Below are 60,948 nucleotides of genomic sequence, written 5' to 3'. Positions count from 1 at the left end.
GTCAGACAAGAGAAATAAATAAAGGATATCCAACTGGGAAAGGAAGAAGTCAAATTATCCTTATTTGCAGATGACATGATCTTATACTTGAAAAAAATCTAAAGATTATGCAAAAAAAACTATTAAAACTCTAAACAAATTTAGTAAAGTTGCAGAATACAAAATCAACATACAAAAATCAGTAGTAACATTACTATATCAACGGTAAATACTCTGAAAAAGAAATTAAATTAACCCATTTATTATAGCTGCAAATGAAATTAAATACATTGATAAAAACTTAACCAAAGAAGTGGAAGATCTCTACAATGAAAGCTATTAAACATTGCTGCATGAAACATGAAAAAGAGAACATGAAAAATAAAATAAATTCATGTTCATGAATTGAAAGAATTAATATGTTTAAAATGTTCATATTACCCAAAATAATCTACAGGTTCAATGTAATCTATAACAAAATCAAAATCAAAATCAAATTCTTTACAGAAATTTTTCTAAAAATCTTAAAATGTATATGGAACCACAAAAGACCAAGAATAGCCCAAACTATCCTGAGCAAAACAAAACAAAAAAAACTTATAGGAATCACATTACCTGACTTCAAATCATACCACAGAGCTATAGTAACCAAAACAGCATAGTTCTGGCATAAAAATAAACACACAGATCAATGGAACATAATAAAGAACCCAGAAACAAGTTTATACATCTACAGTGAACTCATTTTTGACAAAGGTGGCAAGAATATATATTGGGGATAGGACAGTTCCTTCAATAAATGGTGCTAAGAAAACTGGAAATTCATATGCAGAAGCATGAAACTAGACCCCTATCTCTCCCTATATATGAGAATTAAATAAAAATAGATTAAACGCTTAAATCTAAGACAGCAAGCTGTGAAACATTGGAGAAAATCTTCAGGACATTGGTCTGATCAAAGATTTCTTGAGTACTGTTCCACAGCCCTGGCAACTAAAGCAAAAATAGACAAATGGGATCGCATCAAGTTAAAAATCTTCTACACAGCAGATTATAATCAACAAAGTGAAGAGACAATCCGCAGAATGGGAGAAAACATTTGCAAACTATCTATCTGATAAGAGATAAATAACCAGAATACATAAGGAGCTCAAACAATCCAATAGGAAAAGGAAATCTAATAATCCACTTGACTTACAAGATGGGCAAAAGATCTGAATAGACATTTGTCAAAAGACATACAAATGGTAAACAGGCATATGAAAAGACATTCAGCATCACTGATTGTCAGAAAAATGCAAATCAAAGCTACAATGAGATATCTTCTTACCTCAGATCAAATGGCTTTTATTCAAAAAACAGACAATAACAAATTCTGGCAAGGATGAGGAGAAAAGGGAACCCTCATACACTGTTGGTGGAAATGTAAATCAGTACAGCCACTATGGAGAGCAGTTTGGAGGTTCCTCAAAAAAGTAAAAATAGAGCTACTATGTGATCCAGCAATCCCACTGTTGGGTATATACCCCAAAGAAAGGAAATCAGCACATTGAAGAAATATCTGCACTACCATGTTTATTGAAGCACTTTTCACAATAGCCAGGATTTGGAAACAAGGTATCCATCAACAGAGAAATAGATAAAGAAGATATAGTACATATAGACAATGGAGTACAATTCAGCCATAAAAGGAATGAGATTCTTTTATTTGCAACAACATAGATGGAACTGGAGGTCAGTCTGTTAAGTGAAATAAGCCAGGCACAAAAGATAAACGTCGTATGTTCTCACATATTTGTGAGATTCAAAAATTTAAAAAATTCAAACTCGTGGACACAGAGAGTAGAAGGATTGCTACAAGAGGCTGGGATGAGTAGTGGGATGGGGAAGGATGTGGAGATGGTAAATATGTACAAAAATATAGCTAGGTAGAAAAGAAAGAGCTAGTATTTGATACCCCAACAGATGACTACTTTAACAATAATTTATTGTACATTTAAAAATAACTAAAAGAGTATATTGCATTGTTTGTAACACAAAGGATAAATGTTTGAGATGATGGATACTCCACTTACCATAATGTAATATTGGATGCCTGTATCAAAATATCTCACAAACCTTATAAACATATACACCTCCTATGTATCCAGAAAAATTACAAATAAAAATATACAAGTGGGAAAATCTAAATCATTTAGGAAAATGTCTATAGTTTACATTTATATATTACATCATTTTTTAATGCTCACATATAATTTTTCACAGCTCCTGCATGAATTAGGCAAGTGAGTGCATTAGCTTTTTCATTTATCAGATGAGAGTGACTAAGGCAAACACCAATTAATTACTTTGCCCATGTGCTCAGCGAAGCAAGTGGTTGCTGGAGCTAGTAGTCTCCCAGGGGAGGAACTAGGTATTAGTGACAACAGTTTGGGTGCAGGATTCTGGATGAGAGATGTATGGTAAAATGTGGAGTTTGTGACATATCTCTTAATCACATGCTTTGTGATACAGATCTTTTCTGTAAACTGGATGCTATTCATACTTTCCAATTGGGAATTACAAAAGATCTGATAATATAAAGCTTTATAATTCACCGAACACAAGAGTTTGGCCATTTCTGCTCAGCAGATGCTCAGAAAAGCTTATCTCTTGCACTACTAACTTAGGTGCTTATGACCACACAGGGAAATCAACTGGTCTACTTCTACCTAGTCACAAGAAATTGTCAAGAAAAATTTGTGGAGAGTATATAGAGTGGGTACACATATTCAGTATTGACTGAGGAACCACACTTTCAACTGTTTGTACGATTGATTGTGAGCATAGATCTGATTTTTCTGATGCTTATAGCTGAAGGTCAGGTAGTGCAGGCTTGAATGCTTAAGGTTAAACTTACTAACATCATTTCATTCTAATGAATAAAATTTGGGTAATTTATCAGAACCATATAATAATTAAAAAAAAAAACACACACACCGAACTTGCTAGGCTAGTTTTTGGAATAATTGGGATGAGTAATCAGCAACAACCTAGAACTTTCTAACTTCAAGAATTTTGAACCCAGTGTATTTTTCTTCCATAATGGTTCCATCTAATATAGTGCACTCCTTTTTTTCATGTGTATGTCCATTATTCCACACAAATTTATAGCAGTTTTATGAATCTTTTGTTGTTGTTACACATGGAGAACATTTTTTGGCAGTAGTTATACAATTTGCATTTTTAAAGAATAAATTGCAATCAAGAAAAAAATTATCATACAAATTGCTGTATGTGTTATATGGTATCTGCAGAATACGGCGTTTACTTCTCTGAAATGCACACTAGATCTATCTTAGAAAAACAGCTAGAGAAGGAGGAAAAAATAGTTTCCAAAGAGATTAAGAAGACATAGTTTCCCACTAAGGAAATTTATTTTTTTGTCTAAAATTTGAAGAGATTAAAGTATTTTTCTGTATTTTGATTGGGGAAAAATTCTATCTTGCCTTTAGCTTTACATAGACTGTTGCATCTTTTTTTCCCCCATTTTTCTATTTCTGTTTGAAAGTATTTGTTGGGTTCACTGTTTCTGAGTAATGTGACCCTCATATATTTAATCCTAGATATATTTAAATGACAATTGGAGAAAAAACATTTACAAAGTGATGTTACCTTTGGTACTACAATGTAGGTAATCAAAAAGGTTAATAGCCCCTACTGACAGAAAAATCAAAGCAGAATTACAAACAAAAGGAAAACAAAATAGTAATACCAAAACTCCAATAAAATAAGCATTAAGAACAACAAAGTCATTCTTGAGTAAGTATTCTCCCGTACTTGAGTAATATGATTTGGCTCTGTGTCCGCACCCAAATCTCATCTAGAATTGTAATCACCCTGTGTCAGGAGTGTGACCTAGTGGAACGTGATTAGATATGGGGGTGGTTTCCCCCATGCTGTTCTCATGATAGTGAGGGAGTTCTTAGGAGAGCGGATGGTTTTAGAAGTGTTTGGCAGTTCCCCTCTTTGTTCTCTCTCTCTTCTGCTGCCATGTAAGAAGTGCCCTGCTTCCCCTTAGCCTTCCACCATTATGGCAATTTTCCTGAGGCCTCCCCAACCATGCAGAATTGCGAGTCAATTAAACCTCTTTTGTTTATAAATTATCCGGTCTCAGGTAATATCTTTATATCAATGTGAGAATAGACTAATACATTGAGTGTATGTGCAGAATTCTGTATTTTCTTCATGGAAAAAATGTCGCATATTCTGCCTAGTCTGTGTAGAGAAAGGCTACAGGTGTCCATTTTGTTATTAAGTTTCTTAACCATCCAAATTACAATTTTTGCATAACCTACCAAATTAGCCAAGCAGTTGTTATTTGATCACTTAGAAGTGCCAAAGGCATTAGTGTGATTTTTTTGATCCAATATCTTTGTTTGAGGAAATCAAGTAATTTTGTATGTAAAATACATTTTTTTAGAATTATCACACTGAACTCTATAATCTTATACATAGTTTTAGAAAATCATTGTTTCTTTGAAGCCTAGAATTCATTATACAGTAAAACATGAGTATCATATTGTTAAGTCTGACTTTGAATTCCAAGTTGACTTTAAAAGTAACTCATTGCACGTGAAAAAAAAATCTCCAAATGATTATTTACCTTTCTAGAAATCAGTTTAACAGCACCATTTTATGAACAGGGCTTGCTATAGGCATGTAATGATATTATTTGTACTCTATGTTAGCAGATAAAGTGTTAAGTAAAGCTTTTAACTTTAAAATTTTGCTTATTAAAATGAACATTAAATATTGTTTCCTGACTTAGAAATAGAGGGATAAGTCTGTAAGGGTGTAAATTTGATAAACACAAAGTTGCATGAAGTCCGAATACTACATTTTCTTTATGTTTATGGTTGAGAATATGGTCAGAATTTTTCCTTTAGGTTCTTCGCAGTCTCCATTTTTCATTTTCACCAGGAGTTAAAAGTCAAAAGACATGAAAGAAAAGAAACACATATTGGAGAAGTTTCAAGTGAATTCTAATATGCAGCTTGATGAGTATTTAATTCTAGAAAAAAGAAACTGCCTGTAGAGTGTAAGTGGGAAATGCTTGCCTTTTCGTTGTGGCAGTGATTTTTTCATGCATGTATATGAGTTTCCCTGAATGGACTGGAATGTAATACCTACAAGGTTAATTAGATGTGCTGAAATGTAACGTTCAGCACTCTTCAAATGCATAGTTAATTCAGGTCTCACCCAGGCATCTATGCTATCTTTTTAACCACATTATTTTCCAAGGTGTGGAATTCATTTATAGGTAACATCCTCTGAACTTTCTCAGTAAAATAAGAGGGTATTTGAAATGCATGGTCAGTCAACATCTAACATAAAATCTTAAGCCTCAAGTTTTGAAAAGAACAACATGGATTAATGAGGGTTGTTTCTTATAGAGCTAATACAATTACTTGTCGAAAGACACAAAGAAGAGAATTACTGTTAGTATTCTGGTCAAAACTGTGTGATCCATCATGAAAATTGAAACTACTCTAGAGAATGGACGGATTTTAACTTATTTGTGATCTTAGTGAGGGGAACGAAGTCACGGAGAAGATGCATGGATCATAAAGCAAAATCAATGCACATACCCAGTTAAAGAAAAGCATTTTATATTTGTGTCGGTTGAAATGGAAAAGAAACTGTTCCTACAAAGAAAGACAAAATATTCTTACTTAAGAATTTTTAGTTTGTTTTTTACTCTACCAGCATGCCTTCTGCTGGTTCGTTTTGAGAATTATGGAATATTAGAAGACAAATATGTTTCCTTCAATTTTACTACTCAATCAATACTCAGCTGGGTACTCTTCTCTGGTCCTGGAGCTAAGTACAAAACCTACTCCAGAATTTGGAGGTAAAGATAGACTTTCTTCTGTTTCTTGTTTGTGCAGAAATAAATGGGAGATCAGTGAGAGCTTTTTGCATACAAGAATAATTAAAAAAAAAAGTTCCTAATAACCATTTAAAATTATCTGGGAAAATATCACAGTTGATTTATGAAATGACTCTTAAGTGATAATTTCCCCAAAACATTGGTTGCTGGGTCAATACCCCACCCCCCCACACACATGCACCACACATATATTCCTAAACAGGATTGTGTGAATTATTTTGTGCTACGAACAATCAAAGATTTTAGTGCTATTATTAAAAATGAAAATATACCAACATTTTTCCTTATGCTCAAATTGAAAACCTTTTCTGGTCATCCAATTCAGGAAAAAAAGGGGGGCATGAAAAAGTTACTCACAATTATATTTAATCATTGCTATTTCCGAAATCACAAATATGCTAATGTTTAAATATTAAGAACAGCTTTGGAGAACTTTCATGCAGTGAAGCATAAATTTATTTACAATGGTCAATTGCATTTTTTTTTCAGCATGTTTATAACTCCGTCAGTGTCACATAGTGGAAAAATTGATGCGTCTTCTAAACCACAAATTCTAGTGTAAGCTTCTTCATTTATGAGCTTTATGATTTGATCATAATCTCCTGGCCTTGTTCTATCATCTCTAGAACAAATACAGTCATATGCCAATGTGTCTATTTCTTAAAAGAATCATATCCTATCAGAACTTTATAAGCTATTAAAGCACATACAAGTGTAAGAACTGCTATTACTACATGTATGTGTGATCCATTAATTACTCCAATTGGTTAAAGCCTAATATTCTTGAAGCCAACAACTCAAGTTCATTTTCCTAGAGAAATCATTGGTTCCTGAAAATAAAAACAGTAAATTTCTCTTAATCTCTCCCCAACTTTTATTTTCATGCTGTTAGCCACAATGGAATCAGGTATGAAAATGTTGAGGACTCAGTACAAATGTTTTGACCCACCTGAAACAACTCAAGGAACATGATCTGATAATAGCTATTCAGATGACATCATAGTTTTCTATAAAACTCACCACCTTTTGAAATGTAGTGGAATGATAAACTCTTAGCATCATAAATAATCTAGATTCATTAGGTTACCTAGTTAAATGATTATGACTTTAGGATGAGTTTAAGTCAGACAGTCCCACCCCACCACCCACACACATAACTATGTGCAAAATATATGGATTATAGCTCTCGTTTTTAGAGCTACTCATAAGCACATCTTTAGAAATTATGACTTACCTCCTCAACTAACGAATGCTTTTAAAAATGTTCATTTGTTTTCAACCGAGATCTCAGCTTGTTACTGTTTATTTTAGGGCAGGATGATTCCAACCTTCATCTCAAGGATTCTGGACCTCTTATTGTTTCCACCTGTATGGGAAATATCCTACCGATGAGGGTGCAGTGTAAGTAGGAGACCTTCTGCATGCGCCCGGAGATTTTGGCAGGCCCAGGGGCACCGCAGGAGTCCCCACTGGCTTGTTTTTTGTAGTTGTCATAGCGAAGGACAAAACAGAACAGGAGACCAGTCATCACAATGTCTCCGATGCCCAACATGGAGAAGTGGCTGCCGGTGGAGCTTGGGAAGACCAGTTTTCCAGGCAGAGACAGGCGAGGAACATCATGCCCAACATTGGGCCCCAGGTAGAGCTTCCGGAATAGAACGTCAAGGGGATTGTCAGGCGGCTAAGTGGCCACCTTCACCATGACGTTCCTATTGAAGATGTAGGCTGAGAAAAACACCCAAAAGACGTCATAGATTAGAAGCCCTGAGAGAAGCAGGCAGGAGACCTTGAGGCTCGGCAGGCGGACAAGGGCGATCATGGCGACACAGAGACCCATGGCCAATGCATTATTGGTGCTGTTGCCACTGAAAGACCCCGAAGAACTATTACTGTCTTTCTCCTTATCTTGATTTTCAAAGTCCATATTAGGGGACCTGAAACTACCATAGACTATAAGAAGAATGGAAATCAGAAATATAGACACTTGACTGGAATCCACTAGGGAATAAATAGGCCCACGGGTAGGTCTGCTCCGGCATGGCGCTGCCTCTAGTGGGCTCGGCTGCAGGCTGTGGCCGGGCCCGGTGGCGGCGGGCTCGGTCTGGCCGGGAGCGGAAGGCGCGGCCGGGGTTCGGTGCTTGCTCGCTGGCTCGCTGGAGGCGCGGCGGGCAGGGAAGGCAGCTGGCGGGTAGAGGCCGGGCTCCGAGGCGGCCCCGCTCCCTAGGCCCCGGGGCGCGGCGGGCTCCGCTGAGGCTCCAAACCCAACATGGCGGCGGCGGCGGCGGCGGCGCTGGCGCTGAGAACAAGGGGGCCCCGGGACAGGCGAACGGCAAGACGGACCCGCGCTCACTGCGCTTTGTGCCGCGGGAGCGCCGCGCTCAGGCGGCGGCGGCGGTCGGGGGACATGGCCGGCAGGCGGAGGCTAAGAATTTTATTAACTCTTAGCACTGAACAAGATAGTTCCAGAACATTATAAGGTAAACCTTTGGTTACATCCGTGTTCCTTCCTGTGCCCAGTGTACAGCAACAATTCTATCTCACCTTGATGTTCAGAGTCAATAATGTCAGACAACATTGTTAAGCCACCCCCTTTTTTTTTGAGACAGAGTTTCGCTCTTGTTACCCAGGCTGGAGTGCAATGGCGCGATCTCGGCTCACCGCAACCTCCGCCTCCTGGGTTCAGGCAATTCTCCTGCCTCAGCCTCCTGAGTAGCTGGGATTACAGGCACGCGCCACCGTGCCCAGCTAATTTTTTGTATTTTTAGTAGAGACGGGGTTTCACCATGTTGACCAGGATGGTCTCGATATCTTGACCTCGTGATCCACCCGCCTCGGCCTCCCAAAGGGCTGGGATTACAGGCTTGAGCCACCATGCCCGGCCGTTAAGCCCTTTTTATTCTGTTCATCTGTTGGCATGAAGAGCACAAAATGACAAGTGGTAACTTACCTTCCAATTTAATCGAACTGAGTCCTGTTGTAGCCACTGAGGGACCTTTTTCTGTCTTAGGTAATAAAGCCTGTGAACTGTGAAAGTCCAGAGTCATTGAGAAGCAAAGCAAACATTTGTGCGTAGATCATTACGTATAATAAGAAGACGTGACACTCACACATCTATTCTTTAGTTGCTGTATCTATGAATACTGATTGTGGAGAAAACAGAAGCATAAATCAGTTGGGGTTCAAAGCCTATTACCTTCACCACGAGATGTTATCTAACAATCGTGCCATAACGAAGACTTTAAAAGCTCTTCTGTTTTTTCATATGGTCGGCTGCTTCTGAATCCTGGGTATATGAAAAGACCCACAAAACTGGTGTACAATAATATATTTCCCTTTATTTATATATCATTTTATTAGGTGTTTGTATGTTTCTTTGCTTATTGATATAGAGAGTCCCAAGGTCAACAACAATGTTGTATAGGATGCTATTATTTTTAAAAGATGCTATTATTTTTTAAAGACTTTTTAAAAAGCAAAAGGAAACCTAGAATATGACATTTCCACTAAGAGTAAACTGTTGTCTCCACCATGGTGAAAGAGGTCACATGACACTGGTTTTTCGTCTGGTCTCTTGAATGTACATTGCAATAGTGGGTCTCAGTTTTTGCTTTGCTCCTGGAAATTAGATCAGGATGCAGGAGCATTGGATAGGTGAGTCTTCGCTTGAGAGATTAAAGTGGTTGAGCATATGCATAGCCTATATATTCTTACTACTGTGGTAAAATTGTCCATGATCCTGTTAAGCAATTTCTAGGGTAGCTGGAAATGATACTAGGTGATATTACTGTAGGGTCCTTTTAACCTCCTGATTAATAGTGACCTCTGTTGACATGGGGACATTTTTGTAAAGATTCCTATAAGACATAAATTTCCCTACATTGTGAGTCAATTCTCAGAGCTCCACTTACATTATTCATTTCCAAATCTCATGTCCTCAGCCATCCCAGTGGGTTCCTTATAAGTTCCTCATCATTTTGTAAAACCCCCAAATAATTATATGTACTAATTTCAAACCTTTCAGGATTTTCAACCACGGCAGGGAACAGCCTCATTAAATTTTGAAGAGTCACTACTTTGCTATCAAAAAATTCGAAAAGTGGCTTGTGTTTTGGTATTCACAATTCCCTGAGACTTCATGTAAACCAATTTCCTAAAGATCATTCTTTCTTGATGAGTGCCCTAAATTTCTTATGAGGAGCTATGAATTCAATTAACATTCTAATTTGGCAACCCACAGAAGCAAATTTTGTATCTGGATTTTGGCTTAGTTTAGTAGCTCCAAGAAGTAAAGGACTCTCAGAGAAGTCACAAGGATCTTTTAGTTTTCCGTCTACACGTGAACAAAACAACAGAACAAAGACACAGAAATTTGAACTTATCAATCTATTTATTTTAGTTACATAGTCCCAATGAAGTAAAGATGCCCTACCTTGCCATCTTTTTTAAACCACATTATAGAAGTATGATTGACACATAAAACCCACCCTACAATCTTGAATTCCATTTCTCATGTCTGTTGGCTCTCTAAAGCTTACCTTCAAAGGGCAATTCCTTCCAGGTCATCATTGATAATAACATAATTGGTTTGTCATTTGACATTTACATTCTAGACTACCAGTACCCATGCCTTAACCTTATTAGATTTTTAAAATTTCCTTTAGTTTTCTCTAACTTCCAAATAACAAATCCTGGATTCTCCTTATTTATCTGAATATCTTTGGCTTCCAACAAATATGTGTGCAAATTTTTGTGTTCTCATCCTTGGATTCATGAAACAGAAAAATGGATGTAACAAAAGAATATGGATAATTCACAGAATGTCCAGGAAAGCTATAGAATTAGGCATGAGAAATGGGCAAAAATAAGGAAGAGTGAGTAGTATCCAGGACCACAGCAAAACCATGTCACAGACCAGTCTAAGGTCAGTGATGCTGATTACTGCTTATTATAGCTATGTTACATTTGACATGCCACTGGTCTCTAGCCACTGCTATTGCAGTTTTGATACTGGTCCTAGGATTTCAATGTGACTGCTACTGCTAGAATGGATGCTCCACCATCTCTGTTCTTTAGCAAACATCCAATCAAAAGCCTGCAGTGAGAGAAACTGCTTGGCAAGATTGACTGCATGAGTTTGTATCTGGTGCTTTCAGATTCTATAGTAGTAGGTGGTGTGTGCCTCCCCATCATTATCTGTACATTTCTGGGCATGTTCAGATAAGTTGGCTAACTGAAACTTCATTCTCTTCTCTTTTCTATTAACCATCATCTCTGAATACTTTCATTGCAACCCTCTTTTTAAATTAGGAGTGGCCATCTAAAATATTTATAGCCAATGAAACAGATGTTGAATTATGCTGACATCTGTTTGAGGATATTTTGCTTTTCCTGATACTAAAGAAAATTTCAGTTGGTTTTATCTCTTCCTCCTCTTACCCTGCTATGAACGTTGGTATGAGGTCTAGAGTTGTAGCAATCTTTTTTTGACTATAACAGGAATTGGAAAATTACAGAGATGCAAATGTTGATCATATCAAGCCCTTGAATCAATGCCAGCAGAAATGAGCTACAGACTTCTTGTAATGTAAGGAAAATAAACTCCTGTTTTCTTAGGCCTTTGAACTCAAGTTTTCTACCACTTGAAGCTCAGCACATTCTGACTTGTATAATGGAGAATTTCCCAGATCCTGGAGAGGCAAAAATTTTAAAAATAAAATAAATAAAGTCACTTTTATTTTAAACACTAAATAAAAGTAAACAGACACTGATTCCCCCATGTTCACATCTGAAATAGTTATTAAGAATATTTAGAAATTTGGGCACATGGTGTGTGAGTTGATGACAGCTTCTTCCAAATACCTTTGGAAATTTGACCCGTAATACACATATTCTTCCTATTAGACTCATGTACGTTAACATATGGCTAACAGTTTATATTTCTTAAATTTACTATCCATTTCAAGATGAAACACAACCACTGCTTCATGTTTTCCCTTAGCAAATAAGTAGATAAGATGAAATGTAACTAACAGATGTGGATATTTTTTTCTCAATACGAACTAATATACAGGTATGATCATAGAAATCTATCGGACACTAAGATAATCACAGATATAAGCACTATACATAACAGTGATCTGTATAAAAATTATAAAATTCAAGTGGCCACAAGACAAACTTAAGGTGTTTTGTTTTGTGACTAAATGTTCCAGCTTATTGGCATCATTGCAACAATGGTTACAATCCAGATTTGTGCTGGGACTAGACAGGTAACATAAGTAAGGCCAGGTATAAAAGGGCAGCGTTTGTTGAGTGAGCAATTGTACCTAAGGGGAAATGGAAACAGATGCTCCATCAAGGTAGAAGCCAGTTGGCTCCCATTGATTGCGGCCATGCTGGAATGCAGCACGCTTGTCAGATCTTCCCATTTTAAACAAAAGCTAAACATCTCAGATTTTTATGTGAAGTTTCTTAATGGCTTCCAATTTTATTCACCTAAATAATAGTTAGAGTCTCTGTCTGGATTTTATGCCAATAACTCGTGACCTCCACATCAAGGAAAGAGTTAATTTTTTTTAAGATTTGTCTTTTTATGTTGGAAAAATCTACATTACAAAAAACAATATCCAGGCCAGGTGCGGTGGCTCATGCCTGTAATCCCAGGACTTTGGGAGGCCAAGGTGGGTGCATCACCTGAGGTCGGGAGTCCGAGACCAGCCTGATCAACATGGAGAAACCCCATCTCTACCAAAAATACAAATTTAGCTGGACATGATGGCACATGCCTGTAATCCCAGCTACTCGGGAAGCTGAGGCAGGAGAATTGCTTGGACCTCGGAGGCCAAGTTGTGATGAGCTGAGATCGTGCCATTGCACTCTAGCCTGGACAACAAGGGCGAAACTCCGTCTCAAACAAACAAACAAAAACAGCAATATTCAAATGTACACATGTATGTGAGTGCATGCATGCACACACACATACATACACACTAGAATAAATAGAAATAAGAATTATTTCATTATACTTAAGTTCTGGGATACATGTGCAGAATGTGTAGGTTTGTTACATAGGTATACATGTGCCATGATGGTTTGCCGAACCCATCAACCCATCATCTACATTAGGTATTTCTCCTAATGCTGTCCCTCCTCTAGCCCCCACCCCGTGACAGGCCCCAGTGTGTGATAGTTCCCTCTCTGTGCCTATATTTTCTCATTGTTCAACTTCTACTTATTTTCAAATATTTTATTCAAAATGCTTTTCCTCCTAGGATTCCCTAGTGGAAGTAATCACTAAAGAATGCAGATGGACTCTTCTAAGTGTCTTATATACTAAGTATTTATGTATTATACACAAATGCATTTTCACATCAACTCTTGCTCATTTCCAATTAATGACATACTGATTCTTTTTGTAATTTTGTTATTAGGGTAATGCTAGTTAACCTTTGAGTCCTAATGCCATATAACAGAAGTTGATTTTTTTATTCATATTTTGCCCAGTTGGCTAAGGAGTTGGGGATGAGTGAACTGTCCTCTGTGCAGGCAGCTAAGTCTAATGTAGGCTCATGATTTTCAGCTGTGGCTTTCCTGGACATTAATATGCACTCTAAAGAAGAAGTTAATTACAAAATTAAAAAGACACCTGTATTTATGGATTTGAAGATCTAATATCATTAAGATGACAAGCATCTCCAAATTAATCAACAGATACAATGCAATATGAATTGAAAGTATGCTGATGCACCTTGGCGTGGTGGCTCATGCTGTATCCCCAGGATTTTGGGAGGCCGAGGCAGGTGGATCACTTGAGACCAGGAGTCAAGACCAGCTTGGCCAACATGGCAAAATGCCATCTTTACTAAAAATACAAAAATTAGCTGGGTGTGGTGGCACATGCCTATAATCTCAGTTACTTGAGTGGCCAAGGCATGAGAATCACTTGAACCTGGAAGGTGTAACAGAGGTTGCAGTGAGCAGAGATCATATATCCCAGCACTGCACTCCAGCCTGGCTGACAGAGCAAGACTCTGTCTCAAAAAAAGAAAAAAAGGAGAGGAAGAGGAAGGGAGGAAGGAAGGAAGGAAGGAAGGAAGGAAGGAAGGAAGGAAGGAAGGAAGGAAGGAAGGACAGAAAGGACAGAAGAAAGGAAGGGAAAGACCAAGAGAAAAGAAAGAAAGAGAGAAAAAGAAAGAAAGAAAGAGAAAGAAAGAAAGAGAAAGAAAGAAGAAATATAAAAACACAAAGAGAAAAAGAAAAGGTTAATGCTCTTAGTGGACTTGAACCTCACATCGCATAGGATGAGTTAACTAATATGCATTCAATGTGGATATAAAATGAGATTGATCATGGAAGAGTGGATATAGAGGATAAGGAGTGGATGAAACTTCATAGACCACACAGCCCAATAAAATGTAAAAAGCTTTTAGATATAATCATATTTGCATGTCTTGTGAGTGGTACTGCCAAGAAGGAAGCAAAATGATTCATGTTCTGGTTCCATGCTGACATGTAAGTGCTTTGAAATGCGACTGTTTTCATCAACAAAGTGTATTTGTTCTTTCATTCCATTTCTGTACATGTCACACAAATTTGTCAGCAATAAAATAGAAACTAATCACTTGCTCCGAGAAATATGTCAAAATTAAAATATACTTAAACCACCTCAAATGCCCTCCTAAAACACAAAAATGATATGCAATATTAACCACATTCTTTTTGTATTCATTGTCTTTTTAATTTTGTAATAAGACGAAATTGGTATAACATGATTTATTAGCTACAGTCTCATGCTGCTTGTTTTTTATGATTCCATTATCTTTGCTCTTAATTATGACTTTATTCATTATTTTTCTATCATTTCAATAAATAATTAGATTTACTTCCCGGCAAGTCTGCAGACTCATTCATTCCAAGTGAATTCTTTGAAGAATGATTATCCTACAATTATAATATTAACCTACCTTCTTCCTTTATAAACTATGATTTCATAAAAAGGTCACATGATGCCTCCAATATCTGTTATTTATTACCTTCATATTTTAACAACTCACTAGTTTTTATTTAGCTATTTATAAGTCTAGCTTTTTAAATATTTCTCCTTTAGATGTTAGAGCCTAATCCAAGGAAGTAAAGACTTCAGGTAACTAGCCAGATAAATGAGGCAAAATATCGTTTTAAATAAGCTGATGTTGATATTACATATGTGGATCTCCTCCTCCTTCTCCTCCTCCCTGTTATCTTTCTTCAAGGTATATTTAAACCAGATAAAGCTGGCCAGAGTCCATGTATGAAATTACTCCTAAACATTCTTTTCTGTAACTATTTTATGCTCTTAATTTGTGTCTCACAGTTTCCTCTAAGGAATACATTAGGACGCCTTTCATGAAACGCAGTCAGTCCTGCTAGAATCCCGAAACTATTGTTTTAGCTGATAGTATGTTACACGCCTGTGGAGTACATCCCGGCATTTGACACCATTAGATTCATCAGAGAAGCTTTTTTCCTAAGGCAATTCCTTTGGTATTTACTCTTTAAACCCAGTAACTTATTCTGCCATTAATGAAAAAAATAGTCTAACCAAGAGGAATAAAGTGTTCTTGACATATACTCAGTAGAATATTATCTTAGCTGGTGGACAGTATTTAACAAAATCACTTAAATAGGGCTTGTCATGTGCTAGAGACTGTTCTAATGCTTTACAAATCCTTATTCACATAGTCCTCAAAATCAGCCTGCAAAATATATATTAGTATCACCATAACAATTTGGCACATAAGGAACCTGAAGCCCATAGAAGACAAATAGCTAGGAAGTGGCAGATCTGTGATGATGCAATGCCTCTAGATATGTATTCAAGTGCCTCGGCTGGTGGATGCTGAAGGTGCCTTTCTAGTAGGGCTGTCCAGTGATGACTGTGCCTATCTTAGAAATGAAGTCATGACCAGAGGAGATGAGCAAGAACTGAGGACATCACCTCATGACGCTATACTAGGCATAAACACATCTTCTAGTAGAAGGTTTCTCAGACAAGCAGATCTTGATCTCCAGCTCAGGCTAATTAAGTTGGGCTTTTTCAGGCCTTTCCCCAAACTCAATGGTGATTATATTAACAAGCAGCAAAATGCTATGAAGGACTTTTGAACAATTCAGTCATAGGCCCAAGAATGCTGGAGAATAAACAAACAATACCAGTGATCTAATATATTATTAGCTCATACCTCACTCATGTGAGATACGCATTTACATTTGAAAAACACTGCTCTTAGGCTCCAAGATTCTCAAGTGAAAGGATGACCAATTTATTAATATTTGTGTCCTAAGGATATAACAAAGTGACTGATGTATGGTAGATAGTAACTAACAGTTTGAGGATAGATTGCCTGGTGCAAGGAAGGAAAAAATAAAAGGAAGGAAGGAAGGAGGGAGGGAAGGAAGGAAGAAAGGAAGGAAGGAAGGAGGGAGGGAAGGAAGGAAGGAAGGAAAGAAGGAAGCAGGGAGGGAGGGAGAGAGGGAGGAGGAAGGGAGTGAGGAAGGCAGAGAGAAAGGGAGAAAGGAAAAAAGTGAACAATGCCTGTGGTAGATGCTGTTTCTTATCAAATCCCAAATTGAAGAGAGCAGTTACTTTTCCATTTTCTTCTACAATTTACAAGAATTCCCTTTTATACATTTAAGTTTTCAAATGCACAACTTACCATATAGATATTAAGATTCTCTTTTTTTAAGTCTCATATTCTTGTCTAGACTCAGTTCTGCCAAAAGCATTTCAACTTTATGCATTTTAGTTGCATAGAATTTCCTGTTTTAATGCTTATGAAATTGGAGCATCTTTCTATTAGCCATGGTGCAAACTGCTTAACAGTAATGGAATACCAGCTACCTGCACTGTTTCACTTGAGGGAGAAGAGACAGGTAAACTCATGGAGCTCTATTTCTTTCCTTCCTAGGAAAAAAAAGAAAAAGATAAAACAGAAAATTCACCTTCAGAGAAATAGCAAGCTGGTAAGGCTTTTCACTTTTTTCACGGTCTTCACAAATGTGTAGATAAGGCACTTAATTTGTGGTCTCAATGTTTTGATCTAATTTCCTGTATTTGTATCTGTGGCAACCCGGATACCAGTGCCCACTGAATAACCTCAGCGTAACCACACCACCACAAGCTGCGTGTAGCAGACTTAGCTAAATGCAAAAGCCATCCAATGCCTTCTGCCACAGAGGCTGGCGGTATATGTAATTCTCTTAAGAAAATAATTATTCCATCATTCAAGACATCATTTCTCTCACTGTTGTTTTTCTGTCGCTGGTGACTTCCCCATACCCAAACCTAGCAATTGTGAAGCCTATAGTTTAGTGGTTTAGTTTATATGACATGTGCACACACACATATACACACATGTCACACATCCATGCCACACCATCATGTATGCATGGCTGAAGGGAACATCCTGATAACTGAGAGATAAGAATGCAGGCTGGAAAATGAGAACATTTTCTAGTAAAAGATGCTTATCATTTCATTGGACATTATTTACTGATAGTCTGTGAAGCAGCTTGCCATCAGATTTCTTTCTTTTTATTAGTTTGTATCTCTCCTTAGTGCTCAGTCCAATTCCTTGTGCCTTTCATCTCAGCACTTGCTTGCTAACTACCAACTTATTTGGAGAAGAAAAGGAAAGAGAGCTATAATATTATAAAGTTATTTTCCACAACTAGGCGCTCCGCCGTAAACTGAAAGTCCCTGTGGTCTTCAACCCTGCTTTATAGATGAAACACCTGAATTACGTACAAATGATGAAGTTTATATATACATATTTCTGTGTTATAATTAGTCTATAAAGGGTCTATGAAACCATGATACGGCCAATTTTGTACAATATGTTTTATATGCATCAAATCACATGGCTTATACCAAAAGGAGAAAGTATTCAAAACTATCCCAAAGTTTGAACCAAGTCCAACTGTTTCATATCAACGAGAATTGATTCTCCTTAAAGACTAATAAAAAAACTTCATAAAACTCTCTCCCATTCCTTCCTCCCTCCTTCCATCTATTCATTTCTAGATGTCTTGTGCCAGGGACTGAATTAGCAAATGAGAAAACAATAATGAGGTAAATAGGTAGAGTTTGGCCTCCATGTGGCTTACTGTCTTATGGGACTGTTTTACTGCGAAGTAAATACATAATTGTGGTATCAAACTAATTATCATGTGTGCAAAGCCAGACAATAAAGAGCAAGCATGATTAGGCTGAGGGAGAGTCCTTCTGACATTCTCTATATTATTCTGAAGGCATAAACACCTCAGCACTTCACAAATATCATTGACTGCAGAGCTGGGAATCAGAATCGAGCTTCCTCATGCGTGCACACAGGCCAGGTTCCTTTGCAGCTGTCATACTTGTCGATGGAGTTAATTGTTTTACTAAGAAGTCAGCATCTGATTGGAAATAAGAAGACTATAGAGGTTGGAGAGGGTGGTTTTATCACTTAGGCCTACAGTATTCCATCCAGTTCTAGGATCGTGACTCTCTGGGCCCTGCAAGTGAAAGAATTTCTTAAAGAATCTCTGGTCGGGGGCATGAGAAGAAACTAAGAGGGCAGATGAATGATCATCTAGCTGATCATTTGTTATACTGACTTTAATGCTGTCTGCATGAGAAGTTTCTGTCCTACCCGCCATTTGACAGGAACAGTGTGTACTTGACACTGAACTAACCTCAAGTGGTTTCCAAGGATTTCATAGGGAAATTAGTAATAAAGTCTCCTTAATCAGGCTGTATCCAGGACATCTGCTTGGGAACACAGTGTCTAGTCAGATATACAAATAAAATAGCAGAGGCAATAATGCTAAGATTTACGTGGTTGGCTAATTCAGATGAAGCCAATTTCCATGTAGTAGCTAAGTTTTAACAAGAGAACTGCCATTTAAATAAAACATTCATCTAATGACATGCTTGATGTCTAATATGGGTTACCTTTTTTTTTTTTTTTTTTGAGACAGAGTTTTGCTTTTGTTGCCCAGGCTGGAGTGCAGTGGCGAGATCTCAGCTCACTGCAACCTCCGTCTTCTGGTTTCAAGCTATTCTCCTGCCTCAGCCTTCTGAGTGGGGGAACTACAGGTGCCTGCCACCATGCTTGGCTAACTTCTGTATTTTTAGTAGAAACAGCATTTTGCCATGTTGGCCAGGCTGGTCTTGAACATCCAACGTTGTGAACCACCTGCCTTGGCCCCCGAAAGTCCTGGGATTACAGGTGTGTGAGCTAATGCTCCCGGCCTCCGGTTATCTTATAAAATCCCTGAACATTGCTATACAATAAGTATTTTATTTTATACAGATATGAAGCCTAGAATCTCAAAGAGTTTTTTCTCCAAATAACAGCTAGCAGGTGATAGACATAGGATACAAATTCATTTGGGTGGATTCCAGGCTCTGATCTCTTATTACTATACAAAGCTGCCTTCCTGAAAAAAGACTTAAAACATGGATTTTCCATCAAGGAAATAATAATCTTGTTCCAGAAATAGGACTCCTAATTGAATGTAAACCAGCATATATTTACTTAATATATCCATGGACAAGATGCTATGAGGTTTAAAAAATGATTATGGAATAGTCCTTGCCCTTGAGAAAAGCTTCTGAGGAATAATGAGGCCCTAAACACCATTAAAAAACCTTCATTTCATTGATGGAGCTCTAGTAATCTGAACAAAACAGTGCTTTACCCAATATCATTGGCTTCTTACGGCCAAGCTAGCATCAGAAGCCCATAATGGAGGTGGCAGTAATAGCGATTGTATTAGCAACGTAGATGAGCAGCCAGGATACAGGGTTCTGCTTGCTCTCAGAGAAATTCCACCCTTAAGGTTTGGTGTTCTGTAGTTGATGTCTTGCGATACTTAACAATTTTATCTTTGAGTCAGTGCTTGTAAGTGAAGTCCTCGGGGACAACAGAGTATATGCTGAGGGTTTGGAGTTTCCGGTCAAGTGTGATTCTTTGTACTCCTGCCTCCTGCCTCCCCGGTACCTGTTCTGGACTGTCAGCTGCCCACCCCATGGGACCATGGGAACCAGCCAGCCACACTCTCCCTTCTGCTTAGCTGCAAGGCCTGCCTTTTATCTTTGGGAAGGAGCTGGTTGGGGATACAATGAGGGTTCAGGGAATGCTTCACACCCCACACAGTGTTTCTGACCAGGGTTAGGGCACCATCATATATGCCCTAGGCTGACAAGGCACATTACATTTGATGGGTGACTCATCAACAATAGGCCTCTTGTCCATACTCCACTTCCCAAGGCAGAAAATGCAATCTATTAAGATTCACTGATCCATCCTAGACTAGGACAAAGGTTTTGTGAGAAGAGAGGATTTGACTTTCTGGTCCCAAGTCAGAATGTTAGCTGGCAGGAAGGGGAACCTGGGAAGGTGAGCCATGCTTTCCTACTGAGGCATGGAGTAGGGACCTAAGGTACCTGTGAAGTTTTATACTTTTCAGGTGATTCTTCCTGTCCCTAAAAGCTCATGGAACTAAATAGCAAATAACAAACAACATGGCATGATGTCAGAGAGTCCCCAGAATTTTACAAACAAGATAAAGCAACACTTTGTATTTTAGTACTTTAAGCCCCCTTTTTCTCTGCTTTTTGAACATCAGGGCTCCATATTTTCATTTTGCACTCAACCTGGCAAACTAAGTAGTTAGCTCTGGTTACTATTCACTGAGTGATGAGTACATGATTTAAGTACTATACTAAGTACTCTACATGAACTACAGCATTTAGCTATTATAAAATCTATGACTGAAACACTGTTGTTAATCTGAGTTTATGAATAAGGAAAGCAACACTTAAAATAATCAAGGAAATGTGCCTAAGATCACACAGCTAGGGAACAAGCCCCAAGCTTTGCTCTGTGGCTTCTTACAGTCCATATTTTTATTTTATTTATTTATTTAGAGATGGAGTCTTGCTCTTGTAGCCCAGGCTGGAGTGCAGTGGTGTGATTTCGGCTCACTGTAATCTCTGCCTCCCGGGTTCAAGTGACTCTTGTGCCACAGCCTGCCGAGTAGCTGGGATTACAGGTGCCCACCACCATGCCCAGCTAACTTTTTAAATTTTTAGTAGAGAGGGCATTTCACCATGTTGGCCAGGCTGGTCTTGATCTCCTGACCTCAAGTGATCCACCCTGCTTGGCCTCCCAAAGTGCTGGGTATACAGGTGTGAGCCACTGCACCCAGACTGTCTTTTTAATCTGTTCTTTACTGCTTCCATCCTGTGTGGCCTCGGGGACACAGACAGCCCTCTTGCTCTACCATGGTAGCCTCCTTCCTGCTGTCATGGGCTGTAGAACTAAACCAGACATTCCGGTGACCGGACCCACTAGGCAGATAGAATGATCCTGATTTCTACAGCAGAACAAAAGGCAGGGCTCTGGTCCATAGGAACCTCTGAAATAGAGACTCTGCATTCTGCCATGTAAAATTCACATTGTCTATGCATTCAGCAAGGCAAAAACCCTGTGTGGGCTGAGCCTTGTTTTGTTTTGTTTCACTTAGAACTACCTGGGGTCAGGAAGCCTAAAATGAAGCCTGGACTTCTGAGTACCTGAGACATAATTTTGAATGATGCCATAAGAAGCAATGCCAGTAGTTTTGCTTGTAACCGTAAAACCTGGAAACCCACATATAAAAAAGTATATAAGCGGCTGGGTGCGGTGGCTCATGCCTTTAATCCCAGAACTTTGGGAGGCCGAGGCGGGTTAATCACCTGAGGTCAGGAGTTCAAGACCAGCCTGGCCAACATAGCAAAACCCGTTCCCTGCTAAAAATACAAGAACTAGCCGGGCATGGTGGTGGGTGCCTGTAATCTCAGCTACTCGGGAAGCCGAGGCAGGAGAATTGTTTGAACTCAGGAGGTAGAAATTGCAGTGAACTGATATTGCACCACAGCACTCCAGCCTGTGTAATAGAGTGAGACTCCATCTCAAAAAAAAAAGTATATAAGCATTCTTCTTTGATTGAAGGTCAAATGGGTTTTCCATATCTTTGTTAAGAATAGGATCATCACTTCCTCAGGGCAGGACACATCTGCTAATAGATTCTACCACCACACGTCAACACAGTGGAAGGTAAATGCAGCTCTGGAAATCACATCTGTGATTAGATGTTTTTTGGTTCTCCATATATCCTTGTCTCTACTGTTTTAGCCAAAAATACATCACAGCAGCCTCCACACCAAATCACTTCTGTTCCCCAAACACGACCAGGGTAGGTGCAAACATCTGCCTTCTCACCTCAGTTACCAAAATCTCGTTTGTCTGGAGAAAATGAATGTAACACATGAGCTTTCTCTTCCCAAAATGCTCATTTATGGAGAAACAGGTTTCAGACTCTAAATGATTACTCTATGCCTGGCAGGTGGAGATTGCTGCGCCAGTTCCCTTAATGATTTCTGAGGTGATGCTGAGGCCTAAGAAGCTGCTTGGCAGTACAGCTAGCAGGAAACTAATGAGTATCCCAGCACGACCCTGGACCACTAAAAAGGGGGTATTGCAGGGAGGGAGGGGCGAGCAATGAATTAGAGGCCTCAGTCTCTGGTAAGAATATCAGCGAAGGTCCTTAATGTAGTCTAGAAAAGAAAATTAATCACCCATAATGATTGGGGTGTGTGGTGTGAACATTTGATTTAATTTTGTTTATAAATATTTTTCTACAGAATGATGCACGGCATCAGAGACGGCTGAGAAGCACAATCCAAACTTGATTTAATCATGGGATGGGTATGGAGGGGTGGAAATGACAATAATTACAGGAATGTGTTCTTGGAGAAGGCATTCCTTTTCTAAAGCACTTATGATTATCTTGGCTAAAATAGAATCGAATTCTGCTGTGGAGAATGTACCTTGAATTTTTTTATTTCAAATGCTGGAGATAATGAGTTAACAAATTGGAAAATTAAAATATATTTACATAATCATTAACCTAGTATTGCATTAGTAAGAAAGAGCGATGGAAACATAATTTCATAGTCAATGGGCTCAGATACGTATTGTTAATCATTGAGTAAAATAATAACAGAATACTAATTAAAATGTTGAATAATAAAGCTGATGAAAAGGTGTTTTCTGAAGAAATCAGGTTTTACTTCTGTAAGGCTTAACAAGAAAAGAGACTTTATAAGAAAACATCTATTTATATGATATGTAGGAAATGTAAAACCCCCAGATGTAATGGGAAAAAACAATGCAAAATATGGGACTGGTTATTAAAAGTTATGAGTTAAAAATTTATTCTTTAGTTAAATATCTTTCTTGGACTTTAATCAAATTAGTTAATTTTCTTTTCTCTCCATAGCCTCATACTTAACCTAGAACTCTATTTTCCAATCCCTCAAATGAGAAAGTAACCAAATAGTGCTTAAAAATCTACACATTTTCATTTGGTAGGGTATCACGACAGACTAACAGATGGGAAATTACACAGGGCAGTGACTGCCAGGATGATTCACCAAACAAGGAATCTGCTCCACATTCAGCTGTCCAGATCATCTCAGCAAGGGGCAACACACAATTTGAGGAGACGGGTAAATGTTGACCCTTCTTTCTAGCGACTCTTCGTAAGTATGTGGTCTTGGGAGACACTTAGCTTTTTCATGCCTTGTTTTTATGATCTGTTTTTAAAAGAAGGGGATATGGGGTTTCTTGGGATGAAATATTATAAAGCACAGGAGAATCTGTGAACTAAAAAGTTCTTTGCAATATGATTTATTTATGAAGAAAAGGCACCATAATAAGGTTTGCAAAGTCAAGGAAATCTGGTTATTTTACAATAAAAAAATGAAATCGATAGAATTAGAACTTATCCTTTCAAAGAGCAGAGTGGAAAATGCTCACTGTTTGAAGACACTTAAGTAATCAGATGCAGACTCATCATTCCTCACACATGATACCTCTTGTACTATCAGTTGATGAATGGCACAAAACTACATGGGTGCATAGCATTGTTCTCATCCCAAATGCTACTTCAGAAGTTGAGAGAGACAGACATGGCGTCAGCCTTTGGGCTCACTCCTTCGACAAAAGTTGGTGAACAGAAAAGCATTATTACCCAGAGACACAGGCTCACCAAGAGCTCTCCAAGCATAGCATCATCCTGTTCCCTAAGAAATAGAAATGGAACAGTGCCTCAGGTGCACAGGATGTCGGAGCAGCCCTCTGCCAACAAAATATCTTCTCACGAAGGCAGGTCGATATCTTGTAATTCACCAGAAGCACTCCGGAGGATGATTCTCTTGACCAGACAAGTTGGGATATGCTTCTGTTCGGTTAGGTATTAGAAAATAGAGGCAAACAAATCTGATTCAACCCTTGAAAAACCCCACTAAATATGGAGAACTACATATAGAACCATTTGTATAACAAATAATTTTTGGAGCTGGAATAGAAGTTCAGGGTACAGAGAGAAACCAAGAATGTATTAGCCAATTTCATCAGAAGGGAAGGGACAGAAAGCAGAACTTAAACAGAAGAAATTATTATTTCATTTGTGATCATCATTTTTAAGGTTCGCTTGTATTGTTTTGCACTTCCTTTTTAGATTTGTGATTTGATTTCCTCCTACTTCCGAACGTATCAAGAAAAGTTTTATTGTATGTCATGTGTATGTAATTAACTATATCTCTCCAGAAATCATCAGCATATCTTTTGTATAGTCTTATTTTATTGTGGACAATGTCTCTACATTTTATATGTTTGTGATTTGATAGATCTATTTAAGGAAATTAACATGTATCCAAATTCCTTACTCTTTGGTGGAATAATGCTCTGAGGGAAATTGAGGAATATTATGCTTATTCCTTCACATTGCATATTTTAATGCCCTATTTTTTTAAGAAAATAAAAAATTAAATTGTATTTTATTTTAATTTTAAACACTGGTGGAAATACCTTTTATATATTTCTTTGGCCATCTGTATTCTTTACTAAATGTGCTTCGTGGGCATGGCTTAAGATTTTTTTTAATAGGGAAAATAGCTAGATTTTCTCATTGTATTTGATGACAACTTAGGCTGGGAAACATGCTCATGGGCCCTCAAATGTGTGATATTTGCATATGTTGAAGCAGAGATTGCAATCTCTTTGAAGTTTAAGAAAGTATGACAACGTGATGAAATCAGACACTTCTTTCCATTGTTCCTTTGGTATGTCCTTGGATTGGAAGATTGTGTGAGGTCCACAGTAAGGGTGCAATTAGTTACACATTGGTCTGTGAACCCACTCTGATTTTTCAACCTGTCAGTTTATACTTTGACCGCTGATAACATGACCTTGCAATCTTTATACAGTCTTGTCACAGCTGAATGCAGACATCTGAAAGATTAGGTTCAGGAAATGGAGACTAGATGAGTAGAAGAGAGAAAGAGCTCAAAGTCTGGGAGGAGATGAGCAAAGCAAAAGTTGTTAATGCTTGGAATGCACAAAGGGGGCTTGTCTCCTTTTCCTGTGAGTTGGATACCTCCTTTTGCAATAATAAATTATGTCCCAGGTCAACTACAGTGGTTGTGGTGCATCTGGACAAAACAAGCATTTATCTCTTTAACCAGAATAGTTTTGCAATGAACTGATCTGTGGTTTTTAATACAAAGAGTGAACATAAAGAATCCTGAAATAAAAGGCAGATTATGAAGCAATGATGCTTGATATTTATAATTACCCTTTTATTATTTAAAAACACTGTTAGCATATTGAAGCTTCTGGACTGAAAAAGTTGCTTGTTAGCTGATACCATAGAAAAAAATAAAAAAATTTTTGAGGAAGGAATCTAACAGCTTATCTTGTTGGGTATTCTTATTTTAAATGGGATAAATATGATTCTGAAAGATGGGATGATTTGTTTAAGGTGACATAGAAAGGTAGATGTAGACCCAATATTAGCACAAAGATTTCTTATTCCTGACATGGTGTCATTTCTACCATTCACTTTCTGGCATCTGTATACTAAAACATCAAATATTACTGGGCATATATATTATGTGCTAAAAAACTGAATAAGGCACCATCTTATTTTAAGTGTTTTGGTTCTTAAAAAATGTACAAGTTAACAATGGAAGATGGATAGGTAATGAAAAACATCATGCTTTCTGACACCTAACTATGTCACTAAATGATCATTGAGTGGAATAAGTAGCACTTTTCACTGAAATGCTTTGGTGGTCTACAATGTAGTTTCAACCAGCAAATGTCTGTAGATAGCTTTTGTTCATAATGCTAATATAAACGCATGTTGGAAGTCATTAGTGTCCAGAAATGTCCACTCTCCTTGTCACAGAAACTATAAGCCATCTTACATAATCCAGACACCTTTCTGTTTTTGTCATCTAGATGAAACCCCAGTTAGTAGTGCCTACCTAGAAGGGCCATTTTGCTCCTCTATTTCCAGGTCTATGTGTTGAAGGGCCATTACTTATTTCCCTTTAAAGAAAGTGACTGAATTGAACACAGAGAACTCCCCAACCTCCAGGAGACTTTAAGGAAAAGAACTGCCTACTCATAACTCAGGATGGTTTAAGAAGCTGACCTCACCTTCCATCACCGTGAGCTTCCAGTCATCTATGCAATGAAGTGTGACAACAGCTTTAATAGCATGTGAAAATGTATTTTATTATGGGGCCATTAATTTGTCCTGCTGGCTATGTGATGTTCTCCATATGCTACACGGGAAAGTGCCCTTCTGTTTTGAGATCTTTCTTGATGAGCACTCTGCTCTTGCAGTGTGGAGCTCTTAATGCACACCTTTCTCTTGCTCTGCCCTTGACAGACATCAGCCTCATTCCATCATTTTGTTTGTGCAAGGAAGAGTGGAATGTCATGGAACTACATTCTGAGCTTGTGCATTTTCTTTTACTACCCAAAGATATCTGCCAAACTTTGACTTTTTAGAGACTATGCAATGAATTTAACAGCACTATTATCAAGAGAATAATTTTTGGCATATAGAAATTTTTTCAAGCTCTATTAATTTTACAAAGGGGTATGTGAGAATATGCATGGAATAAAAAAGGCATATGACTATGTAGGTGGATGTTTATTTTCCAAATCAGACAAATAAAAATTGCACACCAATGTGGTAACCTAAAGAAAAAAATAACCATCAAACTTGTTTTTAAAAAATATACACTACATATGTGTTGGAAAATCTTAATGAAAAAGTAATTAGCAGAGGTTATTTCGGCAAATAAATGAATCATAAATGAGGCAGCATCCTGAACCAGAAAAGCTTCAGAGAGCTCCACTCAGCAACATGACAAACAGTATTTATAGATAGAAAAAGAAAATGCCATACAGATATAACCTGGTTGGTTACAGCTTGATATTTGCCTTATTTGGGCATGTCTGAGCAGGCAACAGCCTGTGATTGGCTGAAAGGTCTGGTGCTGTGATTGACTAAGACTTGGTTACTTATTGCAATAATATATTTTCAAGTTCAACTGTGGCTTGTTCATATAAGTTAGGTTATCCTTTGCTGCATATGGCAAATTCAATTTAATTTAACATATGTTAATATGTGATGATGTTGTCTCTGACCATTTTTTAAGGTCCAAAGATTTTTAATTGCAATTTTTGTGAATACCTTCGTATTATAACTTATTTATTCAGTCATATATTAATGAATGGCATATTATGATCTAGGATTTATACTAGGTAGAGAGTGGGAAAGAGAGAAGGTGAATATCTATTGTTTCTGCTTTTATTAGCTCTTTGCCTGACATATGGAACCAGGGAAATTCTTAATAAATACATAATTAATAAATATATGTTTTAGATAGGGGAAACAAACAGATATATTATTAATTGTTTATATAAGTGCCACAATGCGGATTTTGCAAAAGGGCAAGGTGTATTTAGAGAGTAGAAAATGAGATTCCCCCAAGAGGTGGCTTTTGGCCTAACTCTTGAAAGATGAATCAGAATTATAGACGACAGAAAACAGTGCGTGATGATTATAACGCCAGTTCTTGTGGGATATAGAGGTAGATAAGGCATTTTATTAAAAATGGTTTTATTCCTTCTAACAATTCTACTGTAGTTATATAAGATGTTAACATAGGGGAAGCTGGATGAGTGACATGTGGAGCACAAAATATTTTTGCAACCTTTCTAGAAGTTTAAAGTAGCTCCAAATAATAGGTTTAATAAAAGATAAATAAGACAGGATTTTATGTTATTAATGGGAGTCAAAAATCCTAAAATAACCCTTATAATTTCCCACCTGCTTGGTGCACAGGACTTCATAACCCATGGAACTCCAAATATGATGGATGATATTCCCATGGGTTAAAGCCATGCATCTCTTAATGACAGGGATACTTTCTGAGAAACGTATCGTTAGGCTACTTTTGTCACTGGGTGAACACCAGAGTATGCTTATGCAAATCCAGATGAAATAGCCTACTACACACCTAGACGATATCATATAGCCTGTTGCTCCTAGGGAAAAACCTTGCATATCATGTTACTGTACCGACTACTATAGGTGATTGTAATACAGTGGTAAATTTTATGCATATATCCAGACATAGACAATGCACAGTAAAAATACTGCATAAAAGGTTGAAAAATGATACAACTGTCTGGGGCACATACATAAATGAAGCTTGCAGGACTGGCAGTCTCTCTGGGTGGGTCAGTAATTGAGTAGGGAGTGAATACAAAGGCCTAGGACATAATCGTACTGTAGACATTATATAACCCATAAACTTAGGCTACACTAAATTTATTAAAAAAGTTCTTCTTTCTTCAATCAGTTAGCCTTAGCTTACTGTAACTTTTTTACATTATAAACTTTTATTTTTCAACTTGCTGACCCTTTTGTAACACTACTTAGCTTAAAGCACAAACACATCGTACAACTATTGAAAACTATATTTTTATACCCTTATTCTATAAGTTTTTCCTAATTTTATTTTTTTTAGAACTTATTGTTAAAAATGAAGATGCAAAGACGCACATTAGCCTATGCCTAATTCAGGGTCAGGGTCAGGATTATCAGCATTACTGTAGAAGTGTTCTATCTCCACATCCTGTCCCACTGGAAGGTCTTCAGAAGCAATAACATACATGGAGCTGTCATCTCCTATAAGAGCAATGACTTTTTCTAGAACATCTCCTGAAGGACCTGCCTCAGGCTGCTTTATAGTTAATTTTTTTTAATAAGTGGAAGAAGCATACTCTAAAATAATGATAAAAAGTATAGTATAGTAAATATACTATACGGTAACATAGTTGTTTATTATTTTCAAGCATTATGTATTGTACCTAATTGTATGTGCTGTGCTTTTATATAATGGACTATGCAGTAGGTTTGTTTACACCACATTATCACAAACACATGAGTAATGCCTTGCTCTACGATGTCGCAATGGCTATGATTGTGGCAAGAGGAATTTTTTCCCTGGAACAGGAATTTCCTAGGAGTAGAAATTCCTTAGGCAATAGAAAATGTACCGCTCTGTTTTAATCTTATGGGACCACATTTGTGTTTGTGATCTGTCACTGACTGAAGCAACATTGTGTGGTGCATGACTGTATTTTATATTCTAAAGCATAATTGATCTTAAAATAAGGAGATTACCTAGGTGGGCTGACCTAATTACATGAGCCCATTAAATGCAAAGAGCTGTTTTTGGCTGGTTAGTAAACAGAAGTTCAGAGATTCAAAGTATGAATGAGGGATTCTATGCATTGATGCCAGCTTAAAGATGGAGGGATGAAGTGTCCCTTAAAGATGGAGGGATGAAGGAATACGAGCAGTCCCTCAGAGCCGAGGAAATAGCTCCGAGGGGCTGCCCATATTCCCTTCCTTACAGCTAGGAAAGGAACAGGGATCTCAGTCTGTAAGACCACAGGGACTGAATTTTTCCAACAGCAAAAATGAGCTTGGAAGTGAACTTGTCCACAGAGACTCTAGATGAGAACTCAGCCAGAATAACATCGTAATTTTTATGTTGTGATAACCCAAGTGGAGAAACCAGCTATTCCATGCCAAACTTCTAATTTAAGTTTGTGGTAATTTGTTATACAGTAGAAAAGCTAATCTTTCCCAGAAAAGGAGAAAGTCCTTAGATCCAGCTAAGATGAGACTGGTCTGTGACTGAGACTGGAAAGCAAAAGCCTTTTGCTCTTTCTGCATCTATTACATAAAGTAGGGCCAATAATGCCAGCCTCTTAGAGTTGCAAGTGAAAATCTAAAGCAATTTGATGTGTAAAGTGCCTATAGAGTGGCTGGTTCTTGGTAAGCATTCTGCTACCAAGTGTGATTTTCCCGGGCAGCACTTGGTAGCAACCCTTGGCCTTTCTATTTCCAACATGACTTGAAGCTTTATCTTTTTAGCACTGGAAGTTGCAAAGGCTTAAATCAATTAATGGATGCAATCATTTGTTAATTCAATCTGATGTCAGATCAATAAATAGATTTTTATGCTTATTTATTTTAAAAAGTTTTAGGTCAAGTTCCTGATTTGGTTAATTTTTCTGTTTTTCACTGCTTTCATTTGCAAGTACAGCAGAATCACCTGCAAGAGATAACATAGACAATGTTGGCTCTCGTAGGTTATTATGTAGCAATTCTGTCTCAGTATCCATAGCTGATTCCATAGCTTTACCCCATAAAACATGCAATAAACACACTTTTCAATTTATCTTGCAAACATTTTCCCTATAAAATGCATTTTAGAATGGAAGAATTATTTTCGCTACGAATTATCCTGACAATGTATGGTTTGTATTCAGCATTTGCTTATGAAGAGCTGCCTTGGAGTGTATTCCTCAAGAGTTGCATTTTATTGAATGACTGTATCATTTCAGAAAATATGTGAAGACTTATTATTTAATCATGAATGACGCTGAACTCAGATGGCTTTGTTATGCACTGTTACGGAATGAATTGTTGAAGACCTAATACCCAATGGGACCATACTTGGAGATAAAGCCTTAATGGGAAAAATTTCGATTACTTTTGCACCAACTTGATATTTAAGTTAAAGGAGGCCAAAAGGGTGGGGCCTTAATTCTGAAACTGATAAAATTGGTGTTCTTAAAAGAAGAGGAAAAGATACCAGAGATCTCTGGAATTCTTACGAGGTAAGAAAGAGACACCAGGGATCTCTCTTTCTGTGAGTAGAGAAGAGGCCATGTGAGGACTCAGTGAGGAGGCAGCTGTCTGCAAGAAAAAGAGTGTTCATTGAAAAGCCACCTTGCTGGTCCCTTGATTTTGAACTGTATCCTCCAGACACAGAAAATAAATGTCTGTTGTTTAAGCCACCCTGTGTGTGGTATTCTCTTATGGCAGCATGAACTGCTTGACATCTTACCTCCCCATTAGGTAGTAACCTCCTCTAGTGCAGGGATGGCTCCTTTTCTTTAGTAGCTTAAATGCCTGTCTTGTACCTGACACATGGTAAGCACACAATAAACATAGTTGGCCCTGCTCTCTGTATCAACAGAGGTTGATACAGTAGGTTCCTCCTCCATTGATTCAACCAACTATGGATCAGAAATATTTGGAGAATATAAAACAATGAAAAATAACAATGCAACAATAAAAAATAGTAAAGTAATATGTGGTATAATAACTATGTATACAGGATTTATATTGTATTAGGTACTTTAAGTCATCCAGAGATGATTTAAAGTATATGGAGGGTTGTGTATAGGCTGTATGCAAATACTATACCGTTTATATCAGGAACCTGAATACTTAACGGATTTCGGTGTTCTCTGGGGGTCCTGGAACCAATTCCCCCTGAATACTGAGGGACAACTGTACTTGTTGAATGTGTAGACTACATAGGATACCCAGCTCTTCTTTTAGAGGATTTTATTTTGCTGATCACGGGAAGCCTGCTCCAGAAACAGCTCATTTCCTCCTTTTCCTACGTTCCTCACAGTGCCTTTACTCATAGGGAAGACTTACCTAATGCACATTGATTTAGATGAAAAAAAAAAAGTTATACGCTTACAAATCAAGACAGACTTGGATTCAGATGATCAGATGACGTGATTGGGCCTGTCTCTCTCCATCTCTTGGCTATTCTCTCCCTTTTTGTTGGATTTGTTCTCTGGTGAATGTTTGTGGCAAAATGACTATTAATAGCTCAATATTTATGTCCTTCCAGCTTAGCAAAACATCAGTGAAAAAATAATAATTAATTTGTTTTAATGATTATCATTCCAAGCACTTTAGACGCAGCAACTCATTTAATAATACTTATGAAGTATTATTATCCACATTGTGCAGATTAGCAAATAGCACAAAGAGGTTAAGAAACTCGCCCATGGTGGCTGATACATGTTTTGGAGTTAGAGAGTCTGGTCAAGACTCTGTGCTCCTAAGCATTAGTCTGTACTGCTTCTTTCTAATACGTATATTCATCACTTACTCATTATTTGCAGTGAAAACTCTGGCCCTCATCTGCCTGTTCTGAGCCATGCGGCTGCTCTTGGGCCAATCACTCTGGAAAGAGTAAACTGTAAAAACTGGAGCTTGCTGATTGCCTAACACTAAGTTGAGTATCCCCCCTAAGAGCCAGAGAAAAAATTATTGGTACGGAAGGAGGGAGCTTTTCAAAGGAAAACCGGGGTCCTGTTCTTAAAAGAAAAAGGAATGCTGGCGAAAGAAAACAACAGCTTTCCACTACATCTTTAATTATACTTTACTTCTCCATAGAAGGGAGATTCAATTAGACATTAAACAGAAGTTATCTGAATTATTTTCTGCCTATGTACCTTCTTTCTAGTGCTAGTGTAAAAAGAGCATTCTCATCAAACATGAGGGATCTATAGATTATATTTGGAACAGAATAGCAGTTTACATACCATTGCCTGTTATGATCTAGGCAACGCCAAGAATATTTCACTTTTTCTTTGCTTTCTTTGGCTGACTTTTTATGTTATTCCAAACAAATGATAAACATAGATTTGCTTGATGCAAATTCACCAGTTATAAAATAATAATAGATGATATTAACTGCTACAAGAAAAATGCACATTCATATATGAGTTATATATAGGTAATAAATGAATACTATTTTAGTAAAAGGAGACTACTGGAGGGACGTGAATTTTATTCCTCATCTCATCCTGAAAAGACTACATATCATTTTCCAAAAGAGGTATTGACAATTTTTTAGTTCTGAACTTCACAGATGCATTTGAGTACTGAATTACATGAAAATAAACTCCTAATGATAATAATTCCCTGCACTTCAATAAAGATCTTTTTAAATTTTCTGAGTACAGTCACATATATCTCATAAAACAACTAGTTTATAGAGGGATTAGCAGAATCTAAGGTTTCCAAAGCTGTGATTTAATAATCAAAACAAAACCATTGCAATGCTTGACTGAGGGTGGACAAGGAGGGGGAGAAGGTGCTTAGAAAGAACATAACAGGAACTGACTGGGGCAGAGGCTGGTGTTTACTCAAAGCTGAATTAACTCAAACAGTCACTCAATTTGATCAACAGTAAGATGAAATTCAAAACCCCAGAAGCAAAGAAAAGGAGGTCACTGTCTCTGAGGTTAGGAAGTGCAAGATTTAGGTCAGTCTGGTTCGGAGTCTGATCCAAGTACACAATCCTTTTGCCTTCTGTCCTGTGAAGCTTCAGCCTTCAATAAGGTTTGTAACTACATGTTCCTTAAATTCAGCAGCAGTTGATTATGCAATGTGGAGTGAACAAAAGCTAAGAGTTGAGGTTCTGTCATCTACACCATTAGAATTTGTTCTATTGGGCAAAATACAGTATAAGAGCAAGAGTAAAAGACAAAATGCAGTAGAAAAGCAAAAAACAGACAAAAAGAAAAACAGAGTAAAGTGAAAATGTCCAGGTTAATAGCTAGTTGATGGTTATGGTGGGCAAAATGAAAGCAGATTTTAAGCAGACTTAAAGTGTTGGGAAAAAGGATTCCAGTCTATTTCAGGTGGGAGAGCAATTAAACTGATCTGAAAAATCATTTAGTGAACATTAGTGAACATGAAGTTATAAGTAGGGATATTAGAAAAGAAACATATTTTGGGGAGACTAACATGAGTTTTTTTTTTAATATGAGTCACTAGATTGCTTTCTTAAAATATGACATAGACATAATAATATCTTTTTTTTTTTTTGGTTAAGACCACAACTAAAAACTCTGGACATTGTAATAAATACATACTATCTGAAAAATATAAAGTAAGGCAGACCAGCTAGCGACCTCAAGACCCAAGGAAGGATATGGTGGTAAGTTTTCTTTTTATTTCGTATTTACTGAACATTGAGTTGAAGAAGTCAGCATTCTGAAAATGCTGGCTGCTGGCAAAAAGAGTTCAACAAAAGCCTGTTTTCTCCAGGTGAAAGTCCCAGGAAACAGGCAGCCTAGCAAGACAAAATCCTTTTAACAACAACCACTCTGCTCTAACCGAACATCACAGAAAAAACTCTGGTCTCACCACCACTCACACCAGCGAAGCCACAATGTCAAGCCCAGGCTTTCACTCTGCTGAGCTACAACTTGGCACCTCAACTCCACTGACTAGATAGTGTCAGGAAAGGCAGACAGAAAGATATGACTTTCATTCTGGTCATGTGATAATAAGTCTTCACCTCTCTGCAGTGTTAGTGGAGATACATGAGTAGCATGTATTTTTGCACCCACTGGACAGTGCAGACTTTCCTCGCCTATCTGATTGGAGTGATCAGGGTCAGGATTTTCATCATCAGGCAGTGGTAAGAAGGCTACCACCCAAAGTGTCAGTGAAGGCTATGTGGAGAGCAGTCATGAGGCACTCCTGTCCCTCTAAGCCATGCAGTCATCAGTGGAAGCCCCATGAGAACCAGAACCTTCATTCAGCGGTAAGAATTAGAGTGGAAAAGCTGGACTTCTACTTGCAGTTGGCAATATTGAGGCAATGCTTCCCTCCCTTCCCAGAATTCTGCCAAGGATCGTGGGATTAATAAAAGAAATAGCATTCCCTCTATCAAAACCGGAAGGTGTAGATAAAGAGGGTAGGGAGGAAAATGCACCTTAAAAATGGCTACAACTTGCAAAATTTAAATAATTTTGCAGATTCAAGAAGCTGTATGAGCCCCAAATAGAATTAACTCAAACAAATGTATACCGAGATACATCAAACTCCTGAAAACTAAAAATGAACAAACAAAAAATATTGAAAGCAGTAAGGGAGAAATAACACATTTTGAGTATAAATCCAGTTTCAAGTACTGAAGGAAAAGAACAGCCAACCCTGTACTCAGAGAAGAAGATATCCCTCAGGATGAACAGCATCAAGACATTCTCAGGTGAAGGAAAATGAGAAGGATGTGTTGCTAGCAGACCTACCCTAAAGGAATGGCTATAGGATGTTTTCTGAACAGGAAAGCAAACAAACTGTAAAAAGACTCTAGAGACAGCAAGAAGGAAGAAGATGTTAAACAAAAATATGTGTGAATATTAGTCTTTCCTTTTCTATTGCATTTAAAAATCTTTATTTGGTGGTAGGAAGCATTATAACAATGAAGTTGTTATAAATGTATGTAGATTAAACATTAAGAATATATTATAAATGGGAAAGGATAAAGAAATGTACAGGGAGATACACTTTTACACTTCACTTGAACTAGCAAAATAACTCTGTTAGACTGTGATAAACTATGTGTGTATTATGTAATACAGCAAACACTAAAAGTGGTATGAAAAGATGAGCAATCAAAAACACTATAGAACATTCAAAATTGATTCCAAAAAGTGTTCAAGTAATCTACAAAGGAGCATGAAAAAGCAAACAGGGAAAGGAAAAGCTGAGGAAACAGAAGACAACACATAAAGTAGCAGATTTAAATCTAACATATGAATACTTGCATTAATGTAATTCATCTAAATGTATCAATCAAAAGACTGATAATGGCAGCATGGATTCAAAAGCATGACTCAACTATATGTTGCCTAGAAGAAATTTACTTGAAATATAACTACCAGGCAGGTTGACAGTAAAATAATAAATACATGTCTATGCACTTATTAATGAAATGAAAGAGTAGCTATATAAATATGAAATAAAGTAAACTTCAGAGGAAAACAATTAAAATAGGCAGAGAGAAACATTTTGTAATAATAAAAGAATCAATCCACTAAAAAGCCATAGCAACCTTAAACACATACATACAAAATATATAGAAAGATACGGGTAGCAAAACTGATAAAACTGAAACAGACAAATTCCCAATTATATTTGAACACTTTGACATTCCTTCAACACAACTGAGAGAACAATTAGAGAAAAGAAAACTCAGCAAGAGTATGAAAGAACTCGACAACACAATTAATTGACAGGGTCTAATTAATTTTTGTTAAAAGTCCAACAAAACAAAAAAAAATACATATTCTAAGTGACATGGTATCTATGCCAATGTAGACCATATCATGGGCTATGAAACAAACCCCAAGATATTTAATATAATTTAAATTATGCAATATGTGTTCTCCATCTACAATAAAATTAAACTATAAATCAACAATAGAAATACAAGAAGAAAATTTCCAAACACTTGGAAACTAAGGAGTACACTTGTATAATCCATTACCCAAGGAGAAAGTCTCAAGGGATATAAAAGAATATTGAACTGAATGAAAATTAAAGTGCAACTGTGTAAAATGTGTGGGTCACAACTAAAACAGAGCTAAGGGGAAAATTTGTCACCAAATACAATGGTCCCCAACCTTTTGTCACAAGAGACCAGTTTCATGATGGACAATTTTTCCACAGACCAGGGGTGAGGGTGGTTTGTTTGGGGATGATTCAAATGCATTACATTTATTGTACACTTTATGTCTGTTATTATCATGTTGTAATATATAATGAAATAATTATACAACTCATCATAATGTAGAATCATTGGGAGTACTGAACTTGTTTTCCTTCAACTACATGGTCCCATATGGGAATGATGGGAGACCGTGACAGATCATCAGGCATTAGATTCTCATGAAGAGTTCCACAACCTAGATCCCTTGCATGTGCAGTTCACAGTAGGATTCACACTTCTATGAGAATCTAATGCTGCCACTGATCTGACCGGAGGTGGAGCTCAGGTAGTAATGTGAGCAATGGGGAGCAGTTGTAAACACAGATGAAGCTTTGCTTGTTTGCCCACAGCACACCTACTGCTGTGCAGACCAGTTCCTAACAGGTCAAGGACCAGTATTAGTCTGTGGCCTGAGGGTTGCCTAAATATACAAATCAGAAATGACATAAAGTCTCAAATTGACAATTCAAGCTCCCACATTAAGAACCCAAGAAAAGAAGAGAAAATTAAACAAAACAAACAGAAGAAAGGAAATAGTAAAGACAATAGCAGAAATAAATGTAATTGAGAACAGAATAAAATAGAGAATAATTAATGAAATAAATGGCTTTTTCTCTGAAAAGCATAATACAATTGGCAAAGATTGACAGAGAGAAAACACAAATTACCGATTCAGACTGAAACAAGAAATAGGTCTACAGATTATGTAGACACCAAAAGGAAAATAATGGAACACTACAGACAATTTTACATATATAATTTTAACAAGTTGGATAAAATGGACCAATTTCATTAAAAATGATCTATCATAACTCATTAAAAACAAAATAGATAATTTGAAGAGCTGTGTAACTATTAAGGAAATTAAATTTGTGGTTCAAAAATTCTCCTTACAAAGAACTCTCCATAACTCAAATGATTTCTGCCATTTTAAAAAAATTAACACAAGTTCTCCAAGTATCTTTCAGAAAATAAAAGACAAAGAGTTTACAATTTATTTATGAAGCTAGCATTACTCTGATAAGAAACAAAACAAAACAAAATCTACAGAAAAATATCCCTATTATACATAGAAACAAAATTCTTGACAAAATATTAGCGAAAACAATTTAATAATATATAAAAAGAATTATACACTATAACCAAATGAAGTTTATTGCAAGAAAGCAAGGCTGGTACAATATTCAAATATCAATGCAATCTAACATATTAACAGGTTAAATAAAAATTACTCGATAATAATCAATGAGGAAAAAGTATGACACTCTTTAACTCTCATTCATTATATATACTCCAAGAAATATAGGGACAGAGGGGGACTTTCTTAACTTGATAAAGGGTATATGAAAACAACAACTACAAAAGCTACGAAAAAACCAAAAATCAAAAAACAAACAAAAAGCAAAAAAAGGAAAGACTCTTTTGGGTGAACAACGGAAAAAAACCAAGGACATCTGTTCACATCATTCTTATACACACAATACTGAAATTTTTGGCCAGTATGGTAGACAAACAAAGGAGATAAAGGTTTATGTATTAGAAAGGTAGGAATAAAATTGTTTCTATTTGCAAATGGTAAAATTGTCGCTGTAGAAAATCTCAAGAAATCTACAAAGGGACTCTTAGAACTAAAAATGACTCCAATAAGGTGACAGGATACAAGATAAACATAAAAAATTAATTGTTTTTATATATTAGCAAAGACTATATGAGAAACAGAATTAGAAATGCAATATTTCAGAATTACTCAAAAATTAAATACGTAGTGCAAATCTAACAAAACAGATACAGTATATAACAAAAACTACAATGTTTTTATTAAAGAAGAAATGTTGAAGAAATTAAAAGGGCACTAAATAAATGGAGATATACACCACGTTCCAGATTTGGTCTCAAGAAGTGTAAATATATCAGTTCTTCCTGGATTGTAACACAGGTTTAATGTAATTTCTATCATAATTAGATGATTATATTAAAAAATTACAAGGTTTAATATATATACATATATACAATTATGGAAAGGCAAAGTAAAATAGTCAACAGCCTGGGAAACAGCAAAACCACATCTTTACTAAAAATGCAGAAACTGGTACATGCCTATAGCTTCAGCTACTGTGGAGGCTGAGGCAGGAGAATCACCTGAACCCATAAAGTGGAGGTTGCAGTGAGCTAATATCGTGCTAGTGCATTCCAGCCTGGGTGACAGAGTAAGAGCCTATTCCAGAAAGATGAAAAAAAGAAAATAACAAAACAATTTTTTAAAATAAAAAAATGGAAGGAATCAGTCTACTTGATTTCAAGACTTATTATTCAGCTACAGTAATAAAGAATGGTGATATTGGTGGAGAAATAGACATATACATCAAAGAAACGGAATACAGCACCAGAATGAGACCCACATAAATATTCCCAACTGATCTTTGACAAAGATCCCAAAGCAATTCAATGATGTATCAGCAGCTCTCAACAAATGATGCTGGAGCAGTGATATGTTCACAAGCAAAAAGATAATGTTAACCTCTCTCACCTCTTATTCAAAAATTAACTCAACATAGATGACATATTTTAAAGTACAACATAAAACTATACAACTTTTAGGAAAAAAAGCCTATGAAAAAATCTTCAGCATTTTAGGCTGGCAAAGGGATCTTAAACTTGACACCAAAAGCACACTTCAGAAAGAAAGAAACTGATACAATGGAATTTACCAAAATTAAAACTTTTGCTGTGCAAAAGATTTATTAAAAGTGTAAAAACCCAGACAGGACACTGAGACAAAATTTCAAAAATCACAAATCTAACAAAAAAATAAAGTCCACAATATAAAAAGAACTCTCAAAACTCAATATTAATAAAAAATCTGATTCAAAAATGGAAAAAAAGAAAATGAAGAACTATCTTTTTCAAGAGGATAAAGAGATGATATATAAGCCCATTAAAAAATACTCAGTATTATAGGCCAGGTGCAGTGGCTCATGCTTGTAATCCCAGGACTTTGGAAGGCCAAGGTGGGTGGATAACTTGAGGCGAGGAGTTCAAGACTGGCCTGGCCAACATGGTGAAACCCTATCTCTACTAAAAATGCAAAATTAGCCAAGTGTGGTGGTATGTGCCTGTGGTCCCGACTACTCAGGAGGCCAAAGGACAAGAATTGCTTGAACCTGGGAGGCAGAGGTTGCAGTGAGCCCAGTTTACACCACTGCACGCCCCCCTCGGCGACAAAAAATGATTCTGTCGCCAAAAAAAAAAATTAGTATTTTTAGCCAGTAGGAAAATGGACATTGAAACTACAATGAGTTGTCAATACACAGCTATCAGATTGCTTTTTAAAGAAAGATGGTAACATGAGATGATAGTGAGTATGCAGAGATGCAAAGAAACTTGCCACTTGTATATTGCTGGTGGAAATGTAAAATGGGACAAATATTCTGGAGAACAGTTTTGCAGTTTCTAGAAAAACTAAACGTGGAAACACCGTAGAACTTAGCAATTGCATTGTTGAGCATTTATGGATACTTATATCTTGTACACAAATGATTATAGCAGTCTTATCCATACTAACTAAAATCTGAAACTAACCTAGGTGTTCTTCAATGGGTGCATGGTTAAGCTAACTGTGGAACATCCATATTCAGGAATACTATTCAGCAATAAAAAGGAATAAACAATTGATCCTCACAACAACTTTATAACTTCTTTTTTCACGTTCCACTTTGTTCATCAGGAGAGGAATACAGTTTTCTATTTGGTTTAATTTTGTTTATAAGCATGCTTAGCTACTCTTTGCCTCAAAACTTTTATATCCTTTTTTCCTATCCATCTTCTGTTTATAATAATATATTTGTTTCTTGATATCGATGTTCCAAGTATTTACAATGAAAATTAAAATGATTCTATATACCAATTTACAGAGAAAAATTACTCAAATTGCTGTTGTAGTATCCAAGATTAATCACTGGGTCCCACAGAATTGGTTTTCACTCACATTGTGAAAATTTGTGAATCACGCAAGTGAAAATACAAAATACACCAAGTTACCAAAGAAAAAGAAGGAGTAGAAGAATAAGAAGTGCTAAAAGGCAAAAGCAATGGTTTCATGCTGTTTAATTTCATTTATAATGCAACATTCATAAATTTAAAAACTATTAAATATGGTGAATAAGGTAGTTAAGGGATGGGGAAAGCAAAGATGGGAGGAAAGTAGGTCTGGTTATAAAAGGAAAACAAAGAATCCTGGGGATGCAACATTCTGTATATTGACTGTATCAGTATCAGTAACCTGGTTTGGATATTGCAGCATAGTTTTGCGACATTACCTTTGGGGAAAACTGAGTAAAGGGTATGCAGGATTTCTATTTATTGTTTAATATAAATGCATGTGAAATTCCAATTATCTCAAATTAAAAGTCAAATTTTAACATAAGAGAACAAAGAAGGGGAAAAGGAAGAAAATTCCTTGTTTACTGGCTATTGTACTTGATTTTCATATGTGTGGATAACACACAGAAAGGCTATGACAAATATTTGTGTTATGTTTCTTGAGAATTCACGGTGTTTGTTAGCTCTCCGTCTTGACATATTTTTTTTATTACTATGTTAGTTAAATAAGTGCAAACATAAGAGAAGTGTCTAAACTCATTTACTTATAGCTTATATGAAGCTATAAAGTCAAAAGAATGTATAAATTAAATGCTAAGAAAACTAAATAAACAAGAAAATCCAAACTAACAGCATTAGCTTACTATGACAAATGATGTTATTTTGTCAACTTTAAATCAGCAATTACAACGTGGATACAGCTCCGATGGCTCTGATGCAATTTATTTTACTTTATTTTAGTGCACTGTTACTTCCATGCGTTGCCTGGTAATTCAGTTTTTCCAGCATTTTTCTCATTATCAACTAACATACAACCCTTGTTCATATAGTGTGCCTTGGTCTTACTTCATCTTGTTTCATGTTGAATTGATCAGTTATCTATTATTTTTGCCTGTTTGCCTTTCCTTTAACAAGCATGAATATTTGAGTAAGTAATTATTTTGTGCCAACACTATCATAAATACATGTTTTAGCAGACTCTGAAATTATATAGAGGCTGTTAGACATCTGAGAAGTCATACTTGATCCCCTAGATTTCTGGACCTTCTATTTAAGGAACACTGTACTTCCATTAACTCAAACAAACCTTGTAGAATTCTCGCAACTTTTAATTAGCTTCAGATTTTTCCATCTAATCAAAAGAAGATATAATTTTCCTGCTAAAGAAAAAAGAGGGAACAAAACATATAAAACGAGAGTCAGTAAAGCTCACTAAACTACATATATTATCAGCAAAAATGTGTAATGAATAAAACATCATAAAAATCTAAAAAATAGAAAAAGATATCATTTATATTATTACATATGCCATATTTTCTTTCAATATTTATCTGTTTACATCACTGCAGATTGCAAAACTACTGAGAGAAAAGAGTGTTTCAAAGCTGAAATAAATATCACACTATGTAATTTCAAAATATAAATATTCTCCTGAACCTTCTATGTCTTTTTGCAGGGGATTCAATTATGAAGTTATTATTTTGATGTATACAAAGTTTGAAAGGATTTTCTTCTCTATACGTAAAGTTTTCTCTAATGGAAACTACAATTGTATTGGACTAGGCCACAATATGTGGAGTTAATAGAAATTTCTTACATACATTTTAATCTTTGGCAGGAATCATCGGGAAGTCTGTACAGGCTAATTTTGTTAAGTATAATTGTAGGCTACTTACAGTAACTGCATTTGAATTTTAGTCTCATGATTTTTTTCTATATATTATTTTTATTATGCAGTTTTCTTGTATAAAAAGACACTTAATGTTCACTGAGAATAAGAAAGAAAAACACCTATTCATGAAAAATAAAGACTTCATAATTTGTTCCTTGATACTAAGAATGGGGTATCTTAAATACATCCCTATCTAAATTTCCTTGCTGGACATTAACATTAATGCCACATAGCATTGTCATTTTAGAGCAGAATATGCTTTTTCAATTTACTGTATCTTTTCATTTTTATTTTTCCTTCTCCTTCTTATTCTTCCACTCCTTCTTTTTCTTTGGTAATTTGGTGTGTTTTGTATTTTCATTTCGATGATTCTGAAAATTTTCACATTGTTTATGAAACCAATTCTGTGGGACCCAGTGATTAATCTTGGATACTACAACAGCAATTTGAGTAACTTTTATCTGTAAATTGGTATATAGACTAATTTTAATTTTCACTGTAAATATTTGGAACACTAATATCAAGAAACAAATATATTATCATAAACAGAAGCTGGATAGGAAAAAAGGATATAAAAAAGCTTTGAGGCAAAGAGTAGCTAAGCATGCTTATAAACAAAATTAAATAGGAAAAAAATTAAATTAAAAAAATAGAAAACTGTATTCCTCTCCTGATGAACAAAGTGGAATGTGGAAAAAGAAGTTGTGAAGTTGATATATGGCCATAACGTATAAAGCCTTTAAGACGTGGTAAGGAGTTTTTATTGTATTCTAAATTACAATGTGAATCTATTGAAAGGCAAGTTAGTGACATACTAAAACTTCCTTTTTTCTTTTTTTTTTTTTTTTTTGGCAGCAAAAAAGTAGAAGGCAATAGCTGGCAACGTCCACTAGGAGACTATTGTAATAATCTAAGTAAGAAATTATGTTGACTTGAGCTAGAGTACCGGCAGAGGAGAAGAGAAGATATGGGTAGATTCAAAATATTTTCAAATATATATAAAAATGGACATGAGTTCTCACAGGTTGGATGTGGAGGGTGTGACACCGAGGATGATGATGGTGGTGATGATGACTATAATGATGATAGATGATGAGGCTGATAGTTCTTACTGTGTCTTTTCTGTATAAGTGAAGCACCGTGCAAAACACTTAACAAAGTCACTAATTTAGTCCTTGCAATAACCTCAACATACAGGTTTTACTGGCGTTATCTCCATTTTAAAAGTGGCTATGGACTCAATGTTTGTGTTTCCCTAAAAGTTTATGCTGAAGCTCGAATATCCAATGTGAGGCTATTAGGAGGTCAGGCCTTTGGGACGTGATGAGGACATAAATGTAGAATTCTCATGAATGGAAATAGTGCCTTATAAGAATAGACACAGTAAAGGTTTTGCCTCTCTAGCATGTGAAGAAACAGCGAGGAGATAACCATCTGCAAACCAGAAAGTGGTCATATGAGCACCATGCCCTTCAATTTCCAGCCTCCAGAACTGTGAGAAATAAATTTCCGTTAAGTCACCTGGTCTATGGCTTTTTGTTAAAGAAGCCTGAACTGACTAAGACACAAGGGATGAAAATGTGACACAGAGAGGTACAAAAAATTGTCCAAGGTCAGTTAGCATAATATCATAGAGTCGAGATTTGAACAACAGAGGCCGTGTTCCTGGTCATTGTATCTTACTGATATGTATGTTTTCTTGCTTGAATAGCCAAGTGGATTGTAAAGTTATTTAGAATAAAGCAGAACTCAAGGAGTTAAAGTAGAGGTGAAGTGTTGAAAAAATAGCATAATTTTGAACGTAAGTCTGATGGCTGGAAATGCAGAAAAGAACTGTGATCTCGAGATAAGCATATGATTCTAATGTTCATTTCTAAAGAATATGTGATACCACATTCTTATGTGTATCACAGGGTAGACACACAACATAGGGATGGAGAAACAGTCATTACTAAAACAAAGACACATGTTTGTTTCGAGGTAAGTTGTTAAAAAAAAAACCTTATGCAAAGGCTTAGAAAGATCTGCAACATAGATAGAAAATTGAGAGAGAGATGCATCAGAAGGCCAAGAGAAGAGTGTTTTAAGAAATAGGGATTGGTTAATAATATTGAATGCTGATAAGTAATAGGAGGATGCAGAAATATACAGGGAATTTGGCAACAAAACAGAAAAATGGAAGAAATACCTGTGGGAACAGGATCGAAGAGAGAATAGAAGGTGGTCCTATGAGGGCTTCCTTATTTCCTTCATTTATAACTCTCTCCTGGTAGCAGACAAACCAGTGGCTGTATCAACTTGGGGAACAGTGGAATTAAAGTATATGTTTTTACTTTTCACATGGAGATAGAAAAAAATGTATATACTTATATGATAAAGAAAGAAGAGAACAGGCAGTGCCAACTATACCAATTATTATTCATTCATCCTAAACACTGTGCTTTGCACTGTGACAGCTGACTCCAAAACATTCCAGCTCCAGTCCCCACATCAAGGCTGTGAGGTGAATATTACAGTATTATTTTATACAGATGGAAATCCTGAGATTGGGCTAGGATAATTCACAGGCCGTTGGTCACTCACCAAGTGAGGAATGGATGCATAATGAGCAGAGCCGAGGTCAGACAATGGCACACCCCTCTCCACTCCTAATCTCTTCTTTGGCTTTCTCTTTTCGCGTTGATTTGAAGAGGCTTCTCTAGAATGCCAAATATTTGCTAACCACAAGTTTTCTGCCAAGTCAAAATTCCATTTGCTGCCAAACAAAAATCTGGCCCAGGGATAATAAACATGAAGATATATGAGAGACTACAGCGTTTGAGTGACTGCTTTATAAAAGTGCTGCGTATGTATAGCTATAACTAAATTTTCCAGATCTGGCTTCAGCTGCACATGAGAAGTTCTTAATGTCCAGTCTGTTGAGTTCTGCTGGAATGAAATTCATCTTCCTATTTTCTTCCCATCCTCTACACCCAGAGTTTTAGAATAAAGAGCTTCATAAGTATAAGGAATGCCAACATCAATTTATGTGCCTGAATGCATAACACACACACACACACACACACACATGCACACACACACACACCTTAAATAATTTTTATTCTTGACTGTTACCATATAGCACACAGCTATTTTGAAAGGTTATTTTATAGAGCTAGCAAAGAGGGAATAACGAAACAAACAAAAAATACTGCTAATCTAATTTTTTAAAAAACAAAAAGAGCTCTTAAGGAATCCCCATTTTACTTGCTTTCAAAATTAAAAAGTTGTCTCCTCCCCAAGTTTATAACTAGACTCTTTTTAATGTGTCAGTCCATATAACAAGAAAATTATACTTCTATTATTAAAAAAAAAAAACAAAAAAACGGTAGGATTCCTTCAGCCCTGTTTGGTTTCAAGAAGCTAGCTTTGCTTTGTGCAATGCAGACTTTATGTGCCCCTATATAAATAACCGAGGGGAAAGGAGGCAAAGGATTCTTCTTAGTTTCTCTATTACATGAATCAACAGAAACAAGAGTTTTCTTCCAAGAGGAATGGCATGAGGCAATTGCACATATACAGTTCTGCCTTTTGTGAAGTTCTAGTTGAAGAAGTAAGAAATCCAGTGACAAAGGCACCTTTCAGATGATGCTGACTTGATGGAATGCCAGAGACACCATCTATTCTGGAAAGAAAGTAGATTTCTTGTGCCTAAGATAGCGAGATCAGTTTCTATAGTCCCACATGTGGTTGTGAGTCACTCTTACAGGAGCTGCTGAAGACATTCAAACCTTTGAAAGCAATTCCCTGTTAACCTCCCTCTCCTCCAGTGAGAGGCAGTGGGACTCTCACTTGATTTATATTAGAAGTGCAAAAAAGCCCAATCTTCCTCACTGAACGAGTAAGAAATCAAACATTGTCACATTCTTGTGGGGTTGGGGATCAACTTATACCTTGATTCTGAGGTTTATTTTTATATTTAAGATGAGTTTAAATTCAGGTTTTGGGAAGACTATAGAATTATCATGTTGATGGCTTAATATTATTAATATTAATAATAAAGAGATGTTCTTCAACTGTACAGCTGTACGCCATCTTTAATTAGCTCACGTGTCAAATCTGAAATGGTTCTCTTTTTTCAACACACAAATTAAAGTAATGGGACCCAGCAGCAGCTGGATTTATTATATATTTATGTTCAACTATAAATTACCTTCATAGTATATTTAAGAAATCATCTTGACTGGGCGTGGTGGCTCTTGCCTGTAATCCCACAATTTTGGGAAGCCAAGGTGGGTAGATCATCTGAGGTCAGGAGTTTGAGACCAGCCTGGCCAACATGGTGAAACCGTGTCTCTAGTAAAAACACAAAAAGTAGCTGAGCATAGTGGTTGCACCTGTAATCCCAGCTACTTGGAAGGCTGAGGCAGGACAATTGCTTGAACCCGGGAGACAAAGGTTGCTGTGGTCAAGACTGCCCCACAGCACTATTGCCTGGGTGACAGAGTAGAACTCTGTCTTAAAAAAAAAAAAAAGAAAAAGAAATTTTCTCTACTATAGACTTGTGGAAGATAAGCTCAAATGACAAATTTAATTCTACAAATATCACTTCTTTGAGTATTTGACCAGGAGATTATTTTGTATATATTTAACACTTACTTGATCTGCATACAATTACTATTTCTGGTGTATATTCCCTTCTATTTTCCATGGAGTGAGAGTTTCTGCAACTGTATTCTGAATGTATTGTCAGAGCTGTTGTTAATTAAGTCATTTCTTTACCTTTTCCTTCTAAAATTATTGGTTCATAGGGATGTTTTAAAAAGCATAACAAAATCTTGTTGCCAGTGGATATTCAGGAGTATAATTCATTTAATTCTTTAACTCACATTTTAATAGAATCTGTAATGATTTGTTGAGCAAAGAACTGGTGGATTTGGCTTGGAAAAAGCAATGACCCTCATTCCCTGCCTTGTCTTATATCTGTTCATGCAGGTTTTATGACAAAGTGGAAGCCTGGTATATTTAATGTGCTCTCAAAGACATATTCTTTGTCCTTTTTTAGGTCTTTTCAAGATTTAATATTCCCTTTGTGTAGAAATTAAAGCTGGCTGAGATGAAGTAGGAGCAGAGCTATATCTCCAGAATTTTATATCCTACATAGAGTTATAAAGGTACATTTAACAACTCCCCTAGTTCAAACCATACCAGTTTTTTAGCTTCCAAGTGCATTTCTACTAGCTGCTGAAGAGAAAGATGTTTGATGGGTTGGTTAACTCTCTTCCCATTTTCATTCCTTGTAAGTATGCAAAGCCCTGAGGGTAAAAACATACCTAAGACATTTACATTTACATGTGCATGATCATGAAATAAAAAGTGATGAAACAGAAAAAGGTTTCATGTCTTGGAAAAGTAAATGATTCAGTGCTAATACGGTTAGAAATGGTACATAACTTATTACAGATGTTTAAAATGCAAGCAATTCAAGGGGTTTTCTCTAAAAAAGAAACCACTTCAAGAACTTATCGGAATTTTGTACTGTTTGATTTGTATTAACTGGGACTTACGATGATTCTAATTATAAAAAGAAAACAAAATGAAATATTATTTGGACATACACACACCAAAATACCTATTTCTAGGTAGTGGAGATCATTTGTAATGGAGTTATTTAAATAAAACTGACTTGTTCCAAGCCTGGTGTAGGAAAAGTGTTTAGGGACAATGGTTTTGGCAGGAAAATAATACACACTTTGGTTTTGAGATGCATTCCCGCATTCACACCACCAGAAAGCTGTCGGTAAATTGCCTCCTTGCAGGCAGTAGACTTTGCTGCAGAGTGAAGTTTTAATGCTAATACACAAACGAACCCTCGGTAACTCCACTCTTTACAATATTTATGTCAGTAATGGCATATTTTTGACAATTCTTTGAATTATTATCTTAAATACATCTCAGGAACAAACTTCCAATGACATTAGGATACAAATATTTATACAGCTCTCAGAGGAAATTTCTGACTTTGATTCATCTCATGAAGCATGACAATCAATACTCATATTCTCTGAGACTTCATCCTTCCGTTGAATGGTCAGTTAACTTTGTAGGTCTGACTGTGAGTTTCAAATAAACTTGAATATAAAAGTGACAGACTGTAATCTGGATCCTTTAAAAGAATCTAACATATTAACAGGGCAAGCCCATGACCTCTGGTGCTCAGCCGTGACCTTTGGTGCTCAGCCATGCCATCCCTTCATTCTAGTGAGGATTTGACGTCCACACTGTGTTCAATTTGTGTGTCCGTCAGAACCGGGTGCCAATTTGTTACACTTTCCATGGGCTGTGTGGCAGCAATCAAGGTCTTGGTTTGAATTTTAGTGGCTAAATCTTGCTTTGTAGATATTCTTACAAGCAATTTGTAAAAACCCATGCTGCTGTGACAGAATCTGTTTTCAAGGAGACAGGTGTTAAATGAACCTTTGTTTATTTGTCCACCAGAATATTTCTGCACATGGCCTCCTTTCTGCCGAGAATGCCTCCCTGACACTCTTTCCCACCTGTCAAATTCCTCTACAAATTTCAAAATTCAGTGAAAAAGGCACTTATGAGAACCTTGCTTGACTTTCCCAGGCAGTCAGTTGTTGCCTATCTTCTATGATCTCTTCTTTGCACATACTTCTATTTTAGCACTAGCCATATTTACTGAAATATATGGGCAAGAGCAAATGCTTTGGAGGAAAGAGAGAATTTGGGCTGAATTTCCAGCTCACCCATCTACTAGGTTGGCTTGTTTTCTGACCACATTTTAAAAAATCTCTCAGCCTCAGTTTTTCATTTTAAGGTGGGAAACATGAGGTCTATCTCCATAGCATTATTTTACTATTGGCTAGTTGTCTTTTAAAAAAAGAATATATATATACATATGTATATATATGTATGTATATATATATACGTATATATATATGTATGTATATATATACGTATATATATATATATTTTGGCCCACCACATAGGAAGCATTTAGTAAATATCCATTAGAAAAGTGAATGCCTCCATGCCCCCATCACGATGGAGAGAGCAAACCACATTGCCATGTGTGTACCTATGCAACAATCCTGCATGATCTGCACATGTACCCCTGAACCCAAATTAGTACAATTAAAAAAAAAAGTGAATGCATTCTTCTTTTATCTCTGGCAGTCTAACTATATGACAGGCATTCTTCTAGTTGCTAGGAATATGCACCGACTAAACCATCCAGAGCTCTTGTCCTCCTGGTACTTTCATTCCAGACAAGAATATTAAAATAATTATTAAGCAAAAAGATATGCACTATAGGCTAAAATGGTAAGTATGCTGAAGAAAATACTGTAGGCTAATAAGACGTAGAGAACTTTTGGTCAGGAGTTTGAAGAACAGTTGAGTCCTAAGGTGATAAAGCTGGCTTCCTACATTTGATCTGAGACCTAAAGGAACTAAAAGGCTATGGGGAAAATACGGAGAAATAACTTTAAAGAATAGAGCAAGTTCAAATGCCTGGAGTGGGAAGGTCTTTTTCCAAAGACCTGATTGGGGAGTAGAGACAGAGCCAGTGAACTGGAGTCCAATAAAGTAATGAAAGTGTGTTTAGAGGTGAAGTGGTTTTAGAAAGAGGCAGGGGTCGGGTCATAAGGCCCTTGCCTAAAGCAGGAGCCGCTAAGTCCAGAGCAGAATCCAGGGTGACACCAAACCTTGTTCCATTAACTTGTGAAATGTTCCACATTATCAGGATTTGATTTGTGAACTGAAATTTTTATCTCGCGATTCCAGAGGTTATCTATTGTTCTCTAAAGAGAGAAAGACTGGCAAACAAAGAAACTCACTCATAAATCGTTTTTGCTGTGGAGTTTATTCTCACAGCACTACCCTGGTGGGATGTTCAGGCAGGGCTTAGGAATCAAATCTCTACTTAGCCCACTGAGTGACCTTGTGCAAATAACTAGACCCTTCCAAATCTGAGTTCCTTCATTTAGAAGAAGGAAGTAATAACAGACTTCGGCGGTCACCCAATTCGGCTTAACCATGATTACTATTATTATTTTTTTTTATAGCTGATAAACTTGTTATAAATGAGAGTGTGATTTGTTTCCTGGCAGAAAAGGATAAATCATTCTGCTATTCTTCACTTAGACGTCACCTCTGATCCCAGCTACCTCTTGGGTGATTCCATTACATTCTGCATAAACGTTTTCCCTGGAGCACATTATCATGCCTATGTGTGTATCATTTTCCTAGCCATCACATAGCAAGACAGTTAATGCCTGCGATTAGGACCTTCTTTATTCATTGTTTTATTCCCTAGATAATGCAGAATCTAAAGCAGAATCTGGTTTGTATCTTGCATATAATTATTATTTGTTAAATTCCCTCCAGAATGTGGGGAAAAAAAATGATTAAGCTTGCTTATTATCCCCTCACAAAACACAATTAGGGTAGAAATTGGAGGTGGTTAAATTTGGAATTAATATAGAGAAATTTGTTCTCAGGTAAAATCAGTGGCCTCCATAGGGAGTGTGTGTTCAAGGCTGCATCAGATGACTGCTTGGCAGGGACATTCTAGAGGTGAGATGAGCATCCCATAGATATTTTGAGAGACTTTCTTATAGGTTGCTTCCAACCTTGGAATTATTTAATTCAAGTCTTTTCATGGTGGCATGAACAAATGAAAGGACTGGATGTAGAATATGGGAACAGCAGGATATGCGAGAACGGCAAATGAATGCCATATTTCATGATTTCCAAAGCAAAATTATTTCCTGTAATTTTCTGCCATGTGATGTCTTATAGTCTCTCTGAAAACTGTTTTGGAAAACATTTCAATCCTTCTCCCACTCAGTTTCTGGTGGTTCTCTCCGTGTGTGAGTACTTGGCAAAACTTGTTTAATAAGTACTTTATTTCAATTTGCCTGATAATAAATGAGTCAAAGGAGAGTGCAGATAACTGCATTTCCATTGACCATTTTAGCAAGAGAAAACAGCAAATGCGTATTGACTGACAGAAGTTACGGAGCAAGCCAATGACAAGATGATTGAAATATCTGCCTTATCCTTCCAGCTCCTTGTTCCATCAAATAAATGAAACTATATTGATGCTGTGTTTATATTTGGGGAAGCGTGCACATGAACGTTGCCTGATGTTGGCTTTTACAAATATTATTAGAAAATAACCAGCTGTGTTTGGACTCGATGAAGCTATTTATTATTTCAAATACTTGGAAGGAAGGAGGGTTGCCTGCCTGCTTTGGCAGTATGGAGTGATCTCACTAAAAGACCTGATGTGTATGTACCAAAACTTAGTAAAAGAGGGCAATTCCTTCGAACTCCGAATGCTGATGGACCCTTTTGCTTATTTCTGATAGTATTCCATTCAGTTCACATAGCCTAAATTATTTCTGAAACATTACCTCAGCAGAGTTTGTTAATACATTCTTTTATGTCTGCCCACCTTTTAAACATTCAGTTTATACTTAGGTTCCCCTGGCTAACTTCATGTAGCAGATAGGCAAACTTTATCCTAAAAAGTAGCAAAATGAATCTCAAAGTTTAAGCAATTAACTGATATACACAGTACATTTATATAAGGCCATGTTTAAGATACTCTGCCTAGGGTATTGCAGACATAATTTTCTTATAATTAAAATTTCTTTCTTTCATTAGTGTACCTGGCTAGCACTACATATGAAAACTTATTTACAGAGAGGCAGCAAAAAAAAAAGCATTTTATGCTTTTTTCTTTATTGTGTCAATGCATTACAGAGGGCCCAGAATACTGTTCTAGTTCAGCTTCCTGCCCCTGTGCTTAACATTTTTTCTCATCATTTACCATGTTTTATTGGTGAACAAGGACAACAAAATGTGGAATACACATTTCAGTTCTCTGAACATTTTCGAGATTTGTCTATTTACTCTCTTTCTTCATAATGATAAATTATTCTGCTGTAAAAGCTCTTTTTAATGAGGCATTTAATAGAACAGTTTAGTAAAACCTGGATATAATAACTGTCACAAAAAATAATTGGATAAGCCGGGCACGGTGACTCACGCCTGTAATCCCAGCACTTTGGGAGGCTGAGGAGGGTGGATCACAAGGTCAAGAGATCGAGACCATCCTGGTCAACATGGTGAAACCCTGTCTCTACTAAAAATACAAAAAATTAGCTGGGCATGGTGGCACATGCCTGTAATCCCAGCTACTCAGGAGGCTGAGGCAGGAGAATTGCCTGAACCCAGGAGGCGGAGGTTGCGGTGAGCCGAGATCGTGCCATTGCACTCCAGCCTGGGTAACAAGAGCAAAACTCCATCTCAAAAAAAAAAATTGGATAAGAAATAGTGGAAATGAATCTTTCTTCTGCATTTCTTTGCATTAAGTACTTTCAGAGGTGCTGTTTAATCTTCAGAACAGCTCTAGGAAGAAGGAACTGTACATAATTTAATGCATTAAGAAGAACATTGAAGAAGTCAAGGAACTTGCCCAATCACATGCGTCTAGCCAGTTTCAGCAGTGAAATTTTTGTCTAGTTTGCTGTGCCTTAAAATGTCTGTGCTCTGTGGTATTTTATGCTGCCCTTTTTTCATGCAGGAATCAGGGCTTAATCTGTTTTTGACTGAGGCAGTTCAAATTAAATGTAATATGGAGGAATTACCTCTATAGCCATATGAATAGCAAAAATAAATGCCACTTAGAGGAATCTTTATGGGAAAAAATGAGAAGCAAACTACTACTTTATGAAAGAGGACTTTAAAAATCAATTAAAATGAAAACTAATGCAATTAATTTCCTTCAGGACTAAAAAAAAATCAATGCTAAAGCTTGAAATAAATAGATTCAGTTAAAACCACTGGAAATTAGTTATTGGTTTCTGTTATTATTACTTATATTAATTGTTGGGATGAATAGAGATATCCCACTGATTATCATTGCCATGAAAATTGAGATTAGAAGATACCACAAGAGTTCTCATCTCCTGATTTGAAATTTTCATATACGTATTATTTAAAATATAAAAAATAAATCTTCAATATTTGTGTTCAGTTATAAAGTTGCAACAGATGTCTTAAGAATAGTAGAACTTGATACAAGCAACGGATTTCAATGAAAAATATGACTCATGAGGAAGTTTATTCAGAAAGACGACATTGAGTTCCCAGCCCTTTAAATGTACGTAGAGGTAAACTATAACAGTGCTGAGATAAATCTTTGCATGTGGCACAGGGTATAATAATTTTGACTGGCCTAAACTATAGACTCATTTGATGTGATCGAGTGATGCCCATGCCTTATAATTGACGGACGTTGTTTCCCAAAACGCCCTTTCCAAAATGTGCTCCATGACGTCCCTGAAGTATCTTCATTATCATAACATGAGTTTGTGTTTAGCATTACCCTCTTCTCTGGAAGCTCCTTTTAAAATGTTGATATTCCAGCAATTAAATAACCTCCCTTCTTGACAGGGTATTCATGACCAATATAAGAAGAAAATAAACTATTTTGTTATAAGAGACAGAAGACACCAATAGCAAAGTTACAGACTCTACTGCTGTATTTAGAACCAGTCTCAAATTTAGCTGGATCTTATATTCGTGGGTTCAGCTTTACGCTTATTTAATATTTGGAAATATAAATTCACATTGGAAGCCTTATCATGAATAGACCATGAATCCTTAATTCAAAGTATCATTTAGAAATGTTCATTTTTGTCAATCAATATTAAATCATCTTCTTGGGTTTCCACCAATGATATCCTAACTCTCTGGATGTCACTTTCATTTTATTTTTCACTATCAATGTCATCTACATTCCTCTCTTCTTAGTTGTACTCATCCAACTTTTACTGACCACCTACTAAGAGCCAGGTTATCTGTAGATACTTGGATTACAAATATAGACATGCTGCTTCTTCCACCTTGAAGAATTTAAATTTTCTAAGAGGGGGCAATCAGGGGACACAAAATTACATAGATTTCCTAAATGACCACACTTTAACAGTAAGATGCACTAAAAAAAAAAAAAAAAAAAAAAAAAACGCATATAATTTATAAAGTGTATAGAGTCTGGGGAGGGGGTGAAATTGACACAAAAAATTTTTACATAAACAGAAAAATGCTTTTTTATAACTGTTTTCAAATACTTTCTGCCTTTCAGAGGTTGATTTATCTTGAGGCAAACAATAAATACTTTTGCTCTCAGAAAACCACCAAAACTTAATTTCTAATTATGTGAATAGAAAACACGTACTCACCATTGAGGACATGGAAGGCATAAGCAGGCCGAAGGCATCTTTACCTAAACAGAGATATGTTAGGTGTACAGATTAATTGCTCTGCCGGGTAAATGAAGTTGGATGTATCTTTCAATATAAAATAAGTGCAAATTTTGTATGCCTCTTTGGGAAAACTAGTACCTTTGTTGGATTTAAAACAGCTTTCTTATGTTAGTAAATTTTGGGCTTCTCTTATGGAGTTTGATATAGCCGTCTTTGGGCAGCTCTTTGTGAAGGAAAAGCTGTGATGGAAGCGTCTTAGGAAGGTGATGAAGGCTGTTCTTTATTGCAACCCTAGAGAGACCGTGAGAAGGAACTAGACCAGGTAAACACTAAACTTGGATTATTGTGTCGTGATGTGATTGTGTCCTTTAGGCCAAAGAGGAATAACCTAACAATATGATTGCGAGTTGGGTTTCTCCTAAAGGGAAAGGCATTTCCCACAATCAACAAACCTGAAAAGAGTCCGAAGATGAGACAGGAAATAAGGAAATGAAACCCAAACCCTGGATTCTTAAACTTCAAGGCGGACAGACTCTCTTGCTATTATTCCTACTCAAGGTTGAGTGAACACAGGTGTTCACATGATGGTGATGATGCCTGGGTTGTGTATTAAAAAAGACTCAGAATTTAAGTAATTTGAATAACTAATTACTAGGCCGTATCAGGAAATGACTGACTTCTAATTGCCAAATGACTTGTAGTGCCATCATTTGAACAATTCCAAAGATTGAGTTCCATTAATTGCAATGATAACAGACAAATCACTGTACTATGCAGTTATGAATACAAGGTGATTGTTTTGATGTCTATAAAATGTCCTAATTTGGGGACTACTCTATGTACCGCATTGGTGTTACCAATGCATGCTTCTGCCACAAAACAGACCCAGAATCTGTTCCCCAATAAATTGCCACTAGGGGGCAGCAGGAGTTTATTTAATCCAAAGTAAAATCAAAGTTTTTTTCTTTTTTTCTTTCTTTCTTTCTTTTTTTTTTTTTTTTTTTTTTTGAGGAGTCTTGCTCTGCTGCCCAGGCTGGAGTGCAGTGGGGCGATCTCGGCTCACTGCAACCTCCGCCTCCCGGGTTCAAGCGATTCCCCTGCCTCAGCCTCTCTAGTAGCTGGGAGTACAGGCGCATGCCACCACACCCAGCTAATTTTTTGTATTTTAGTAGAGATGGGGTTTCACCGTGTTAGTCAGGATGGTCTCAATCTCCTGACCCTGTTATTCGCCTGCCTCGACCTCCCAAAGTGCTAGGCTAACAGGCGTGAGCCACCGCACCCGGCCTAATCAAAGTATTTTCTAAAGTACCAGCGTTCATACTAGCAGCAACATAATAGAGGTGAACTAGTGAGTTCTCACTTATTTTTCTCTTTTGCAGCTTGATTTTTAGAAGACTACAAGCAACCAAAATAAGACTTACTAAGAAAGACATAATAGGACTTGAAACACCTGTGATTTTTTCAAAGAAACAGATGGGCGATATCTGAATTTGTTTGATGTATCCGAAACTGTACCGAAGAAACTGCATTCCAGTGGTTTTGTCTCGTTCTGTGTTATAAGAGCAGCCACTACTTTTGCATTCCATTCAAACCATGTTCTATTTCATTTTTATAATGTTTCAAATGACTGAGTCTTCAGTTAAGAGAATTACTTGATCTCAGAGACTTAAATCACTAATCAATGCAGATAAAAAAGTAATAGAAAAGTTTTGGTATTACTTTCATATCTTGTAAGCCATGGAACTCTGCTAATTCTCTTCCTAAATAATTCCTAAATTCCTCCCCGCCCCCACCACCACTTCTCCTGCCTAAACTTAAGTCTGTCATATCTCCCCTGCGTTATTACAAAAGCCTCCTAATTTGTCTGCCTGCAACTGGCCCCTCTTTCATCTGACTCAAGCTCATCCTGCAGCTAAAGTTTTTGTTAATGCAACTGGATGAGATCTCTGTCTATTCTCCCTGAGTCTCCTGTGTGGGTCCTTTGTCCTCTTTTTGACCTCAAAATCTCTGCCTTCTATTTTAGTCTTAACCAATTTATACTCCTCCCCTAAGTGATATCATACTGTCCAATGGCTTTAGAGACCAGATTAATGTTTTGAACTGTCTTCAGTCCCTGAGTTGTAACATTCGCTTTCACATTCATTTGAATGTTGAATAAGCATCTCAACTTCACAAGTCCAAAATAGATCTCTTGATTTCTCAAACTCCCACCAACCTTCTCCATATCTATAAATGGCATCATCCTGACTCTGTTATTCATGCTCAGATCATGCCTCTCTCTGCCTGAAAATCCATATCACATTCATTACCAAGTCTTGTCAGTTTTGTCTCCAAAACATTCCCAAGAATCTATCTACCTCTTAACCCTCTGTCACCACCACAACCAATTCTTGCATTCTTCTCACACAGAAGGCAACAATTAACTCCTAACTCACTTCTCTGCTTCTACTCTTGCTCCAATCAGTCAATTCACCCAGAAGATGAATGCTTTTTAAAAAATCAAACTGCGTGACTTCTTTGTCCTATACTCTTTAATTATTCGCTATTGGAAAAATTACAGAATGTAATCTTCTGATCATACTCGTTAAGACTCTTCATGAAATGAACCTGTCTCTCTTTCTGACCTTATTTCTCATCACTTTTGTACTTATCCTTCCACTGTATTCATACTTATCATTCAAAGCCTTGTACTTACTGTACCATCCCACCTTCAGGCCATTCTACCTGCTGTTCTGTTGGCGTAGGAGCTTTTCTCCAGATCTTTTTATGACTTGCTCTTTTATATCCACTTTTGCTTCAGGTCTTTTCTCAGAGAGGCCTTCCCCATTCAAACTCGTTAAACTAGAACCTCCAAAGACAGCCTGTTGTATTGGTAGCTTCTAATGAAGTATGGCCCCTGATGTTCACATATGTATGTGGTCACCTCCCTTGAAACAGGCTAACTCTGGGGCTCAATCTCATCAACAAGAGAGGTGATGCTTTGCCATTTATGGGCCCAAGCCATAAGTGGCCTCAAAAGTTCTCCTTTTATGTTCATTCATTTAAAACTATGCATAAATTTTGATATGTTCACTCTCCATTTGTGCCTTTCCTACTGCATGTAAATATTCAAATTAAGACTTTTGCATAAAAGTAAAGTAAAAAAATCTTTCTTCTCCTTTATGACTGAGCTACGGAATTGTTGGGTATACTCAGAGCTGCCGTCAGGCTGGCACACAGGTGTGTCCTGCTGGCCTGTTTCTGATTGGTCATTTGTGTCCATGGGTACCAAACGCAACGTATTCTGATGACCTCTGCCTAAGTTCCATATTAATCACCTACAAATAGTTCAGTCTGCCTATAGATCTCCCTATTCCACCCTTTCCATGATCAGCGATACATTTCTCTTAGTCAAAATCCAAAAACGTCGACTCTCTTTCCTAAAGCAGCTACTTTAAGACACACCCTATCCTCCTTCCATATTATTATAAGACAGTGACCATGTCTTGTGTTTCAGGAACATTCCTCTACCTGTACTTTGGAATCCAATGAACCCTCTCTATCTCCCTTCACTTCCTCTCTTTAGAATAACCTTCCTTTGGTATATTCAGCTGCACTTTTCTATTGTTTCTTAAGGATGTTCAAATACATACACACACACAAACACACACACATATAATATTTCAATTAAATATGTAGAGAAACTTAAGTCAACATTTACTCTCCTTCAGATATCACTTTGAGTTGTAATTCATGGAGAAGCACCACTCTCTAAATAAATGTTTCTCGGGAGGCTGAGGCAGGAGAATTGCCTGAACCCAGGAGGCGGAGGTTGCGGTGAGCCAAGATCGCGCCATTGCACTCCAGCCTGGGTAACAAGAGCAAAACTCCATCTCAAAAAAAAAAAAAAAATTTCTACCTGCTTCTTCCACTGCCTCACATCCCTCTCACTTTTCAATCCAGTTCCCCTTGTTTCTAACCTTATGTGTCCAACAAAGCGATGCCCACTCGGGCCTGTATGTTGCCTGACATTTTTAGTCCTCTAGGCCTTATTTCTCAGCAGCATTTTAAACTATGGATTATTGCCTTCTTCTGAAATATTATAATGACTTGGCTGCCATGACATGCCACTGGCCTTTGTTCTGATGCCTGTATAGCCCCTGCTTCTCTGCCTCCTTTGCCTACCCAGCGTTCTAGCCTGGGCCACCTCATTGTGGCATTCATCAGAGCTTGATTCTTGGTCCTTGCTCATTTTCTCTTTCTGCACCCACCGCCCCAGGCAATATTACTCATTTCTATATACTCACCACATATATACAGATGACTTCAAAATTTGAGCACGAGTGAGATGACTCCTCCCAAAGCCAACCATGTATCTGTTAACGTTACATATTCCTCTTAATGTCTCAAAGACATTTAAAAACTTACCAAAATTGAGCATATGCTCTCTACTCCTCAACCCACTTCCATGTTTTCTCTTCTTGTGTTTTCTTTCTCAATTAGCATTACCAGACACCATGTCCTGCGTTACCCCTGTAGTCAACACTAAGTACATTGTGTATATACCCTCTCCTTGTAATTGTCAGCATCTTGGATCAACCTGCTATTATTTGTTTGTTGGATTGATGCAAAATCATTTACTTATTCACCCATATATACCGTGGTTCATCCACAACCTGCTGAGTGATTTTTCGCAAATAGAAATAGGGATATGTGGCAGCCCGATTCCTGCTCCTTCCTTAAAACATTCCTAGGGCTTCTTAATGCTGCTTGGAAATTCATGAAACTCCCCATTCTTAAAGCTACGATGCTTCATGGTAAGCTGCACCACCTTGCTCGTCCCGGCTTGTTGCACATGCCTCTCTCCTCTCTAACCCACTGGCCATTATTTGTTCTCTTGCACTCACTCTGCTTCCACCTGGAGAAGTCCTTTGCCCCCACCAATCCTTATGATTAGGATGCTCTTCCCTCTCTTTTTTTACCTGGTTGATTCCTTTTCCTTCTTTAGTGACAGTTCCCTCGGATAATTTTCACAGTGCTCTCTGACAAGGAGAGTTATCTCATTACTCCTTTCAGAGTTTTCTATCTCTTTTTTAGGCTAAATGTCATTTATACATGTGATTATTTGATTAGTATCTTTACTAATAGAATGCAAAATCTTCAAGGGAAAGGGCAATATTCATTTAAGCTTACAGCTCTATTCCCAAAGATCAATCAAATACCTGGTACTTAGTAACAATAAACAGTTAAATGAATGACTTAATGAAGGAGGAAAAAAAGTGTTCTTTCCTAGTAATTTCACTCTGACAAATACATTACCTTGTTCGTTATTCAAGAAAACCTTGGAAATGAGTACACCTGTATCCCAAATACTCTTCTAGAGAAATTCTTGGTACCACTGTATAGTTGAATAAGACATTACTGTGAAAGGCTAGATGTACTAGGCAATATCTTGTCCATCAGGAGGGAATTTAGTGAATTAGGCAGCACGCACTTGGGTGGAAGGGGCGGAGCAGAGATCCTAAGACACCGTTGACATGCCAGGGACCCGGGTTTCCATAGAGACCAGGGACTGAGAAGAGCAAGACATTTGGGAGCCAAAAGACCAAAGTAAAGGATTCAGTCCATAAGCCTGTTTTCAGAAGCAGGATAGATATCTTGTACCCAGACATCCAGGGAGATTTTAAGCAGCTCATCAGAGGCTCAGATGGGAACAGCACTACTTGTCCAACGTTTGTTTGTAATTGTGAAGAGGAAGTTTTGGTTGCCACCATAACAGAAGGCTATTATTGACATTTGATGGATTCAAACTACAATACCAAATGCCCTGCAAAAGTACAGGGCAGTCTTGCACAATAAAGGTTTATTTATTTATTTGTTTATTTAATTATTTGCTCTGAATGCCAAGAGCACCCCCTTGAAGAAATGCTCTTAGCCAACAAACAGGTTTCCTGAGGACAGAGTTTATATTTTGTTCCTCTGGGTATTCTAGCAGCAAGTATAGTGCCTGACCCGCAGTGAATGCATATTGAAAACAGACTTCAGCCGCTTGTCAGTGAACTAATAGGAATGCATCAATGTATGAATTTATATTGATTCACTGGTAGAGACAATAAGAACTCTTGTGTCTGAGCAGAGATTAAAAAGAGCAGTCTTTTCTCACTTGTAAAAAAAA

The 60,948-nt window shown here is 36.9% G+C and overlaps 1 protein-coding gene and 1 pseudogene across 2 annotated transcripts; one reads left to right on the top strand and one right to left on the bottom strand.

Moving 5' to 3' along the window:
• Positions 1 to 7,241: 7,241 nt before the first annotated feature.
• Positions 7,242 to 10,474, bottom strand: LOC118145004 (signal peptide peptidase-like 3 pseudogene; annotated as a pseudogene). The gene is made up of 3 exons (XR_013520621.1): positions 10,447 to 10,474; positions 8,859 to 8,935; positions 7,242 to 8,333 (listed from the first exon to the last, which is right to left on the bottom strand). The product of XR_013520621.1 is annotated as a signal peptide peptidase-like 3 pseudogene (transcript).
• LOC118145005 (uncharacterized) lies at positions 7,659 to 23,522 on the top strand. The gene is made up of 3 exons (XM_054240245.2): positions 7,659 to 8,388; positions 16,858 to 16,912; positions 23,353 to 23,522. Exon 1 carries the CDS (start codon positions 7,949 to 7,951, stop codon positions 8,354 to 8,356), a length of 408 nt encoding a protein of 135 aa, XP_054096220.1. The 5' UTR covers positions 7,659 to 7,948; the 3' UTR covers positions 8,357 to 8,388; positions 16,858 to 16,912; positions 23,353 to 23,522.
• The last annotated feature ends 37,426 nt before the right edge of the window (positions 23,523 to 60,948 follow it).

Source organism: Callithrix jacchus, chromosome 8 (assembly GCF_049354715.1).
Source record: "Callithrix jacchus isolate 240 chromosome 8, calJac240_pri, whole genome shotgun sequence".
In the NCBI taxonomy this organism is placed as follows: domain Eukaryota; kingdom Metazoa; phylum Chordata; class Mammalia; order Primates; family Cebidae; genus Callithrix; species Callithrix jacchus.
This window is presented reverse-complemented; position numbering and strand designations above follow the sequence as displayed.

Excerpts from the sequence above, each read along its gene's own strand:
- LOC118145005 (XM_054240245.2), top strand. The coding sequence starts at position 7,949 with ATGGCGCTGCCTCTAGTGGGCTCGGCTGCAGGCTGTGGCCGGGCCCGG.